At 48.5% G+C, this 71,850-nt stretch overlaps 1 long non-coding RNA gene across 1 annotated transcript; it reads right to left on the bottom strand.

Annotated features, from left to right (window-relative positions):
- Nucleotides 1–19,292: 19,292 nt before the first annotated feature.
- LOC310886109 lies at nucleotides 19,293–40,128 on the bottom strand. Its single transcript, XR_014575178.1, has 4 exons — nucleotides 39,839–40,128; nucleotides 29,166–37,176; nucleotides 28,350–29,117; nucleotides 19,293–26,702 (listed from the first exon to the last, which is right to left on the bottom strand). It is a non-coding gene; the product is annotated as an uncharacterized lncRNA (long non-coding RNA).
- Nucleotides 40,129–71,850: the final 31,722 nt, after the last annotated feature.

Here is a 71,850-nt window from a genome sequence, read left to right as displayed (position 1 = left end):
CAAAGGTTTGAAATGAAGATTTGAAACCAGAATCACGCTTTCTCAGAAGCTCTGTGCCGAGCTGGAAAGTGCTTCCTGCATTCTGCCTCTGGAGGGCAGAAATGTCTGCAAAGAGCAGAGGACGGGAGGTGCCTTCTTAGACCAAGTGGAATGGCTGTGGGAGAAAATGAGCTGTTGGACTGCGCCCGGGGAGCTGAAAGAGGCAGGACACGTTGCTGGCACAAACTTTTTCCATGTTCAGTGGTTGCTGCCTACCCTCCCTCTAGGTCTGCATCATTTCTGTTGTGGCTATGCTTTAAGCTTAACTTGCCCAGCTTCCCCCGGAGGGAATGTGCACGAATGTGACCCTGTCCTCACTGCAGCGCATCTCTCTGCCCCTGAGTCCCAGATGTCACCAACCTTTCAAGCTGTGGCACACAACCAGGTCCCAACTGGGTACTGTGCTACACTCGTGGGTGGCCAGATAATAACAAGGAAGAATACTCTAGAACTAGGAAAGTTGCAAAGAAGTGCAATAAAAATGATCAAAGGTCTGGGGTGTCTTCCACCTGAGGAGCCCAGAGCAGACCCAAACCCATCTTCCTCGAAAAGAGGTACTGAGAAGGATAGAGAAATCTACAAACTCATGAGCCACCTGTGAGAAGGCACGTAGGGCATAACTGTCCAATGTTCCATGCAAAAAACAAAGTAAGGGAGATCCCATTGAATTGTGGCAGGTTCAGAGGCAATGGAAGTGGCATTTCCTTGCTATTCTGTACTTAAACTGAAGAAACTTCTCGTCAGACTGATCTGTTCCAGCTCTTTTGCAATCCTGTCTCCCAAGAAAATCAGACTGACAGTCTCATAAAAGCAGAGCAAAAGTAACAAAAAGTATCTGACTTTGTTTCCAAGCCCAACCACTTAACATTGCAATTATGGACATCATAACTTTTAACGTGCCAAATAATAAACAATCAGATGACAAGGATGTGTCATCACAACCACCTGCTCCAGCCGAATACATTCGTAGGAGGGTCAACTTCAGGCAGACGCAGGGATCTAGGCTGCAGGCCACCATGCAGACCTGGATGCAGGGGTGCAGCTGGCCCAGAAGCCAGGACGCCTGGGGCCTGGCCTGTTTTGCCTGATGACTGTCATTTCCCTTCTCTGTCTTTCACAGTGGCAAAGCCTGTCTGTTGTTGTTGTTGTTTGATTGGTTTGTTTTAGCAACACCCTTTAAAAGACCTTGAGATCCATTGATGAAAAGCCGTGCCAGGTGAATTACTATTAATTCAGGCTGTTACTGACAGGGATATTACACACAGACCCAACCTGAGCCTACCAGGGAAGGGCAGAGCCCCTCCAGGAGGAACAGAGAAGGCCGAGGGAATGTATCAGCAGAAATAACCCTGGGAGCTGGCTTCAGGAGGTCTCTGTTTCATCCCCCTGCTCAGAGCATGTTCAGCTACAGGATGAGCAAAAAGTCCACAGGTGCCTATGGATGGCAGAGGGTGGATGGCCAAGGAGCCCAGTGATCCCAGCCACGTGCCCAGCCAGCAGCAAGCAACTCTGGATTTATTGTGCCTGTTGGATGCACAGGAGCTCTCTGACCACAGTCCCCAGCTGAGCAGACTCTTTGTTATAGCTATGGAGTTGTGCTGGATCACACCTTGCTAAGATCCTGTCTCACATAGTGAAGAACAGAAGACACCCAGGCAGGTGTATGAACACACACAACTCCAGAATGCTGCAGCCTTCTACAGTTCATAGTTCAGGAAGGACCTAAGACTGACAAAAGTATTAATTTTCTGTGGTAGCTCTGACTTTATCCCTATTCCAGTTGAAAAGTTTAAGTGGAATGTTTGCCAGATTGCCATCAGATTGCCCCTTACCCTTGCTGCTGGACTAATGCAGCCCAGCTATCGCTCTCTCCCTGTAGGTCCTGTGCCCCAAGCCCCTGACCATCCTGGTCCCCCTTTACTGCCCCTCTCCAGTCTCCCCACATCCCTCTTGATGTGGGAGCTCAGTGCCAGATGCAGAATTTCAGGTGTGGCCTCAGCAGAGCTGAGGAAAGGGATAGTAACTGTCCTCCATCTGATCTGCTGTCCACGTTGCCACCACGGTAGCACAGTGGCTCAAATAATTGCAGTGAGGGCGCACTGCTATGGGTTGCTTTGAGCCTTGTGTCCACTCCAACACCCAGACAGGCTGCTGCTCAGCCAGCTGGGTCCCAGACTGGACTAATGTGCGGGATTATTCTGCCCCATCTGCTGGACTTTGCATTTCTCCATAGTCAACTCACGAGGCTTCTGTTTGACCGGACCCCCAGTTTCTGAGGTCCCTGTGAAAAGACATTGTCTCATTTATGCATCAGCCGCACACCCTGATTTTGTATCATGTGTGCTTTTGGTGAGGGTGTTCTCTGTGTCATTTTCCAGATGTTGACTGATGTAAACCCCAGTGTTACCCTGGGGACACTCACTCCTCACTGCCCACCAGACAGGTATCAGTCCATCGCTGATCACCATTAAGCCTGGTGGGCCGGCCAGTTTTCACCCACCTCAGTGTAGGTTTGCGCAGCCTGCACTGCGTCGCCTTCCAGACGAGACTTCAGCAGGACACAGCACCAAAAGCTTTAATGAAGTTAAGACATATTGCATCTACTATGTTCACCTTGTCTATAGTCAGTTATTTAGTCATAGAAGGCAATGAAGTTGCCTGACCACTATTTGCCCTTGGTAAACCTGTTCTGACTGCTTCTGGCTGCTTCCTCATCCCTCACTGGTCTGGATAAGGACCCCTTAGAGGACACGCTTTATGACCTTTCCAGGCACCGAGGTGAGGCTGGTGGGCCGTAGTTCCCGGTTCTTGTCCCAGCTGATGCAAATTCAAAATGAATACAAAACCCGGCCTAACTTGCCTAACTCTCTGTCCCTAGTTATTTCTTCTTGCTTCAAATGACAAAGTAATGCCACCCTGGTGAATACAGGTATTATGCAGCATGAAGTTTGCAAAGCTCTTTTGGGTCGGAGGTGCTTTCCAAGCTAACAGTCCTGTTGTTGTCTCTCTGTTCAGCCAGGCAGCTGCTTCAGCTGTGCTCGTTCCAAATTGCAGCATGATGTTAATTTTCTAAGATCTGCCTATCAAGGAGGATTTTATTTCAGTTGGCAAAAGACAAAGCACTGAAACAGCTACAGCTGAGACAAAGATGGAAATTACCATTTGTAAAGGGAGAAAGGGACAAAAGAAATGTTGGTGACAAGGAAGAAAGTGAAACAAAATTGAAATCATTGTTATTATCTGACTACAAAGGAGAAGGATGCTGTTCCAGAGAAGAAGACTCCTGCCACTGCCAGCCTGCTGCCTGGGACCCACTCCAGGGGGAAGCAGTTTTTCCACATCCATCTAGGAATGGGGCACAGCTGTGAGCGTAAGGGACTGATTTGCTCGCTGTCGGCCCTGGAGAAGTGGCTGCTTAAAAGGTCCATTCCCATGGTATTCAGCAACAGAGCTGTGCATACCCTTTTGTTAGGCAGGATGTTTCAAAGTGCTCCCCCAAGAAGAAGGAGAATCCCCCAGATGACTGTCCGAGTTGGGTTGCAAACTACTGACTGACCCTTAATCTTCACTTGTTGCTGGGAGGTGGTGAATTAGGCAGGAGCAGTCCTAACGCAGCGACTAGGAGAAAATTACTCGTGCCCTGTGACAATGTTCACTGGAAACATACATTCCTCCTTCTTTTCTTTCCAGGAGCTTTTAGAGTTACCCGTGCTGTCTGCTGCTGACTATACAGCAACGAGCCATGATGGCACACACGCACACAAGGCACTCTGTTGACATCCCAGCACGACGGATGCTCTCTTGCAGGTTGGCAGTCATGGCCCTCGTGTTGGTGCAGATGAGCGCCTCTGTCAAGAATCAGAAATCAGCTCATTTGAGGGAGTTTTGGCAAGACCACAGGCACCAAGCCTGGGAGGACATGGAGCCATAAGCTTGAGTGGCTCCTGGCTGTGGGTTCGTGGGTGGACTAACTCCCCGTGACAACGTTGCCCTGATCGTGAAGGCTGAGGACATGCAACACTTGCTGAATGCCAGCTGTGAAACAGCAAGCGCTCTTCTAGGAGGATGTGACTGTTTCTGCAATGCTGGTAAGTCTCAATTCTCACCCTCTCAGGGCAGGCACTCTCCTGCCTGCACGTTCCCTGTGCCTGGCTGGCTTGGCTGCTGCTCTGCCAGTGCTGGGCGTGCCCCATGCTCACAGTTTCAGTGCAAGGTCCAATTGCTCAGGAGGAGCTTCCTTAAGGTGATTTGCTTTGTGCATATGCCTCAAAATTCACCTCCATGCAGACTGAGATGAGCTCAGGGAAGCTGATCCAAGGAGTCCGGCTTTGCACTGATTTGTGGCTATGGTCTCCAAGAGGTCTTAAAAATTACAGTACAGAGTGTGTGCCCCTTACCCTAACTGAATCATGTTCTTCAGAAAATTAAACCGAGGCCTTCTGAGGGGAACAGGACATCAGCCACTGCGACAGTTGGAGGGGTTCGTCCTGCTTGCAGGACATGAGTCCTAATGAGGCTTTTGCCACTCAGAATGTGGTGGAAGGAGCTTCCTGGACACAGTCGTGGAGCTTCATCTGTTCTGGGAGGAACACAAATTTAAGGGTTACATTGCAAACTGCAAAATTGGTTTTTCCAATCTGAAATGGACGTGCTCTGTCTGTTTCAGGCAATCACAAATCATTGCCCTTGTTCAGAGGTGATGCTTAAGTACCCAGCTGAAATGACTGCTCCCGGGGATACTATCAGGATGTCCCTGGGCACTGGTAGTGTTTGTTTGGTGAAGGGGAACTATGTTTTGTTTGTTTGGTCAAGGTAGTTTGATCAAGGGGAACTATTTTGGGCTTGGATCTACACTGGACATGAGTGGGCTGGTGTGGAGATCGTGGGGCAATGTGCCTGCACTCTCTGTCTGTAGGTCTTATTCCAGTGGTCCTTGTGTAATCCTGTGCCTGGAGGTGACTTGGGGCCCTGCCCTGGAGATGTTGCACATCAGGAAACTCACTTCATAGACCCAGAGTCAATAGAAACTTTTGGACCTCAAAAAAAAAAAACAAAAAAAAAGAAAAAAGAAGTTGTTTTTACATGAAGATGAAGCAGTTCTTCAAATTGCAGCTACTACCTGCACCTCAGCAGCAGATTCCCCTGGCAGCAGGCACATGCTTTAACAGCGAAAGCTCTGCCGAAGGACAGATGTGAGGATTTCTGTGTTGCTGGGAATGAGCTTTGCTGGGGGAACCACAGGGACTCATTTACAAGTAATGAATCATGAAGCAGCAGGAAGCTAGCTAGCCAAGAAAAAGTGTGAGCTCTGCAATTAGCTATGGAGTGCTTAGGTGAATAACAAAGGGATGTGATACTAAGGCACAAAGCAGGTCTCAGAGCAGTTAGAGCTGGGAGTGCTGCAAGACTAATTTCTGTAAGCCACAGTTTTCCCAAATAACTTTTAGTCAAGGAAATTGCTGGTTTCTCTTGAACCGAAACAGAACCATGTGCATGTAGTGATCAGGCAAAACAGCTGACAACTTTTAACTCATGTTTAAATTTATGAGTGACCCAGATCAGTGAAAGCTACGAAATTATCTAAGCCAAGGTAAGGCAGCAAGCATGAGATACGGCCAATGGAGTGCGTGAAGGATGGATTTCCACTACGTAGGAGACAATTGTTGTGGGTGATCAGCTTACAATGCAGATGAGAGTGGGACAGATCAGAAAACATGGTTTTAACCCCTGGATATGGGTAGGGGCTGGAGGTTTGGGTGACCAGGAGCCAGAGCTGTGTGCGGGAGCTGGCACTATTCCTGTTGTGGGTGCACGGGGTTACATGCTGCCCCGGGGAATGAGACCTCCGTTTGTAAGGAGCTAGAAGATACAAATGAAACTGCTGTTTCGGGAGCACCCTCTGTTATTAACGTCACTCAAGTCCCAGTAAATCCACACCCACCTTTGTCCAAGGCACTGTGCCAGGAGCAGCTTTGTCACAGCAACTGGCTCCCAGTGCAGTCAGGGAGAACTGAGGAGGAGACTTCTTCAGAAAACGTTAATTCCTGCTGAAAACACCCGTATTTGTGATCCATGTCTCCCATTCCACATAACTCCACAGCTACAAGTATAAACCAACCCAACACCTCTCCTGGGCAGGGGACTCTGCATCAAAACTCTGTTACCAGAACTGTGCCTGGGAGGAGGCACCAGAAACCACGGCCCTCTGGACAAGGGGATGCGGAGCAGCTGGTGCCCCACAGCCTCAGTAGATACAGTGGAGATCCAGTGGATCCTAAAGTGGATCCTGCACCCCTGCCATCAGTCCAGACGCAGCACTTTACCTGCTGCCCCTCTCCTGCTCTGTATCCACGAAGTTTGGGTCACCGCAGCCTTTCACATGCCCCGGTCACCCTTTTGCTGAGGAACATCAAAAGCGATTCTCTCCTTTTACCTGTGCCGCTCAAGAGGAGCAACTGGAGCGGGAACAGGGACAGCAGAGATTGTTTCTCTTGTGTCCCTGATGCAACATCACCTCTGAGAGAGATGTCAATTGGCATGTGCAGCTTGGGTATTTGCTGAGGCACCGAGGATAACCTGGAGAGTGATGAACGCCCATTTGCTAGAATGATTTCTTCCAAGCATGCAAAGGAGGCAAGGTACAGCCAGAGGCACAGCTCGTGCTAAAACTGAGCAGTCAAGAGAACTGAGCAGAAACCCGAGGCAGACACAGCTCTTGTGGCCTTGCTGGCCTGGGGAAAGCAGAATTGTCACACAAAGTTCATCGTGGAGGCTGCTGGTGCTTGGCTGCTCTTTTTCTCTCTGCTCCCAGTGGTCACACTGTGCTCACTCCTGCTCCAGGGACTCTTGCTGCTACAGGACAAGTGCTGGGGCCGGAGATGCCTCTGCCCTGTTGTTTCTGGTCACGCCAAAAGCAGCATTCACTGCAAGAGGTGCCTTCCGCGTCTGGTGAAGAGAGAACCTCTCCTTTCTTTGCATTTGTTTTCTCACTTTGCTTCTTCTCTGACCTCTTTGTTTTCTTTGCACTCTTTGCTGGTTTCCCAGGCCCACAAGTTGAGCAGATCAAACAGACGGATGCTCCAGGCTTGTCTCCTGAGGCTCAGGAAAGCTGAGTTAGCCAGAGCGGGGACGTTAGTGCCTGTGAGTGGAAGTCACTAAACCTTTGTGTAGATGCTGTCACTGAGAAGTAAAGCAGCCCTCGCTCCCCGTGGCTTAATCCTCTGACCTCAGACCTGTATCACTCCAGTCGGAGCAGTAATTCTTGGTGTTTACATGGGTCAGCAGCTAGACAAGGACTTGACTTAGATTTTCCCAGCGGGTCACACAGCTATTCACTAATCAGTGATAGCATAAACACTGCTAGAAGCCTCACGGGTCACTTGCTGGGGACAGGCTAAACAAATCATCACCAGATGAAAAGTAGCACGGTTGAGTGGATGAGATTTGAAACAGCGGTACTGCAGTCCTGAGTCTCTACCTGGAAGGGTTTGGGGAGTCACGAAAGGGCGAGGAGGTGCCCAGGGGACCTGGATCTCAGCCTTGGTCCTCGCTCAGATAGGACACTGCACATGGGATGGCTCCTGGTGTGCATCCATGAGCCAGAACGTGCTGGGGATGTGGGGAGAGCCTCCCCTTCCCTCTGGCTGTCTTGCAGTGCTCCGGGGAGCTTTGTGATAACTTTATTACCTCTGGTCTGTGTTTCCTCAGTTGTGTATATCTGTTCACCTACAAACCCCACCTCTGCAGCCTTGGCCACGGGCAGCATTTTCAGAGGTGCGAACCACCAGCAGCACAGAGGGGTCAGGCCCGGCTGGAAGCTGTGGGACGTGATGGCTGCAGTTCTCGGTGTAATCGCTTCCTTCCAGCAACGTCCTCAGCGATGGCACGGCTAAGTACTAGAGTTAATCTGCTGCAAATCCACCAAGCTATGCAGAAAGCGTGGTAGATGTTGAGACAGGGTGAGCCTCCTGGCTCATCTTGCTGTCCTGGTAATGAGCACATGAAAAACAAGACAGAGGACACCGCCTGGAGCCAGGACTGTCTAGGATTTCTTGCCAAAGGCTCTGGAAAGGTGAGGCACCAGCACAGCCTGTGCTGCCCATTCCACTATCATGTGAGATTTGTGTGGAACTGAATTGTTACTTGCACTTCCTCAGCAGTAGACTAGGGAGCTTTGTCTCCGTTAGCAATGTCACCTCGCTCTGTTGGCTCGTCCAGCAGCTGCTCCCCTCGGAGGCAGGCACACATGCCTGAGTTTTGGGGCCGTTCCCCTGGGATACCTGGGGAGAAGTACTTAAGGAGCAAAGCAGGGTGGCCTAGCCCCAGCCTGACCACACCAAGAGCTGTGTAATGGCATAGGATGATTTGTTTTCTCCACGCAGATGGCATGCAAGTTTCCAAGGAGATTTAAGAATATCAAAGTCTCAAAGGCACAATATAAATCATTTTTGCATACAGACTAGAGCTATAGTCTGTATGTATGTCTGTATGTATAGACTAGCTCTATATTTTAGTCTAGGATTTATTTTTAATAATCCAGTCTCCAAAAGCCGCAGTGTGATCTTTCCTCAAATTTTGCAGGCACTTGCCGTCAAATACAGTCTGGCTTTTTTTGGAACAAAGATGCTTACTGAGCAGTGGTGATTACAACTTGTAGCCCTTTCACAGAAATCACTAGCAGCTGCAACCACAGCTCTCCCCAGCGCTGGATCTCTACTGCCCTGCTCCCGGGGTTGATCAGCATTGCCACTGGTGTGGCACCTGCTGGTTCTCTGCCAGCACAACCAGGTGGGGCTGTCGGGGCGCTTGCTGATAACATCAAGGCAAATCTGGACATAGGCGAGGTATATGAGTGCTGGAGTGATCAGCACCCATCTCATTAGGTTCCTTTAGGGTTTCTGGCTTGTGCCTGCTGCCTTTCCTGCCGCTCACTCACTGACAGGGCACAAGTACAGAGGAAGGAAGGGTGAAAAGAGGATTTCTAGCCATGGGCATGTAGAAGGGAAAGGGGGAGATCCCTGCAGGTGACTCGCTGGGTACTGCTGCAGGACAGACCTGCAGGTCCTGCCTGGAGCAAAGAGGGGAGAGAGCAACCATGCAGGCCCCTGGGGGGGCCAGCCTTGTCCCTGGGGATCTGCTCTTGCCACGAGGGAACCAGACTTGCTCCTCCAACGATGGGGGCAAGGCAGAGCAGCAGAGCCCTGGCACGCACATCTCACCTCAGAGCTGCTGGATCAGATTCATAGCACTGCGAGCCCTGGCAATACGCTGGACACGAGGTGGGTGCAGGGAGGATCCAGCGGCACATGCGGGTCCTGGGGGCTGAGCCAGGCTGTGGGCGAGGAGGAATCTGCCCTCGCATCGTCACCTCCCACTGCCAGCCTGGAGAGGAAGATATTCAGGATTCAAAAGTCCGGAGAGAAAGGGAGAAAAAAGAAGAGCCAAGTGAAGAAAAGGCCCTGCCGTGAAGGGCACGTCCTGCCTTCCTTCTCCCACCTCTCCCTTCTCATGGAAGGAGCAGTGGCTGTTGCTATTAGCCCTGGGGCAACGTGCAGCACAGCAGAAAGCGAGGAGCGGAACTGAGCATGGAGTTGGCCTGGAGGAGCAGGATGGCGGAGAATGTATTACATTATGGTACCACCTGCCGTCACCTCAGGGTGACGGAGATGACGAGAGGACATGCACTGCTGCTCAGAGAGCCGTCAACCTGTGCGCAGGCTGAGCTGACTCGGCTGGCAGGGATCCAAAGGGCTCCTGCGTTGGCTCCACAAGCTTTGACAGCACCTGTGCTCTACTTCTCACCAGCTGCCAACAAAACCAAGCTGCCTGGGAGGAAAGCCACCTCCTCGTTTCTAAAGCAACCGCCTTTGATCTGGAAAAGTCAAAGGGACACTGCCAGCTTCCCAGGTCATTTGCATGGAGATGCTCTGACAGCACTCAGCAAGCCTGGCAAAGGCATGAGCCTGTTACAGGAATCAACCTCCATTAGTCCCCTGAGGCTGACCTGATAAAGAAGGAGATGATGACAGCACAACCCCAACATCCGAGACGGCTGAACGGCCGCTGAGCTGCTCCGGGAATAGCTGTCATACAGGAGGAGCTTTCTGGTGCCACAAGGTGACCCCCTTACCAGCTTCTGCTGAGCAGGAAGAGGAAGTGCACGCCTGCACACGTGTGCCCCTGTGTGTGCCAGAGGCACGGCGAGGAGATGGACGACCAGGATTCAGTTGCAGTGGTGATTTAGCCCGGTGGTACCAGCATTCAGTTCCTTCTGCCCGAGAAGCAGGGTTGTTCTACACCTGCCCAAAGGGTTGTCACCTTCTGCATCTTACGGCCTCCCAAATGGGGCTGCTTGGAGCTGCCGGTCTGTCAGGCACGTGCTTGTCCCTCACCAGAACAGGTCTGGGAGTCACTGCCATCCCAGTCTTTTAATAATATGGTTGGGGATATAGGAACTGACAGATTGTATCAAATCTTTGTCTGGTAGCTGACCAGTTCTGCTCTCTGCTGTGGTCCTGAGCAGCCAGGATTTCACAGGGTTGAGTGGTGTAATAATCCCTGTAAGAAGGAATTTCCTCTCTTCTTCCCTCTGCAAGCTGCTTCATACCTTGGTACCCAAGGACATGGGGCTTCTGCTTTTATAATGCTGTCAAATAAAATTATGAATCATGTTCAGGATAAGTTATATCTTGATTTCAACCTTTTCTTTATGAGGAACTCCTGGGAGTGGTGGTGATGAGTGGTGATAGATCTTTTCCATCTCTTTTCCATGCTGACCCCTTTCTGGCTTGCCGTGGTTATGCTGCATTTCTTGGCACGCTGCTTTACATGGTAGCTCAGTGTTTCAGAACTGAGAGCAAACACGGAGGTGAAATGCCACAAAAGAGCGGATTTCTGGAGGTGACCCCTAAAAACTTTCCTAGAATATCCATGCTGTGAGAGAAATATGGATCAATGAAAAACTCATTGGTGAAAGATACTGTAGCTGGAAACAGCCTTGTGAACTCTGGACACTCCTGGCAGTGAGGTGGCAAAAGCAGGTTCTGTTCCGTGCAGTATTATTTGCACTGGCTTGTAAATAGCTGCAATAATAGCCGCGATTTTATTTTTATTTTTTTTAAAGTCCTGTCTATTTTGCTTTCCAGTAAATTTGCCAGCATGAGGCTGAGGATGAGGTGGCATCCTTCTGCCACGAGGCTGGGGCTGAAAAGAAATCAGGCAAGCATCAAAGGGCAAAAGCACCGAGCACCCTGTGCGAAGCCACAGCCAGCTCCCCCAGCCCTGCGGTCCCACCCGCACCCCCGTCGGCCAGGATCCTGCAAACTGGAGCACAGGCCGGCCTCAGGTTTCGAGGCTGAACCTAGAAGGGCAACATTGACCTAATTAGTCTCTGAAACAAACAGGGGAGAAAGACTTGCAGCCGTATGTTACAGCAAGAAATCCTCTCCCTCTCCTTTCGCTCTCCTGGCCCCGGGGATTCATCCCGGGCAGGTGCTGCTTTGATTGCAGCAGGTTTTGAATCCTCTTCCCTCTCCTCGCGGGGATGCCACATGCTGTCTTCTGACCTCGTTAGCTTCTCCTCCTGTTCCATTTCCCCACTCCGCACTCCCAGCCCCACCCCTGTGCTAATTACTACAAAGCAATCTGCAGGAAGCGCTGCTCTGAGCGGGCTGAGGGAGCGGGAGGGAGAGAGGGATGCTGTCAGAGCACTGTGGGGGACGGAGAGAATGGGGTCAGATCGGTTCAAGCAACGCTGATGTTTAGGCAGGCTCCAGGTCCTTCCCCTGTGTGCGCTGGTGCCAAGCGCAGCCGGGGAGGTGAGGGGGATGCGTGGGTTCAGAGCTGTGCTGCCTGCCCCTGGGCTTAGCTAAAGCAGGGTCCCATCACCGTGGAGGCTCCCATGGTCCTAGGTGTGCCTGAGGTGTGCCTCAGCCGCCTCCAGGGCCCCGGCTGTGCTGTGCAGGAATGATGTGAATCTCCAAGTCCGATCTTCACTGATTCATCATCATCACCCAGCTCTGGGTTCTTCTGGGACTCGTTCACGCAGGCAAACGAGGCAGGTTTACATGGTCCTCGTACACGATCCCTTTGCCCATTCTCAAAGCGGGGTGGACACGAGCCAGCTCCGTGTGGGAGCCTCGGAGCACGGTCAGTGCCCTGCTGCCCCCAAGGCCGTGCAGCGATGGGAAGGCAGGGTGCTCGCCCCGAGACTTCACCCCTTGCAAATGCAGCTCAAGGACAGACAGCCTGCAGCTGGTCTGTGCTTTGTCTGCTCCAACAGGCAGAGCTGCCAAGTGCTCGGCATACGGGCAGAGGCCCCCACTTAGGTCCCCTCTGCCAGCACTGGCTGAAACTGAGGAGCCTGGAGCGGGGTTAGAGCTTGTGTTCATTTTGTCTGGCAGGAATGACAAGACTTTCTTCTTCCTCTTTGATCAGTGAGATACGGCTTTGGGGTTGGAGAAAGGTCGGAGAGAGGAAAGACAATAATTAAGGAAAAAAAAAAACAACAGACAATAGTCAAGGAAAGAGCCAGATCCTACTGTTCTTCACATTGCTGTAAAACTAAAGCCATCCTAGTAGGGTTTATTTACCATATTTATATTGAATTGATGCGAGTGAAATTGTTAGCCCCACTAAACTAAAAGCAGGAGAAGGGAGAGAAAAGCCAGTGTATCTAAGTATGGCTGATGGGTGAACTCAGGGAGAGGGATGTTATGGCGACTGTCAGCAAAGGCATCCTTACTCTGAAGTCTCTTTGGCAGCAAGGGAAGCAGTAAGGTGCCACCGTACCCAAGTGCAAGGCCATGCTGACATTGAGATGGTGCCCCTGGGGTCTGACTACATCCCTGCGCTGATTTGTACAATCACAGCTGATGCTCTTCTGTTCTTCCTAACTTCAGGTATCATCAGGATCCAGATTACGAGCAAGGCATCAAGTGCCAGAAGACAAACCGTGGGATTCGGATGGGGGCTCATGTCTTCCTGGCACTCCCTGAGTTTAATACTTGCATTATGTTTTGACTGCAGAAGCTCTTAGGCTAATCCAGCCTCCCCTGCAGTTCCTCTCTGAAGTCATCTGATGCTGCGTTTTGATGCAGAGACTCACCAAGCCTGGGGGCCTGTGTTTGCCCTTCAGGAGTGAAACATCTTGTGGTAGCATTTGAAGAAAGTGCCCTTTCTCTCTGCTGTTGTTCAGTAAGAGGATCTTTGTCTTTAAAAAGTTTCCTTTGTTCTCTTTCTCCCCTCTTTATTTCTACCGAATATTTGGTTAATGCTCCCCTTCTGCCTGCTACCAACCTCTACCCCTCTTAAACATTTTTGCACGTCACCTGTTATTTGAAAAGCAAACATTGCTCTATCTGCTTGCAGGTAATCACATTCACTTCTCACCTCTTTTGGATCTTGTTTTCTTTCTGTTCATTTTGTATTCTCTTCTGTAACTTCAGGATTGTGGGCCACATCCAAAGGTGACAGAAACCAAGTGTGATTCACTGGTTTACAGTCGCTGGAAACCTGGCACTGTGTGCTTATTCTCAGGCTTTACTTTTCTTGCATCATTTATATTCTGCAAAATAGTCTATCATTTTTGTCGGCCTGCTTGCATGGGATCTAAGCCTAAGACAACTGGCAACAATTCACAGTAGAGGCTTAAAAGGGCTGACGTGGTTGTTACACCCTTGACTCTTCTTGCTCCCCCGACAGCCAAGCAGCTTCCCCTTCTCCTAGAGATCCCTGCTCGGAGGTCTCTGAGGACAGCTGACTCTCCTCAGCACGGTATTGTGCATCTGATTTCAGTAATGGCAGTACACAGAAACAACAAGAAAATGCTAAGTAAAGGGTGTGGTGTGGAATTTAAGAGCCAAGGTAATTTTCTCTGTCAGCACTCGGAATGGCTAAATGTCATATGGGAGCTTCTGTTCATAATCCGTCATCCATGTGACAAAGTTCCCCTAACCTCCATGGGCTGCACTACCTGAGTAGAGTAGGTGACCAAATTATGTACCTGGTGGCAGGTCATCAAAAATAAAAGTCTATTTGGGTAGCTAAAAACATCCCCATGCACTTCCAGGATGGGGGACATTATTGCTGTGATTTTGGATCCGTCAGCAAGCCCATTTGCTCAGATGAGGAGTGTTTTTCAGGGTGTTTCCATGACATTTCTGCACAGTGGAGGCTTCTCCTGGACAAGAATTTCCCAGTCTTCAAAGAGCCTGGAAGAAGCGGTGACCACAGAGCAGAGCTATTGGGAAGGTGTGCTGGGAGCACCTCTGCAGAAAGCAGTGGAAATGTACGGGATTCTGCTCATGAGCAAAAACATCTCCGCATCCTTGCTGAGCAGCATCTGCATCTCTGAGCTGTGTTCTCCTCATCTCGAGGCCTTTTCTGCCTCCTCCCAGTCACTGGGAGTCCCCTGCCAGTGCAGCAGGAGATGGGGCTGCTGCTAACCTGAGGTGGCTCATCTGAGCAGTCCGTGCTTCTGGCCGCATTTGGTCCTTCCTCTAGGGACAGAGCTGCTGAGAAGGGAGACAAGGCAGGGCTGTTAGTCTGAACCAGCCCTGGTGTTCAGCTTGCCGCTGTCTCACAGGCGAGCCAAGGCCCCTGCTTGGCAGATCAGACACTAGAGATGATGGCCAGCTGGAACGCGGTCTCAGCAGCACTGGCTCCAGGCTCATTTTAGCCCAGTGGCTTCCCTGATACCTGAAGAGCCCCTTCAGATATGGGACCAGGCTGAGAGGGCCTGAGACCCTGCAGGTCTGCTTTCTGTGGCCACACATGCTGGCCTGAGACCCTGCAGGGCTGTGGCTGCCCACCTCTGCCAGCTAAAGCCACTGGTAAGGTGCAGGGAGAGCCCTGGCCCCAGGGCCGGAGAAGAGCAGAGCCGTCCCGCTGAGCAGCAGCCCCGTCGGCGAGATGTCCCTGCAGCTAGACTCCTGCCGCAGCACAGGTAAGAAGCAGCTTCTGGAGGGGACACTGGGTGCAAAACTCACTTACGTGGAAGGTGTAAAAGCGTCTCAGTTTCTTGTCATATTTGAGTAGGAGGTGCTGCTGTGACAGTGGTATTTCTGGCACGGTATATGCTTTGTCTTGTGTTCTCCCAGCTCGTAATGACTCAGTTTTGAAGTCCATGCTGTGCAGCTCCTTCTCGGGGGACATGGCTTACAAGTGGCCTGGCAGAGAAAGGGGAGTGTGAGTGGTACCCGGGGCGTTTGCTGCGCAAACAGAGCAGCAGAGCTCTGTGGGTGTCGTGGCCTCCACGCTCAGACAGCTGCCACGCATCAGGCATCACTGACAGCGGCGCTGGCAGGCACGGGCCGATGGCACCAATAGCTCCCCATGTCCCCGCTGTGGGCTAACCTGTGGGCCCCTGCCAGCACGCAGCCAGCCTGGCGGCGTGGCTGCTTCACCCTTGGGCTGACCCTTGCAGAAGGGTTTGCACTAAGCACAGAAACGTTCATTGTCCTCTCTTCCACGCTGGCCAGGACAGCAATCCTAGGACGTGCATGGATTTTCTGTTCCTTGGGCAGGCCCTGGGCATGCTGACATGCTATGTAGTGACTGTGTGCTGGCAACGCCCTCTATTTCTTTATGTGTACTCAGCTGCTTTTAAATACATTTTATTAAAATTATTTTTCTTGCTTTCTGCTTTGCTTTTTAAATATCCACTTAATCTTCCAGCACTCCTGTTTCAGGGCATGAATGAGTACCTCCAAGGCTTCTCTGTGTGATGGTGATGGAAACAGGCGCTGCTACTCCGAAGTGGAGCCTGTCCCAGCCTTTTGGCACTGCCACCTGTGTGCAAGATGGAAAATAAGTGACAACTGCTGTTGCTGGAAATCTAGAAGATCACAATACTTTTTTTTTTTTTCCCCTTTCTCCTGCAAAATTTCCTTGGACTTCTCTGCCAAAGACCTCAGCTTCCAAAAACTCCTGAGTGAGAAATTCACAGTGGATCTCTTGGTAAAAGGACAATGGTTTTCATTTGAAAGTAAGAGGCTGAACCATGTTACTGAAGGGAAAACAATGGGAGCTAAAGTGTGCAGAATTCATGCTAAGATTTTGAAAAGCACCTAAAAGATGTAAGAGCCATAACTGAAATATGTCACTGCACAGACTCTCAGATTCAGATATTCCAGCACAACGAGGTGAGTAATTCCCAGCTGGCATCACAGGACTCAGCGGGACTGGAGTCACAGGACAGCTGTCATCTCAAACACTCGTGTTCTCTGCCACCAGATCCATGCTAGCATTTTTCCACCAGTGGAAGAGCTGTCCTCGAAAGTAGGCCTTGAGAATCTGGGGGAAAGCATCTCTAGAGTCAGAGCTGGAGCCTTGGTGGTAGCAAGGGGCACCTGGGGGAAGGATTTGGCAGTAAGCAATTGATTAGCTGGAAATCTCTTGCCACTTCTCCATTTGCATGGAGGCTCAGTGCCAGATGGTAGAACTAAGTGTCTGCTCTCCCCTTGGACTGTCTTTCTTGCAGTTTGGCTTCCAGACAAGTTAAACTGTTCTCCTTTTCGCGACACATTAGCTACTTCGAGATTGAAAACTTTAATGGCTTTCACTTCATGAACACTGATGTAGAAGCCAATTCAACCACCAACATGTCTTTGGAGAATCTGTGGCTCTGTAACGTCTCCAAGTTAATCACAGGAAGCGTCAGTGCCTTCGTGAGATGGAGCAGGACATGGGCTCTGGTGCTGTGCAGACATTTGTGTGCAAGGCTGTGTTCTCCTGAATTGCAAGAGCCCAGCAGGGCCCAGGGTCCCACTGCAAAAATGAGGTGCTTGGAGCTGTGAGGCAGATGTGGCCACAGGGCATGGAAGAGCTGGGTGTCAGCACCTTCAGCATCCTCCCTTCCTGGTGCTTTGGCTTCCTGGGCAAGTTTGGAGAAAGCACTGAAGGTGACCTCGAAGAAAGCCATAGGGAAGAAAGCCAGAGGCATCAGCAACAGCTGTGCCCTGTCCCTCAGGATCTGCTTTCAAGGCAGGGCTCTCACACATGTCCCCAGCCTGAGCCACAACACAGCTGTGTCACAGCCATACCCGCACCTGGCTGCGGACCCCAACGAGCCAAACCCCAACCTGAAGACAGACTTCGTGACTTGACCTCAGGCCTGCCTCACCACCCTGGGCTTGCCTGACAGCCTGGGCTCGGGGCTGACCCCAGCCACCAGCCGCCCGCTTGCCGTGCCCGGGCTGACGCTGACGGGTGGTCGCATTGTCCCACCGAGCGTGCCACTGCCCCTCGGTACCTGGACGGGGCTGATTTCCTGGCTGCACAGTGCTCGGAGCCAGAGCTGAGCTCCTCACCTGCGTGTTGCCCCACCTACTGCTGGGAAGTCCCTTTAAAAAAAAAAAAAGTTGCTTTCACTTTCTGTTCCAGCTTTCTGTTTAGTCCTCTACATCCCACATCCATGGACGTGGAAATCTATCGCTTCAAGAAATGGACAAATTACATATTTTGGTACCAGAATCGCTGTTTTGAAATCAAGGGCCTGTGGCTTCACTATTACTGGTAAGTCACTGTCTGGAAGTCAAGAGATTAGCACGGGGTTTTGTGGTTTGAGGCAGCCAGACACCCCAGATGAGAACAGGTTTTTAAAAAGGATCCTTTTCATCACATATGCTCTGCCACTGCGGAGGGGAAGGAGATGGGAGTGCACGGCTCCCATTAAGGCCTCCCCAGCCCAGCAGCGGGCGGGGACAGCCTCGGGCAGAGAGCCGGGCCAGGCCAGAGGGCAGAGCTGGGGCCTTCCGCACTGCAAGGAAGGCAGAGAGCCCCCGGACATCAGGGCTGCAAAGCAGCACAAAATACAATAACAGTATTGTGTCCAGTTCTGGGCTCCCCAGTACGAGGACTGGGCCCGTTTACCCTGGAAAAGAGAAGACGGAGGGGAGAGCTCATCAATGTGTCTGAATATCTGAGGGGAGGGTGTCGAGAGCACGGAGCTGGTCTCCTTTCAGTCGTGCCCAGCGACAGGACGAGAGGCACAGACTGAAGCCCAGGAGGTTCCGGCTCAATATGAGGGGGCATTTCTTTACTGGGAGGGTGACAGAGCACTGGGACAGGTTGCCCAGAGAGGTTGCGGAGTCTTCTCTGGAGTTATTCAAAACCCGCCTGGATGCCATCCTGCGCAAGGTGCTCCAGGTGATCCTGCTCCGCAGGGGGGTTGGACCAGGTGATCTCCAGAGGTCGCTTTCAACCTCAGCTGTTCTGTGATTCTGTGACAATCCAGCCCAGGCATCCCCCAGCACTGTCTGCCAAGGCGGTACCAGCTTTGCTTTCCAGGGTTTTCTCACTCTCCTTTTCTTCGTGCTGCAGGGACACGGATGACATTGGCAACATCATACGTGGCAGCATGAATCTCAAGAATGCCACAGCACGGAGGATCAATGAGAAATATCTGCATTTGTCTAGTCATAATGTAATATACTACCTCAAGTCAGACAGTAAGAACGACATGGATATCTTTGTCAGGAGGCTTAAGGAATTAAACGTCATCATCACTGACAGCTAGTGGAGAAGCATCTTGTGCTTAACAATGTGTTAATTTTTTTTTCATTGTGAAAAAATATTTTCATGAGAAAGGCTATATGTATATCCATTGCCAGTGACTCCTCCAACTGTGGAAATATCAAAGTATTTTAAATTGTCTGTTGTTGCACAGTTAAAAGAAAATATTACCCATCTTGTGCTGCTTGTTTGCAAGATAGCAATGAAACGTCACAACATGTGTTGGAATATTTAGGATCTGAACTACAAGAAAATGTCTTCAGCTTTGAAAATGTAGTATTTGCAGCTGATGATGCCAACATTACCTTTGGAGAAACTCTTTGTAGGTATTATTGGAAAGCAGGACTGAACTCACACACTGCGTAGGCAATGCAAAATACAAAAAGGTTACTATTTGAGTTTGAATGTTTTCGATTTTTTTTTTTTTTTCTTTTGTGAGAGAGAGATAGGGGTGGTGGTCCTGTATGGAGTCAGGAGTTAGACTTAATAATCTGTGTGGGTCCCTTCCAACTCAGGATATTGTAGGATACTAGGGTCTTTTTTTTTCATCTTCTTTCTTCATTTAGCAAATTTTTCAGACTCCCAGGATTTACTTTCAAAGATGTACATTTTTAATTTTTAATTGCCTCACAGCAGCGCTTACACTAAGCCAAGGACTTTTCTGCTTCTCATGCTCCCTGCCAGCGAGGAGCCTGGGGGTGCACCAGGAGCACGGGGGGGGGGGGGGGGGGGACGGGGACTGGGGGGACACAGACGAGACGGGGACCCAAACTGCCCAAAGGGAACCCATGCCATGTGGCGTCATGCTCAGTAATAAAAGCTGGTGTAAAGCAGGAGGAGGGTGGGGGGGCGTTGGAGTGATGGCGTTTGTCTTCCCAAGAAAGCACCACAGTGTGACGAGCCCTGCTTTCCTGGGGGTGGCTGAACACCTGCCTGCCAGTGGGCAGTAGAGAATGGATTCCATGCTTGGCTTTGCTTGTGTACACAGCTTGTCCTTTGTTTAGTAAGCTGTCTTTATCTCAGGCCGTGAGTCCTCGCACTTTCACCTTGCTGATTCTCGCCCCCATCCCACCTGGAGAGAGCGCGTGAGCGGCTGGGTGGCACTTAGTTGCCTGCCAGGGCCAAACCACAACAGCACCTTATCTCCCAGGCAGATGAGGCTCAACACAAATTCACAGCCTTTCCTCCCTCCAAAGCCCACTGGGCATCGCTGTGTGCCTTTGCAGCTCTCCTGCCCTCTGTGTGCTGCACCACATCCAGCTCCGTCATCGCTGGGTCAGTGCGTCCGTCCTGCCTGAGAGCCAGCACCAAGTTCCAATCCTGCAGCTGGGAGGTTAATCAGCAACTGCAGAGGGAGTACTAAGGAAAAAACACATGTCCCTTCCAATTAATTTTGCTCAAATCCACTGAAATGAGCAGAGGGCCGTAACACTCAATTATTCCCAGCAATCAAATTAAATTTATGCTTGTCATTAAAGAGTCACTTTTTGCCCTCAGCTGCCTCATCGGGAGCTCTGATCACCACTGTGTTATCACTGGTGTGTGTGTGTGTGTGTGTGAATGAATTCTTATGCATGCTTTATCCTCAGTCAATCTTTGGGGACTTCATTTGCCTGCTTTTTAATGCCATTCTCGTCGTAGGATTTGGAAAATACCCCCCAGTCTGATGTATTGTAAAAATGACTTGGTGCATAATGTGATCTGTAGTCCAGTGGAGAAAAAATCAAAGCACTCCAGCTCACTTCCTCATTTTAAATCCAACCCCAGCAGCTGAACTAGGCAGGAAGGTCTGGGCAGACCACGATCTGGGGATGGCACGGCAGCAACCACCAGGAGCACAGAGGCAATTCGTTGTGTGATGCTGCACGTGCAGTCAGCACTGCGATTTCAACACCTCATGGCTCTTGAGCTGCGCAGAATGTTTGGCTGAAACTTTTACAAAGGAACTATAGAACAGCAACACAAACTGTTTTGTGGGTTTGTCTTCATTTTTCCAAGTTCTCGGTCCTATTTAAAATATGATAACCCAGACGAGGTTATGAAGCCGAGGAGATGACTTCATGCGGTAGTGTCGTACCTTTGCCTCTTGTCTTTCTTCCTTTACTGATGTTGGCAGCTTTTGACTAGCATCAGCCACATTAGATTGAGAAATTAAGGTCCAGAATCTATTAAACTCCTGCCCACTTCATGAAAATTGGTATCTGGAAGAGAAGAGTACACACCAGCTTTCCTCCAGTAAAGGTAACAGATCAAACAGACATTCATTAACACCTTGAATTACAGTGACAGCTGTAGTTAATTGTCCATTTCCTTCTGTTTTCCAGCAGCCCTGTGAAATTCATCCACCAATTATAACAAATACTTTAAAAATTACAAAATGCCTATTATTCATGGGAAACACTGATTAAACCCCCAGCCAACAGACAGTAGGACAAAAGAGTTACAGATGGGAACTCAGTATCTGGCAGGAGCTTCTGGAAAACACCTTCCCTTGCTGAAAGAGACAAGTGCTGTTTACCATCATCGCTGCCAGGATGGCAACAAGCTGCGGGAGCGAGTGATGTCCTGGCGGGCTGCTTGGGAGGACAGGGGCAAGCTGGAGGGATTGGCCAAAAGGAGGCAGTGGGGTCAATCCTGTGAAGTTCAGCAAGAAGCGTTAAGTCCTGGAGCAGCGACCCCTTGCATCGGTACAGGGCTGGGGACCGAGTGACCGGGGGCAGCTCTACAGAGAAGGATCTGGGGATCCTGGTGAAACGAGCTGAACAGGAGCCAGCAGTGTGCCCAGGCTATGGGGAAGGCCAGCCATGGAGCGGGTTCTTTGAGCAAGCGTGTAGCCAGCCAGGCAGGGCAGGATTGTTCTCTCTAGCACTTAGGAGACCACATCTGGAGTACTGTGCCGGGGCACTCCACTATTAGAAAGACACCGAAGAACTGAAGTGCGCAGCCAAGATGAATGAGCAGGAGGCAGCAGACACAAATTACAACAGGGAAATCCCATCAGGACGTAAGGAGGAATTCTTTTCCATGGCAGTGGATGAACCCAGAGGTGATGGAGTCTCTATCCTTGGAGGTTTTCAGGACTTGAATATGCAAGGCCTTGAGCAACCTGCTCCAACTTTGAAGCCAGCCCTGCTTGAAGCAGCAGGTTGGACTAGGTGACCTCCTGGGTCCCTGCCAGCCTCCTTAGGTCCCTGCCTGCCTAACTCTTTCTACAATTGCTTGTTACAAGGCCTGTCCAGAATATGAGAGTGGCAAACTGCCATGGCTGAGCTTGGCTCTGTTCTCTTTTATTTAGTTTGATGGAACACTGAGGATCTCTTGTGTCTGTGTGCCAATCCCCAAAGTCAACCACAAGAGAATACGGATATGGTTAACTCCTGTATTGCCTCAGTGGCATGGGAAGTGGCTTTAATCATTACCTTGCAGGAGTTCATAAGATTTCTGCAGCCAACCCTGTGGGGATGTGTTTTCAGCAGAGACACAGCCCATACTGGCAGCACAACTACCTGGTTTTGGGGGCAGCATGTCTGGGTAATAAATGGAGTTGAATAGGCGGATTTATGCATCTATGTTGCTGCTACTATTTGGCTGGAAAAGATTATCTTCTCTGTGTCTGGTCTAGTCTAATGCTGGCTTGATCCTGTTAACCAGCTACCACAGATGTTTAGACAAACATTTCCATAATCTCAAAATGAAAAGTGAAAGAAACTCAAGTGGGTTTTCAAATGAGACTTGAGCATAGGAAAACAGGACAATATTGTCTGTCTGTATTTCTTTTTAATATATTTTGGTTTTCTGTTCATACAAAATGATTGTGTTCACGCGGACAGGTTAGCCACCACTTTTCAGCACATACTAGGTCACCTTGTATCCAGAGGAAACAACCCTCAGCACATAAAAATTGTGAATTTTAACACAGCTGAAATTCTGCCTCACCTGGGAGACTGGACCAAAATCCGATCCAAAGTCCTGTCCCCCCGTACCTGGCAGAACGGTGGGACCGGGCCCAGGCCCTGCGATGGAGCCCGGCCTGACAGCACAGGGCCTACTGGACCTGGGCACACGGCTTCCCCCCACCCCTGCCTTCTGCACTCACATTCAGACAAGGCCTAAGCTGCTCCAAGTTTTCCAGAAGTCTGCTAACCTCTGATTTTTTCCCACCTGCCTTCTTCCCTCTCCCTGGAAGAGCACAGCCGTGCTGTCACTGACGTGAGCGCACGCTTTGGGCACAAAAGCCAATAACCTGCTCATTCTGAGAGGAGCTGCTGTGCAGTGGTCACTCAGAGGAGAAGAACGAAGTGCTGGGAGAAAGTCAAAAACTGACATAAGATTCTTACGAGGCTAGGAAACACAATACATCTTATTGATCCTTCAACCAAAGCAGAAACAGAATAGGAAAGGGTGTTTTTTTATAGAAATCCACAACATCTGGGGAGGCTACATGTGAAGCGGGTCAGAAAACTGACGGAGTCCAGTCAGGGTGAAATCTCATTCCTGGGACAGACAGGGCCGTTTGGCTGGACTCAGCACGGCACGGTGCACTTCAGCAAAGTCAAAAGGCCTGTGCAAACACCCAGAATTGCTGTCCTCAAAGCAGGTTTCTAGCTTCATAGACTGGACAAGAATCTGGTATGCACTGAAAGGGACTGTGAAGATTTCCTGACATGTCTCCATCAGCCAGTTGCTGCTGTGCAATCATTTAAATAAAAACACACACAAACATAATTTACTCTGGGGTTTATTAAATGTGTGCATTCATAAATTCTGATGGAAAAATCACAGTCATATTTAAGAAGTGAATTTTAGGGAAGTTGGAATAACAGTTTCATATAAACAAGACAATAGAAACTGTATGAACTCCAGGAAAAAGGTGACTGAAAAACAGCAGTATGGAGCCCCATCGTGCCCAGCGTTGCACAGTTACGTGGCTCCCATTTGAACATTTTCAGTAAGACAGATAAAAAATGGCCAATCGTCAGACATAAAAATGGGCCTGAGGGAGGTTCAAGGGGCCTGCCCATGAGCACAAAGACCAAGCAGCATCCGGACCTACTTGTGCCATTGATATTCAAAATGAAAATATGTCATAGCTGCCGGTTGTTAAAACAATGGAAAACAAACTTGTGCTCAGTGCCCCTTAGTGGCTGCAGTGTGAATCAACTGGTGTTACTGGGTAAGCAGGTCTTCCGGCCTCGAGTTTCATTGTTTGTCCCTTACTTCCACGTAATGTCCCTTGGGATCAGTCTGACCTTGCAGAGACCACATGGCTGTTGTCTGGACGATGAAGATCTGTCTCTGACCCTGTGGACCTTCTTTGTGGATTTGGAGGGAGAACTGTTCTCCATCAAACTCTTTGCCCACCCTTAACAGTGCAGGCAGAGGGTCAGGATTTCTGTGCAGCCCCTATACATCACCTCTCAGGGCTTTGTCCCCTCCACATTGCGATGGGGTTTTGTGGAAGCTGTGGGGGAAAGCCATGCAGAAACTGAGCTGCCCAAGTCTTAGATTCAAATTTGGGCAGCACTGATGGCAAAGACGTGTAGAAGTCTCCAATCTAACCTGCCGTTCAGAGCAGGACAACCCCAACTCTAAATCAGCATTAAGACTTTGCTGAGCCGAATCTTAGAAAACTCCAAGGATAACTCCTCTCCCATGATCTGAACAAGGCTGCACCATCCTCCTGGGGATGAAGTTTTTCCTGATGCGCATCCTTAGCTTCCTGAGCCTGAGCCTGTGGTTACTGCCCCAGTTACCTCACCTACCGTTGAGAAAAGCCTGGCTCCAGTGTCTTTGTAATTCACTTTCAAATAATTGTAGGCTGCTACTGTATCACCTCCTCACCATGTGAGCCCAGGTCAGCTCCCTCAGCCTCTCCTTGTAGGACAGCCCCTGACCATCCTGGTCCCCCTTTACTGCCCCTCTCTGTCAATGTCTTGCTATTTTGCATAATATCCACCTCACCTGATTTTATATCATGTACGTTTCTGTTGAGCATGCTCACTGTATCATCACCCAGACATGGAATAATGTGAACCTGAATATCACCCTGGGGCCCTCACTCATTATCAATTTTGAAGCAGACAATTCCTTCCATTGCTTGCTGCCTATTCGAGCCTATTTTGAACCACCAAAGTTTTTTTGTTTTGTTTCATTTTGTTTTTTCTTTTTCCCAGCCCATTCTGCTTCAGCTCTTCCAAATGAAAATGTGAGAGAGCAGCTTGTGTCATCTTCTCCATCACAAACACAGTTACACTTACAAATGTGCTCTGTCATTGCAATCCCTCCATAGGTTCCCTGTGAGCATAATTTTAGATCCTTAAAATAGATTCTCGATGCTTTTAACTTTAAATAACTAGTATCATCCTCCCACTTTCCCAAGAAAAATAACCCACTGATTTTACTCCACATGCACACAATCACATTTCTTTCCATGAAATCCTATACTTTTTTTTTTTGGGGGGGGGGGAATTTAATATTTTTAGAAAGCAGCTTCTGTAATTTGATTGAATGTTGTCAACCTGATCTTGGTGAACCAAGCTTTAGTCAAAGGATATATACAGTTCAGTTTCTGCTCCCTTACCAAGCCAACAAAGAACACTCAGAATGTTTTTTTCACACCTTATGTGTTTTCTCATGAAAATGCATATTCATGGTTGTTTGATATAGGAGCTCACGTGGGTAAATGTATTTGCATAAACATTCAGATGAGAATATTTGCCGAAGTAATTACGAGTTGTTTGTTTTTCACAAGTGTTTATTTGCAAGGAAATGTTTTTCTACCAAATATTCATGAATAAAGGAGGTCACGAATACAAACAAAATGATTCATAGGGATTAGCTTGAAAGAAGATTTCCCTATATGTCTGCAATATTTTCACTCACCTCTAGTTGCTCTGTAGTCAGTCATCTGCAAAACCTGATGAGATCTGACAATGCATTTCCAAGTACGCAGGATCATCTGGAGCACTGATGGAGGAAGTGCTATAGTGTCCCTAAAGCACTGAGCTTCAGCCAGTAATTAACAATAATAAGAAGTAAGAATATTAATTATAATAAAATAATCCTTGCCTGGCATGAGACCCTGAGTCTGGTCTAACACCTGTTCTTTATCCTCAAGATGCTATTCCCAGTTAATTCTTCCTGAGCACATTAAATCCAAAGAACAGGGTGCTATTCTGTTTCTTATAAACCAAGGAGATTTATTGTGAAGATGCTGCTTAAGTCATTTCTTCCACTTCAGAGCATGCCTTTGATTCCAGAGCTTCCTGATGTGCTGCTTCCACTTCATGTCAGGAGCATGGCTCAAGCTGCGCAGCACGGCACCACGCTGGCGGTGGTGGATCCTCAAAGTGCTGGGACTGGTTCCAGCATGGTCCTGCCACCTCACACGCTCACCCACACTGCTGCAGTCTCGTCTGCAGCGTCAGTGTGTCAGCTGAGTGCTGCTGTGCTGCTTCCACTCTCTTCCAGATGACAAAGGTCATTTCTATGTGCGTTTTCTTCTTCATTCAAAGTAATGAGGAGAAGCATGAAAGGATCTTTGTTCAGGATATAACAGTCGTCTCATTAGCCTCCTACCATAGTGGGCTTCTGAATTGCATAGGTTGAGATTGTCAAAGCAGATGAAAGAAAAATGTTTGCCCCAGGGCCTCTGGGATCTTTCAAAAACCTCAAATGAACTAGAATTACCAAATATTGGTGCTGCAGGTTTGACTCAAGACAGCATGAGTCCATCATCAACTTCCTGGTGCACTTCTCCCCCAAGAAACCCACTCTGTATCCAATTACTGCCCATCAGGCTGGTGTAGGAGCTCTTGAGCACGCAGAAAGGGGACTCCAACGTTCCAATGAATCTCCTGAGTATTGGCACAACAGCAGCAGGTTACTCTGATAATCAGCAAGAGCTCTTAGTGATGATGCGAGGATCTTGAACATGCAAAGAGGATTCAGCGCGGGTCCTGCAGCTAGAAGATGTGAAGAAGGAATGGGAGGGCCTAACTTGACGGGGTACCAAGAACTAATCTGCTCCACAAATATTCCAGCTCTGTCCACCAAGCAAACAAAGCAGTTTGGGTGAGGATGGGGTAAGAGGCTTTTACATTGGTGCTTGAAGGAGAGATTGGAGCTGGGGTCTGTGGTATAACAATTTCCTGGAAGCAGGGGTGGAAGAACATAAATTAGAGAGAGCATCTCAGTTTTGGTTTTCTACAAAGGGGAATATCAGCTATTTTTGACGCTAATGGTAGTCATGGGAGCCTTACCAGGCACTGTCTCCAAATGGAAAGTTGTATATAGGGTTTTCTAGAGTGACCCAAGGCCCAGCAAAGCTCTTTACGGATACGCTACAACTGCTCAACCAAATTATCTTAAGAAAGAAATGAGAAAGATACAGTCCATAAGAAATGCAAGTGAATACAAGACAAGCTGATTTCTGCTAGATCGTTAATCTAGTAGTGAAATACATAACTGGATCCACCAAATGGGAGCTGCAGCAAGGCAAATTCAACCTGGAAATAATTGTTGAAGCAAGGAACTCCTGGTTAATTTATGGTGTCTGAGTTCTGGCTCACAACATCTCTCAAATCAGTTTTGATGTCCCTTTCCCAGATTTCCAGTTTGATTCAAAGGGAACAGAGGTTTTCCCCAGGAACATCTATTTGAAATCACTGCTGCTGTTACGCAAGTGCTCAGATGGGCCTGGAAAACCTTCGCTGGTGCAGGCAAAAGGATCCCCAAGGCAATATAATTCTGAGTTCAGTCTTTATAATGCACGGTGATTTCTAGGGCAAAATGGAGGGGAGGGGGGAGAGAAAAAAAAACAAATTAATGCTAACATAAATGTTTCTATGCCCAGATTTTGCAGGTGCAGAAATATTGCTTAAGTGTCACAGCCTCGGCGTACCAGAAGAGCTCCTGGTGTGGCTGTGGCCTGGCTGTTCCCTCACGGCACATTGGGCTCGATGGCTGGGGGAAGGTGGAGGCAGCTGGGGTGACCCGGCCGCTGCCCCTGCCCAGGGATCTCCACTGGTGCACAAAAAGAGCCTCCTAGGAGGCAAAGTCCTCATGCTGCTCCTGCAACCCAAGGTCATGGATTAACGGGAGTTACGGATGCTTGCTTGACTCAGTGCCTATCTCCAACATAAACCTCACTTGCACAGCTGGAAATCGTAGCTTTTGGGACATCACCGTTTTTAGGAATTGCCAATATCCTCTGCTAACACCATTAGCAACTCACATCTCATTGGAAAGCAGCTCCAGAATGATCTGAGCTCAGACAGGGTGAACTGGAGCTCTGTGCCCTACTTAGCTGGTGTATATATTTGTCAGTAAGTGGGACACTCAATAACCTGAGATCTGACAGCCTTCAGATCCTGTATGGAGAGATGTCAATCATGCTGGCTTACATTACACACCTTCCCAAGCATCTGGGCTGTATTATAATATTCCAACAGTGCCAAATTACAAACATGAACCACACATGCTAATCTCCTGATCCTGTCTTATTTCCCTTTTGGACAGTCCCTGAGGGAAAGAAAAAAATCTCTTTTGTGAGCATAAGAAAATTATAAGCCATGCAGGGGGGAGAGGGGGGGTGCGAACAGGCACCACCCTGTGTATCTTCTGAGCCAAATGTGGATTTTTGCAATTGATTTGAGAGCGTGTTTATGGCCATTTTCACTCTCTACACTGGTAATAATCATAATGGAGACATCCAGTAACTGGTAAAAGGAATTAGAACAGAGGAAATCCTCTGATATTGTGTGTGCTTCTCAGTTTGAACTGTGACATGGTCTCACCTCTGCAGATGAGGAGCTGGGCAGGATCATCTCACCAGGAGGGGCAGGGTGCAGAGATCGCAGGCAGGGCATTGACCATTGGCTTGTCCTGCCCTGGGGCAGCCTGTGAGAGCTCCTCGGGAAGCATGTGGAAACCACTGGGTTGCTCAGACCAACTCAGAGGTGAATTTTACGTCTTAAAGTAGTTTCTGGATTATTTTGAATATACAGCTGACACAACGTATCCAGGAAATTCCTACAGCACGTTGAAGATAACTTCTTGGTACAGGTACTAAGGGAGCCAATGCGGAAAGTTGGCCTCCTAGATCTGCTGCTTGCAAACAGAAAGGATCTTGTGGGTGACGCAGCAATTGTTGGCCGCCTCAGCAGCAATGACCACAAAGTAGCCAAGTGCAAAATCTTTAGTGGCAGAAGGAAAACTGCCAGCAGATGATTCTGTGATTTTCTTCTGAGAGAGTGAATTTAGTGAGGGTAAAGGACATTTTTCTGACGGTACTGGGGATGGGATTCTTGGTGTGCAAACATGCTGATGTAACTCAGGCACACCATGCCCTTTTTCCCCATACAGCTCTCCCCCATGTCCAGGAGCACAGATCAGTATGAACGTACCCACAGTCCATCTGTTTTCAGACAAGGGCACAGTCGGCTAAGCAAAAAATACAACTACCACAACAAGAAGCTTCTTGCATATCTGAAGGATACTGAGATGGAAGATCTTGGCAGCACTTTCTGAGAGATGTTCAGCATCCCCAGGGACTCAGACAAAGCCTCGCTCTTTGGGAAACTTCTCCAAAAGCTGCTTCTGCCTCATGGAGCATCAGAAGTTGCACAGTGAGGACCACAAAGTCTTCTCAGTTCAGACAGGATCAAATGTGAGGAACTGGAAAGGCCTTTCCCAAGACAAAATTTAGAAAAGCAGCAGCATGCGTTTGAGTCCTGGTACATCTCCTGTGCCACGATGACCTTCAGGTGACCTTGCTGCCCAGTGTGAGAGTAGCAGTAGAAATGGTTTCAGTCCACTGCAACTGGAATGGACTGGGCAGTTTGCCAAGTGAATATCTGCTGGGTTAATCACTGTGCAAATCTAATCAGGAACTGGAATGTGCCAGGCTCATTACTTAAATTAAATTCACCTCCAATTAAAGAGAGAGCTACAAGCTTCCATCGTGCAGAGGTGCCCCCAGGCTGTCCCTCCCCAAAACCAACTCCAGTCCTGCTGAACTGCAGGTTTGCTGAACACCGGAGGGACTTGCAGGTGCAAGGAAGTGAATTGCTTCTTGTGCTTTTCCCCGAGGCTGTGTAGGTAGGGAGTTTGCTGATGTCCTTAGTAAGTCACCCTCTGAGTCAGAAGCAACTTCAATGGTAGGATTTCCAAAGAGCACTTGCCAAGAGAAAGCTGAAGACACAGTCAGTAACTGGAATATCTCCCATGGCAGGATTGTTCCTGGCATCTGTGGGCACCTTTACAAATTCTCACCTTCACACGCTGAATCTTTCCTTGGGACCTACATGTCTTGTGGCCGTATTTCAGAGCAGAATCACTCTGTCCAAATACACAAATGAACTTTGTGAAGAGGGCGGCAAGGTTGTAAAGTTGAGCAGGTAAAAATGCAGAGATACTGACTCAGTTATTCGAGTTCGTTTGCCCTCTGGACTTCAGTGATCAGACTTGTGTGGCCTAGTCTCATCATCACCACATCGTCTCTTCATCAGTTCTTCACCTGGGCATTATGTGATTTCATGGAAGAGATTTTAATGTCTTAAGTCAAAATATGTGTCCATAACTGAAATCCACCTCTGGGGACTTGCCAGGACTGCACATGTAATTCCCGGCCTTCTTCTCTCCCCCAATACTCAAAGAAGGGCCGACCTACAAAGATGTGGGCTAAGCTTTCATTTGGAGATGGCCAACATGGATGGACGCCTTGAAGGCTTCACAAACACTTGTCCTTGCTTCTCTCATACATTTTACATCACACTGTTCCCAAAAATACAGCTTCGGCCTCATGGCCAGGAACCGGCACTAGATACCGCTGAGAAAAGTGTCAGTGTCAGCACAGACGGGTTGCTCCAGGCCGTGGCCCTGTCACAACTGACACGGGGACTGCAGCGGCGTTCCCGCACTGTGGGCACCCAGCTCTGTACCTCACGTGGCGGTGATTCCTCCTGAATGCCAGTGACAGACCCTGCCACCGGTTCAGTGCCTGTTCAGTGCCCAAGGAGCAAAAGATCCAAGACCCAGGGCAGCACAGGCCTGGCAAAAGGTTTGCCTTGTGCTATGGCATAGACCCGATGGTGAGAACAAGAATTCAAGAAGGAGAGCACTTACTCCTAAATAAAACAGCAGCAGATCCTTTTCTAACCTATTCATAGCAAAAGCAAAGGAAATCTGCACACTAAGACCTGGGTGCAACAGGCCAAGAGGTGGCTGCGCTTTCCTGCACAGGAACAGCAGAGCTGTGATGGTGAGGGATCCACCTGCACTGCAAATCCATCCTGTGCTTCAGACCCGGTGTGCTGCCTTTCTCCATCCTCTGTTTCTCCGTCACCTACAGGGCGTCCCAGTGTTTCTTCTGCTCCATGTCACTGAAAGGGTGCCTGACTCTCTAGAAGTCACTGAAACCATCTGCTCTGCCTCTGGAGCTGCCCTGGAGAGCATGAGCCATTCCAGCACCATAGGGCTCATGTCTCAGAGTGGCCTTAGTTTCCAGAATGGCATCTGTCCCAAGTTAGGGTGCAGCCAGCACTTCCCAGTCCTGAAAAGCACTCTTCAGTTCCATTATATTCTGGATCATATTCCACGTGTGGGTCCAACTCTGGCCTTCTTCTGTCTGTGTGAAAACAAGAGACTGCATCTTTCTGTGTGTTGCCAGCAGCTTTGTGATGTGAGGAAGTTCCCCTACAAAAATATTCACCAAACACAGCTGCGGGGCTCACAGCTGGGATGCCACATTGTCCTTCCTGGGGTCTTCACCATGCCTGGCTCTGCCTCTGATCGCAACATGTACACAAAGGCCTTTTGCCCAAGTTCGTGCAGGGAATTCAGAGGCCAGTACAGTTCACGAGCAGGTGTAATTATCCCTTTTGAAGAACCTCACATCAGCACCAGATTTAGTCTGCTGAAATGTTTTTTGTTTTTTTTTTTTGGCAGCATAGTTTGGTCCTTGTGGGGTCTCCTCCAAGACTTTGGATCGGTCTCTGCAGAACTGAGCCCTGCTCTCCTTATTCCTGGTGAATTATACTGCACTTCACAAGCACTTTATCAGGAGCTGTAGAAGTTGCAGTGTAAGTGCTTCAAAGCCAGAGGTGGGAGTTCAGCTCTGGTCTTTAAATAGTTTTTCTAACAGTGGTATAAAGGTTTAATGCCTGTTTCCATTTGCCATTCTAGGGTCTATTTTGACAACCAAACTACCTTCCCTCCTTCCCTCCTTCCTTCCAATTCTCCCCCCTTCCTCCCTTTTCTCCCCTCTACTGAAACCCAGCGTTACACTGATGGGTTTAGGCCCTTTCCTACATGAACGGTGTTCAGATGTGTGGGTCTCACACTGAGGATCTCACTCTGCTTCTTCCAGCCTACACTTGCTGTCTGGCTGATGGATTTAGCTGAGGATCTCTTGCATAAGGTTGCAGGCAGGTACCATTTACAGCCTGCAGAACCTACCCACAGCTCCCAACACAACTGCCTAAAGAATCCCCCGAGAGCTCAATGTTGGTTTTGTTTTGGCTCTGGTTTACTTAGCACTAAATTACTGTTTCCTCTTCTCTCGTGTGCTCGTGGGCAGCTTTTCCACTCATTCCCTTTGGCCTCTGGAAATTTGGAGACCCCCGTGGTGACTGGTTATTGCATCTGGTGACCGTTTGATCCTCTCTGTGTTTCAGTCCCAAACTTAAGCCCTGCACAGCTATTGCTCATGTCAGACCACATGGGTGCTGGTGGTCACCCGCTTCAATAGTTGCTCTCTCAGGTGCCCTGTGGAGCTCTGAAGGGAGGTTTGTGTGGCCATGGGTCAGACTATTCCTGCACCCTGCCCACCGAAGAGACAGCCCTGCCTGCAATACATTATATTCTGCTCCCATTGCCTCTTGCACTGAAAATTTGACATGAAATTTCTGCAAACACTGCAATTATTCAGGAGCTGCTAGTACAAAGAGGAGCTATGAGGGGTCAGGTGAATGCCTTCCACATGTTAGCAAATACCATTCAAAGAGAAAAGCTGCACTGCTTGCCAGCTCTGCTCGAGGGCTGCGAGGGGAATCTGGAGTGCAGGTATGAGGTAAAGCCCAAAGAGCCTTCCAGTGGGCTGCGAGGGATGGAAAGCTCTTGTTATGGAGCAGAGAGCTCAGCACTGCCCCCAAGGGTTAATTAGCAGCATCCTTTGCCTCTGGAGGTGTTCATCTAAGCACTTCCTTGGTGAGGGACAGCCCGTCTTTGTTGCCTAGATACAGCCTTGCTGGGGGGTTTGAGGAAGGTACCGGGAGCTTCATTAGAAGAGGATGTTAGTGGGATTTTCAGATTTAGCTGCACTATGTAAATTATTACCCGGGGCAGCCCTGAGGCAAAGCGGCTGCCTGTTACTATCAGCCACATATCGCATCCAAGCACTGACAAGACAAATAAGGGTAATCGTCCCTCTCCCCTTAATAAGGGGGATGTGATTAGCTGACGGAGGCCTTGGCCAGGTTCTCACAAGCACTACCCAGCTTGGCAAAGTGAGGGAAGGCAGCATCCCTGCAGACACAGGCTGGGATCGAGGACCAACCCATCAGCTTTTGGAAGGGGGCAGCAAGCAAGCAGCAGACTTTCATGTCTCAGTGGAAGGCTGTGGGGTATAAGCATTAGAAAATAAAGAAGGCCTGAGAAAATGGTGGTTTGTAGCTGTTTTCTTCCATGTTACACATGCCTGTGCTAGAAGGCTGTACACCCAGCTCATGGAGCAGGCACATCTGGCACTGAGCTGGGGGCAGTGGAAGTCAAATTGTTGAGGTGTTGAGCCAAACGCTAATCAGATGCTTTCTGGGACCATCTCTTCCACTCTGATGCCTAACAAATAACTGAAGGAATTATTTCAGTAAAAATCCAACCTTGGGCAGTGACGGTATAAGCAGTGTTCCCAGTTCACATTCCCTGTGGCTCCCAGCAAGACCAGCACAGCCTAAGGAGCATCCCAGAATCTCAGCACAAAGACAAGGAGAAAGGGAAGACAAACTTCGATGACATTGAACTCATGGCTTTACAAAAACAAGCGTCGCTGCTCTTTAAAGCACTAAGTAGGAGGCTGGGTCTGCACATAGAGCAGTAACCTCCGATCAGGAGAGCTGCAAGTGTCCACACCTGCCTCCACAGGGCCCACACCTGGAGCACCTTTCTCAAGCCAACTGTTGGTGAACCAAGGCAACAGCAGCTGCTTTGGCAATGCCTGTATCAGGGGCTGGATCATTCCCAAGGAATGGGATCAAGGTAAAAGGGAGCATCTCTGAGAACTTGTTGGGAGGGAGGATGCTTGGAGTTGGAGGGGTCCCTTGCTTGGTGAGTACCTCAGCCACGAGGCTGTGAAGGTTCTCTGCCTTTCCTAGAGGAAGCTGTATCTGATGTTGCTGATGCAAAGTGAAGGGTCACAAAGAGATCACTTGCAGGGACTGAGGATGACTCCCACCCGGCTTGGGAGCTCCGAAACAGATCTGGGGAAATACAGAATTTCTGAGGGAAACACAGATTTTCTGAAGTGGCAGATGTGTGTTCTTGGTGGCTCTGTCCCACATTGTCTCTCCGTCTCACTCTCAGCACCCACAGTGAGCAAGAAGCACTGGGAAGATATTTTCCCTAGGCACTGAGCAGGAGGATATCCCTCTCCTTCTCTTCCTCCTCTTCTTCCTCCTCCTTTTCCTTCTCCTCCTCTTCAGAGGGTAAAGCACCAGTGAAGAAGCCCTGGATTCCCCTGCACCCCCCTGTCAGCAGCATGGCCTGGCACTCTCCAGTCACCACTTGTGCTCACCACATGACACAAACTCAGACACAGTGACATTAAGCAGAGCCACCAGCAATGTAAACAACAAACCACCCTTTTCCTTGCTCTCTGCTCTGCCTCGTTTCAGGCAGGAAATTGCACTCTGCAGCCTGACTTCTGTTGGAGGTTTCTGAGAAGGGGTGGGCAGGAAGTAATGGCAGATAAAGCAACAGCCTTTTAATTAGAAGGCAGCACAGATAATTGTGATGGTGATATTTGTTTTCATTAGAAAAGAGGATGTGTGCAGCAGCTGCACCAGAGTATTTGAAGCTCATCCTGGCCTGGCAGTGGGAAATGATCTACTCTGACTTCACTGAGGGGCTAGGTGTGGGGTAGCCTGCAAAGTCAGCTCTGACAGCCTAAAATCACAGCCCGGGTCAGGAGCTGGTGGAAGGTTTGTAATGCCCAGTGATGGCTGCATGCTTGTGACACGAATGTGACTTTGGAGCTCAGCCCTTGCTCACTTGTGGGTGCAAGCAAGCAAACCTGCACATCCCCTCCAGCACTGGACATACACATCAGGGTGAGGTGAAGCTCTACGTGCTTGAACCTCACTCCTTCTGAAGATGGAAATGATTCATGAGTGTAAAGAAAATGTGCAAATCCTTCTGGGCACCAGTGAGTCACTGACACACCTTTCCGCACTGGTGCCCTTCCAGCCACCCCATGCTTGCACAGCCACAAGCGTTTGTGCTGTCTGCTGGTGATGATGACAACTTATTTCAAGTTGGGATGACTTTCAGTGTGAAAGTGTGGGGTATTCCCCTGGAGATTATGGGACTTCCGAGCAAGTATTTAAAAAGAAATACATAAAGAATTTGGAAATGGTTGATTTAGAAATGGAGCATCTTGGTGCAAGATTTAACATTTTAAAATGTATTTCCTTTCTCTTGCTGTGATGTAGCTCATTAATCGGAGCGCAGGCTTTCCAAACTCCTGTGTACTTATGCTTATTTACATCTTGGTCACTGCCTTCATGAGAATATTTTGGATCAGTTAGAGGTCTTAATCACAGTTCTCGCCCTTTCCCTTGGAAAGAACTTAACAGTGGCTGTTCCCTAGCAGCCCAAGGCTGGGCAGCCCAGGGCGGTTTCAGCCGACACTGACACTGCAAGCTGCCTTCACAGATGTGTACAGGCCAGTTTGCAGCTTCCAGACATTGCTTTCCTCCACCTGTTGCCCTGACAGAGTTTTGACCTCTTGGTCTAAAGGTTGTGCAAGAGTTTTGCCAGTTGTTTTATAAACTAGACTGGAAAACCACAGCTGTGTCTCTGACTTGCTATGAGCACCGTCTCCATTTCATCAGAGTGATGATGTGTTTTGTGAGGTGACCTGTCCTGTGACCTTCCTTGCTGTTGTTTAAAGACACCATTTCATAGTAGGGTCTTGAACTCCTGAATCAGAGATGCCATACCCATGATGAGCAAGAAGGGCCAGCTTACAGCAGGATTGATGATGAAGTTCCTGCTCCCAGAGCATCCTCTCACCTGCTGCATATGAATCAGTTTATTTCATTTTGCCTTAATACGCAAGACTGTACAACACAAATAACGTATGACAGAATGACTCACCACCATCCAGCCACCCATGTGCTGGGAGCTGGGAGTTCAGCCGGTGCAATGACCTTGTCCATCTCCCCATATGCTCCAGGCCACCTCTCATCCGGAGCCTGGAAACCAGTCTGCTCACCAGTGGACTTGGGCACAACACGTTTAGTGAATTCTTATAAATTCTTCTCAAAATCCTGCCATGCTGTCAGTGAGCCAGCCTGCGTGACTTTGATTCCAGGAAAGATCTCAGAATGAGCAGAGACAAAACATGAAAACAAGTAAAGGAGAAAGACCACAGGAAAACAATGTCAGGGACCCCACCTGGCTGGCTGTATGAGTAAGAAGGATGATCCGGTATCCAAAACCAGACTGCTGGGACGTGGGGCTGGTAGCTCTGACTGTCCCAGACCCAAACTGTGCCGCTGAATTTCACTTCTGTTTTGCAGCAGAAGGTGGCTGCAGGACTGGGCACAGCTCTCTGTAGCCCCCTTGCCCAGCTGCCCTGACACGCTCGCTGCATGCAGGGTATGTTCAAGCACCAAATCAGAGACTGGAGTAGATGAGGCTGGTTATTTAGGTACACGGGTGCTGTCCTCAGGGCAGAAAAAGGACTTCAGGTAGGAGTTCTTTACCTTTTAGCACCTGGCACAGCAGTATGAAAGGCCTTTCAGCTACTGCTGGATGTGGCTGGGATGAACACCAGTCAGTGGGAGGCCTCCAGTTCTGGTCTTTAACTGAGCAAAACCAAGTCCCAGCCTGGCAGCAGCTGAGCTGGGAGACGCAGGATGCAGAAGAGCCCTTGGCCCTGTGCTGCTGCCAGCCTGGCCCCGGCCACTCGTCCTCCTGCTTTTCCCTTCGGCCAGCAGTCTGTTGAGCTGACGAGCAAGTGGTACCCCAGAGCCTCCTTCACTGGGCGATTCGCACCGGCCCCTGGTGCTGCTGAGCTGTGGCGCGGTCCCAGCAGAGCACCAGGGCACGGCTGTCATCTCAGCGCTGAAAAAATGTCACTGCAGGGCAAGGAGGGGTTCTGCATGGAGCTGCTCAGAGCAGCACTTCGGGAAATCGCCTCCCTCTTGTGGTGGCTGTGCCCCTTCGGAAGGCCACGCGTGCTTCAAGCAGCGACAGGGTGTTCTGCCTGACCGTCCACGTAGCGCGGCGTCAGAGGAGAGCGGCGGCCCTGGACATCCCGGGAGCTGCTTCTGCCGAGCCGCTGAAGGCCTGCGGTGATCCCTGCTCTCTGCCAGGGCACCGCAGATCTCTGCGAGGCAATGCCTGCAGGGAAGGGACCACAGTCAGAGCTGGAACGGGCAGGTAGGCGAGAGGAGCTGAGCAAAAAAGATGGCAGGAAGGAAAGTAGACCAGGGAAGAAATGTGTGACTTCAGGGTGCTGATGTCCTCCAGAAGTCGAGGGAGCTGTTGGGGGAGATTGAGTCTGAGCATCCCCCGCAGCTGCATGGAAACATGGGAGCTGCTGAATAACAAAACAAAGCCAGATACACCACGAAGGAAATGTTGACCCATCTGCCAGGGACTGCACTGAAAGAAGTGAAAGTTCAGAGGGCACTTTGGAGATAAACGGAAAACTGGACTGTATTAACTGTGGAGCTGAGTGTCCTTGAAATAAGTGTCCTGCAAACAGTGAATTTTGCAACAACTGCCATAGAAAGGAGCATTATGCAAATATATGCAAAGTGAGCGAGGGATACCTGATCACAGAAAGTGACAATGCAAATAGAAGGTGAATTGTTCGCTGGGAGATGTCCTAAACAAAAGAGAAAATAGCTGAGGAATTAGAGACCCTCACACTGCTAAACTTGGTCAAGGCACTCAGGTGATGTGTAGGCAGTACAAGGCATCCTAAGAAAGTAAGTCTGCAAATCAGAAAGGAAAACAAAACCCTGAAAAAGGCTAACTTCAGGGATTGCAAAGATTGAAGGCCAACTAACTGCAAGACATTTGCTTAATCAATGAGACATCTGGCTGCACTCCACCCTTTTGCACTGAAGAGATCAGGTTTTGCAGGAACTAAAATGAAGAGAGGATTGAAGTGTTTCAGAAAATGGCTGCTTTGTGGTGACAGGATACATGAAGTGATGAAATCAGCAAAGGGTTGTGTCCCTCAGGAGCCGCTTCATATAGGTGTGAAAATATACCAACCCTGGAAGTACTAAGTCTGGAAATAGCTGAAGAAAAGTACAGAAATGCAGCTCAGTCATTCAGATATCCCAAAATTATCGATTTCTCATCAAAGTACCCATTAACCCATATTTAATGGATTTGACATCTTGAAATGGCCCCGAGTTTGTCCCATTCACTGCGCTTTAAAGACAAGCATCTGAGATGTCTTCAAGAAATAAGAGCATACAGAGAGAAAAAAAAAAAGAAAACGAAAACAACTTGCAAAGTAGTGAGGAGCAGTGCCACAGAGTAACCAGTCAGCAAAGAACCTTGGGGACTGCATTGTACATGAAGGATAATTATGAATTAGTGCATTGCTTTATGAAGATTAATTAATTGATAAATAGAATAAGGACTGGTAGCCCTAATCTGGGGCAGGGTGCCATCACATAAACCTTTCTATAAACAACAAAATCAAAGACGTTGCACAGAGGAGCTCAGCCAATGCAGGAGACAGCAGAAAGGAGACCTTGCAGATCAGACCATGGGTTAAGGAGGTTGGGTGGAAATGTCACTCCAAGAGCATGGCGCAGTGGTGCAGCAGTGTGTTTTTATGCCCTCTGTCTTCCTCTGATGACTAGAGCCCAGAGTGGACTGTGCGTTACATTTGCTTCCAGAGTTGTTATTCAGATGGTGAAGTTGAAAGAACATGCAAAACTAGGGAAGGAATTGCTTGTTGTAATACCACAGAAGCGTCAAAAGGCAAAATCTGTGCGCTGGAATAGCCAGGGACAGAGTACAATGGGAAATGATGCGGTGTGGGTGCTAAATTCCTGTAGGTGCTGGGAAAAGGTCGTGTTTTGAAGCCTCTAAGTCAGGGCTGGAGATGTAGATATCCCCAGCCATCTCTGCTGTCTCTTGGGGATTGGGTCATTCTGCCTGGCTATCTATGGCTTGTCTGGATCTGCTGTAAGTGCCCCATGTGCTGAGCATCTACCGTATCATTTAAGAGATGGTATCTTCACATTGCAGTAGACCAGGTTGCCAAGACTGCTGCTTTGATTTAAGTTATTTACACTAAAATTTCCTTTTCTATATTCTGTCCTCTCTCCTCTATTTTCATGTTCAGACGTGAATATCTTGCAAACCAATTGCCCTGAGTTGTGTTTGTGGGGCAGAATGGACAGAACAGAAGCAGCAGAGACAAATGAGCTCCACGGCTTCGTTGGCAGAAACAAAGCTTTCTTGTTGGTTCGGGGCCATCAGGTATGGCTTCACATACAGAGTTCTTAGATGTGTTGTAAGCAAGGATCAAGAAACATTCATTAAGAATAATATTATAGCTTCCTTTTAAAGCAGCATTTATGGATGCATGAGTCAAAATACTGTTTATGAGACAAAATACAGTTTATGAGTCAAAATACAGTTTCTCCAGGGATCCCCACAAATTCATTTGAATCATACACTAGTCTGGGACCAGGGCAATCATTCTCACAACTTGGTCAGCAAAGAGAGGCTAGGTAGGGAGAAGTTATGCTACAAAAACTTCATCTGGAGGTGGAATGACATGATCTCACATTCTTAGCATCAGCCAGCTCAGTGCGTCAGCATTGGCAATCAGTTATCCCAGCTTGTAAACAAGCTTGTAATCACAGCACTCCATGGCAGCATTCATTGGAACACACCTGGAAAGGTATGCTTGTTTTTAAAGAGAAATCCAAGAAGCAGCTTTTAGCCTGGCAGATTTTGATTGCACTTCCACAGATGTAATTATTGAATGCATCGATTTCATTAACCATAATGAGCACTTCCTTACCCATTTGTCCATAGCTTCCTTCAGTGGATGGCATAGTGCTTGCGTAGTAACAGGTCCCTCAGTCCCACCTGGCAGTGCGTGACTCGGGATGGCTCCAGCACCACGAAGAGATCCAAACATGTAGCCCTCCATTATCTCTTTTCACCCAGATGAATGAACCCTGAATCAGATGTCAATAACTATTTGACATTCTTGGAGATCTCTGCATGCTGGTGAGTTTATCTCCATACAATTTCCCTGTTGAGAAAGCAACAAAGGGCTTCAGCAACTGCTGCTCTGTGCAATAGGAAGCTGTGGTAGAGATTGAGCAATCCAAGGAATGCTTGAAACGCCTACATGAGTTTTGGCTCTGGAGCCCTGTGTTTTGCCTTTTCTATGCATTCTGTTGGTTAGATGTTTCAGTTCTTCATTTTCTGTCACTTGGCCTCACTTTTTTGGCAGGATCCTTCCCTCCTTGCCAGAAGCCCAGTGCTGTGTTTGTGGAGCAGAGTGCACAGGATAGAAGCAGATGAACAGGAATGCACATGAATACATCACCAACTCTTACTGACCATTACATGAAGTTGTCTGGACCAGCAGAACTACATCCTGTGCGTGACACAGCATCTTGGGTCAGCATTTGCATCATTCAAACCTTTATCTTCATAGGTCACTTTTCCTTTCTGCTGAGCCCGAGGAACCGTGGGCATGGTTGTCCCGTCATCATACTTCACTCACGAGCAGCTCACCCAGAGCTCTGGCTCTGCAAACACTGACAGTAACCAGGTAGTAATAAGTCTCACTGTTTGGGACCACAAACGTCATCTCTGTGGAAATCACCATTTCAGATAGGTAAGCAGCTCCCTCTTTTAGCCTGTTGTGGGGAGCTAACTCTCCAGCAGGGCAGTGTGCATGGTGCTGGGTACTGCAGGTCTCTCTGCCCAGGAGCTCCTAAATTCAGAGAGTTTACCTGCAGGTGGAATTCAGGGGGAAGGGGGGAAGGGCAGTGGTTTGCAGTGATTCATGTCATTGCTACCATGCCCGTTGTGCCAGCCCTGTGGTAGTTACATCGACACACCTTTCAACGGGAAATGAACAAATGATGATACAGTCTTGTGATGTCTCCCAGCAGCTACGTTTTGAAATCCACATGTCAGAGCCTAACCTGAAACTTCAACAGTCTTCGTGTGTATTCCTGCTTTTCCAAACCATGGTCTCAGTGTCTGGCAATTCTTCATTCAAACCATCTCTTTCCAGCACAGTGTACAGGCACAATGAGGCTTGCTCTGTTTGGTACCGGGTCTGTCATCAGCCTGTCTTTGGTGCTGTGAAAAGGGGACTTGTGTCTGCTGGAGATGCAGGAGGGGGAAGTGTCTGGTGCTATTCCACCACCTGGGAGTTTTGTGGACTCACAGTGTGCTGGGACCTGAGCTGTTACTGTAAGTCCTGTACATCCTTTCTCATGTGCTGCTTTTCCAGGTGAACACATTTGACTGCCCAAAACCAAACCATGACCACAGCTGACAGCAATGGTGACTGAAACACCATCCACAGAGGGAGCCCAGCCCATTTCCCCACTCCACAAGATGAGAATGTCTCCTAGCTCCTGGTCTGGATGAGACAGAGCAGCTTTCTGCCCCTATGAACTGACAGAGCCAGGGCTGTGGCTGCATTCTTGATTTGACCAGCCCTGATGAGACCCAACCCTGCATCTCCCCACGTGCAGAGGGGCTGCCCTTGTGAGAGAGCACATTTGGGAGCTGGGAGAGAGGGGGAGAGTTGCACTGACATGCACTGCAGGCAGAAAACCCTTCTGAAGAATATGTGTTTCAGTGCTACCGACTCTTTTTTGCTTCTCTCCCAGAGTCCTGCAGGGGCTTGAGCATGCTGGGTGTCTGCAGCCTCTCCGTGTTTCCTGTTTTCATTCCAGTATCTGAAATGCTAACATACTGCATGCCTCGAATTCCAGCCCTGACGCACCAGGAAAAGGGGCCAAGGGCAGATGCATGGGAGTCTTGGAGCCTTTCGTGCCCTTTCCTCAGCCAGGCTGGGGATATTGATAACTCCCTGACTCTGTTCTTCATTCACTTTCCTCCCTTCTCTCATCTATTTCCAAGACTTTCTGTATTATCCCTCACTATCCCTCACTATTTAATGCTAGCATGTTCTTCTGGCAGAGAAGGGCTCTGATTTGCCCTTCTTTACTAAGGGCAGCAGCTGGAAAGAGCTCCCTTTCTGAATCACTGCTTTTAGTCTGGTGAGGAAGTGTGTACAAAAGATTGCTCTGAGGTTCAAGAGCTTTTGCTAAATATGTAGTGTAGTGGACATAATACCATTTCCCCTTTGTAGTGATAACTTGCTAATTCTTCCCTCTTAATGGTATAAATCAGGAGTAAAACCCTTTAGGCAGTGGAAGGATTCTCTTAGCAAATATTTAATAACACTGCTTTCTGCGCAGTGTCAACCAGACGCATCCCTTATGTGCTGTCCCCCAAGTCCACATCCAGCACACACACCGTGCCCAAGACACACAAAACATGCAAACTTGGCAATTCGTGATTTAAGGGACAAATCCTGGCAAAATTACAGTGGTTAGTTGAGGCCAGATGTTGAGATCAGAAACGTGGACTCTAAGCTGTGGCCAAGGCAAAACCCAAGCAACGTGCAATGGCACAGGAGAAGCTTTCCAGCCCCATCTGCAGCACCTGCTGTTGGCAGGACCCACTTTCATTTCATCCCCTGCTGATGTCTGCAGGAGCTCATGTCACTGCTCAGCTTTGGCCAAGCCATCAGGGCAGCTGGTGGCTGTGCCCACAGATAGGCAAGACATGTACTGCAATTTCCAGTACTGATGGCATCACTCAAAGGATTTCTTCCAAAAACTGTGCTGGCCCAGAGGCCTTTCCCCATGAGGAAGGTGACAGTAGCGTGAGAGTGAGTGATGGAGAAGCAGCAGATTTCCACCCAAGGTGGCGCTTTCTCCACACATAGCCATCCCACTCTGCCCATGAGTTTGAGCTTGCAGCTTTTCTGTCCCAAAAGAAAGCAGATCCACTTTTTTATGTACCTACTGCCTGCTCCTCTGTGACTCCCTGCCTGCCCGTCTCACAGCAACTGCTCAGCTTCAGTGCCCTGAATATCCCAGACCTGCTGTCAGTGTGGAGAGGAGTGGGGCAGGGAGGGAAGGATCATCTCCGGGTGGCATAAGAGATAAGGGCAGAGGAGCAGCAGTGAAAGACCACTCCAGCAGGACAGCAGGTCTCAGCCCAACCCACAGAGTTCAGGTTTCCAGCCTAGGATCAGCTGTCTTTGAGGGCTACTACTCAGGTGTCTCTGCAAGATCAGATAACCCTTCAGATAACAGCAGGCTTTAGTCCCAAGGCACAGCCCGCACTCCTGGAAGTGCCTTAAGGATGCGCAAGCTGAAACCCCCTGTGCTGGATGAGAGCAGCTCCTGCTCAGGCAGACGTGAGGCGAGGCGATGCCCTGGGCTCCCCGCAGGCCACGCGGAGCCGTCGGGGCTGCGGGATCCTGCGTCCCCCAGCTGCAGCTGCCCATCCCCAGGGGGGTCCTGAACACAGCGCCCAGAAGCTTCGTGGGGTGACCCCAACTCCTCTGAGCCCACTTCAGCTCCACATCAGTAGTCGGTTCCTTTGTTTTGGGCTTCTGATGAAAATTCCTCTTTTTCCTTATTTGAAATCATATCCTCTTCCCACAGAAACAGCATCTTGAACTGAGAGGTATAAAAGACAAATGCTTTCTCTCACAACGTTTTAATTATTTAGTCAAAGGAGGGGCTGTATTTTGTCTTATTTTACTCACTTAGAGACACAGGCAGTTTAAAGTGGACATGTGATTAATTAAAATTGAAAGCTCTACTTTTTCAGGAAGCATTATTTTTTTAAAATGTTGCTTTCACTAGTGTTTTCTTTTTACTACCTCCACCATCCCCTCCCTTATTTTTTACCTTCACTGCATCCGAGACACATGTTTTTCTTGTGAGAAAAGCAAAACAATTTTTGAAAAACAGAAAACTATGTGAGAGATGAGAAAAGGTGATCAAATTGCCTCTTTCTTCTAGGCTGAAAGCACAGAATCGGTGTGCAAAGTTCTCCAGCATTCTTGCACAGCTCTAGGAAAGAGGCTTGTTCTGAAAAGGCTGTTCCGATGAAATCACATTTTCCATTACCAAAAAAAATATAAAGTCTTTATCAAAGACATCTTGACAGCTTGACCTTGGCTTTGCTAGCTGGCTGGAGCAGGGATTCTCTCAGTTATTTACATAAGTGTTTACAGGGGCTGAAGTGCCTAAAGCGGAGGCTGCTCCTGTGCCCGTATGTGTTGTGCCCCTGCTTCCCAGCTGGACCCTTCCAGGCTGTAACGTCAGGCGGGGCTCAGTGGTCACCATCGACATCCCAGCCAGAGAGGAGCTGAAGCCTCAGCAGCCACAGAGGGAGGCCTAAGAATCTAGGGAATCTAGGCCTAGGGACTCCTAAGAGAAAGGCTCAGGGACTGCTTGACTCAATTTCCTAGACACGCCGGTGTTCGCTGACAGAGAACATGGCTTTGATAGCGCAGTGTGGCCAGAGGTGACCTGAGTGGTTCGTCCATCTGTACTGGAGCCCTCAGAGTTGTTCCCTGCAGGATCTAATCCCTGGGGGTTGCTCCTTGCCCTTCTACATGCTTACCCTACAGCTATTGCTTCCCAGCTCAGGGAGCCCATGAGCTTATGCTCAAACACAGGGGTGGGTCCCCAGGAGGGCATGGGACATGTTCAGCTCCCTCTTCACTGCCATTTAAGCTCCAGACATCCGTGTGCCAAGTGACATACCAAAATCCTTCACTTTCAGAAAAGCTTTTTCCACAATAGCTCAGCACACAGTGTGGCTTACTACCATTTTAAACAGAACAGACACCGGTGTGAGCCACTGCTCCCCTTGGTCCGATAAACTTCCTCCATCCCAGGCTTGGTCTCGCATGGTCCTGCCCTCCACTGCTGCCTCTCCTGCAGGCCAAAATCAGCATTCTGGGGAGGAAGGTGGGTAGTGCTGAGGTTTGTAAGCAAAATAAATCAAGAGCCTGGAGCTCCCATCTGTCTCTCCCTGAACGCTATGCAAGGCAGAAGCCCAGGCATCCCATTAGCCCCTCTGCTGCTGGCAGGACTCCCAGCTCCCTCCATTTGTGACCAGCCAACATGCCCTTCATTTTTTCCTCTCAACCTTTATTTAATGCATTTGGGAGTCCAATGTCAGCACTGCTTCCAGATAAAAGCATCTGCTTAAGATAAAAGCATCAGCTGGAGACATCAATGTGATTTCTAAGTACATGAAGAACAGAAGGCGCCCTCACAGTGGGTCCGACCTTCACAGGAAGGAGCCAACAGGACCATCAGTGGGTATGACGTAGGACAAGGCTAGAGGAGGGCTTGGTGGACCATGCTGGGGAGCAGGGAGGAGCGGGGGTGTTCCCTTTTGTCAGAACAGGTCTTCCGTGCTTTAAGAGAGCTTGCTGAGGAGCTGGTCACCATAGCAGCCCAGGGGTGAGAGGAGGTGAGGGGTATCAGGCAGGGAAGGGGCAGAGGGGTCTGTGATATGGCAGCTTTGGGGGTCAGTGATGAGCAGGGGATGGGGGAGGATGAGGGGAGAAAGCTGAGCAGGGAGCCTGACGGATGGCAGTGGTACCATGAGAACAGAGCTCGTCTGAGGAGGGCAGAGTGGAAGGGTGATCTCCTGGCTTTCCCTACAGGCTCATCTGGATGAGGGACAGTGTCCAGTCTGGGCTATAGCAGGACAAAGCTGGAACAAAAGAGTTAGGAGGGGCCAGCCAATTTCTTCTCAGAAAGAGTGATTAGACACGGGAACGGGTTACCCATGGAGGTGGTGGATTCACTGTCCCTGGGAGTGTTTAAGGAGGGGCTGGACATGGTGCTTAGGGACACGGTTTATTGGGTGACAGTGGTAGTACGGGGATGGTTGGATCAGATGATCTTTGAGGTCTTTTCCAACCTCAGTGATTCTATGATTCTATGACTCCCAGACTAATTTCAAGGCTAAAAGAAGAAGATGAGCCTCAAAGTCAAGTCCTAGCTATAAACATCCCATGGAAAGGCTCCTTGCTTGCCAGAGATGTGACTTCTCATTGTCATCGTGGTCCAGCTCTGGTGACTCCAAAGGGAGAAGAGCCCTGGGGCAACCCTCTTGTATGTCCTTGAGAAAGAAGTACTGCTTGGCTGTGCCTCAGTTTCCCTACCAATAAAACAGGATGTGCCACACTGCAGGCTCTTGGGGGCAAGAGCAGCATCAGGCATGATCCCTGTACCCTATGGCCAGCTAGAGCTTCTCCTCAGCAGCCCACCTCCAGGGTCAGCTGCCTGCTTGGCCCTTCACAGAACCATTTTGGAAGCAGTAAAGGAGACACTGATGCTGCATGATGGAAGACCCCCACTTTTAAGAGGCAGGTGGGGGCTAGTGAGGCCTGGGTTTTTCACTTTCAGACCAATCCCACCCCTCTGCTGATGGTGACAGCTGCCCCTGAGAAGTGATGGGTCTCCCAAAGTGACAGTCACATCACCACATCAGGCACCATGGCTCTCCAGAGCGGGCTGGACACAGGCTCAGAGCAGGAACACGAGCTGGCTGGGGTGGGATCTCGCACCTCCAGCCACAGGCTCACCCCGTGGAGCAGAGAGCAGCAGGTACCAGAGTGAGGAAATGCCACTGGAAGTGACTGACCATGAATCATTCCTACACTCACATTTTCTCCTGCATTATTATCCTTTTTAAAAATTGAAGATAGTAATAGGTTACTGTGGTTGAAAGTTAGATAATGGGAGATTTTAGGGAGATAAAATTCAAATGGTATCCAGGGAGAGAGAGGGATAGGGAGAGAAAATTGAAAGGGATTCATTATGAACTTAGCCTAGCTTATAAATATTCCCCCTGCTTAGGACCTTATGGTGTTAATAATTAACCAGAATCTTATGAAGGCTAAAATAACTGCAATACACACGAAGATCATCGCTTCAGCATTCAGCATGTGCACAAACCTTGCCTACCACTCGTCTCAGTTACTGTGGCAACAGTACATCTGCTTTCCACAATATCCTTCATTAATCATTTACACTCAGGAAAAATAATGTCCTGGAGGAACGATGCCACATGTGCTGTTTCTGCTCGCCTTCTGCCAAAGCATCGGACCAGCTTTTAATGCAGCCTCTTGACCACTATTTACAGACAAAACCCTGCACCATGCAAGGTGTGGGCTGGGTGCTCCTCAGCTTCATCCATTCACAGCCTTGATGGGTTTGGGTTATTCACTCATTTTGGTGAGCATTTCCCAGCACAGCACGACAAGCCTATTCCCACTGCAGCCAGGGTGATGGTGACCACCTTCGCCATCCCATCCTGGATGCTCATCTCAAGGCTGTACCTCACTGCTTCACACAGCTTCTTTTCAATCTGGAGCAGGTTATTTGAAGATTACAAATAATCTGAGTGTAAAATATCTCCTTTATAATCTTTCCTGAGCTATCCAAAATAAAAGAAAATGCATATTCAGCAAGTAATCAATGCCAGACCCTCATATTATACTTCCTATATCAGAGTACAGTGGTGTTTTATAGTACTGCTCAGTAAACCTCCTGGGCCTGGGAAAATGTTATCTCCAATTTACTGATGGAAAAAGTGAGGAATAGGCAGGCCGAGTAATGCTCCCTGATACAGGTCATACATGCCAAGGACAAACAGATCTCTGTTTTCTCCTGCTTAGTGCCCATGCACCGTGCAGTTGGGTCATTCCTAGTCTTTCTTGAAAAACTAAACAAATTCAACTCTTTCAGACATTTTCCCCAGCTATCGGATAGTTTATATGTCTTTTCTACATTCTCCCCAGCTAGGCAACATCTAGGTGGAAACATGTCTCACAGGTCTGTATGTTCACCCCAGATGGGCTCACTGCCGTACAGGTGTGACTTCTCCCCTCGATGCTTCCCACAGCTCTGTGCCACTGCCCTGCTCTCTGGCTCCTCGTGTTTGCCCATGGTGCTCCCACACCTTGTCTTGCCCCTGCATTCCAGGACAAAAGCCTGGACAGAGCTCAGAGCAGAGTGGTGGGGGCAAGCAGAAGTAACACGGGGTGCAGCTCTTTCACCAAGGCTCTCCGGCCCACATATTGTCCCTCCCTCCAAAGCAGCATCCTCAACTCCTGGCAGAGGAACCAAGTCAAGCCAGCACCAGCGTAGTGGTGTGCATCTGTTGGCACCATTGCCCTGAATGTGCCAAGGAGTATGTTCTGGTGGGACCCAACCCTGTAATCCTGGGTGTAGGAGCTGTCTCTGTGTCTCCTCCTCCCTGGGATTCCCTTATTTTGGGATTTTCAGGCTAGTTTAGTACAGTTAGCTGGTAGTCATTGCCTCTGAGATTTTGAATCTCACTGAAGCCCAACAGGTATTAAAGATGTGAAGCAAGCCAGATGCTGGGAAAAGCCCAGGACATATGTTAGAAGCAACCTGTTTCTGTGGGCGCAACTTCAGACACCAGCCATTTGTCAGAGCATTTTGATTTTACTGACTCTGAAATGCCAGTGTGAAACTTTACAACCTGTTAACCACAAATGAACCTGCCCTTGGACCTTGCTTCTCACTCTGGGTCATTCGACAGGGTCTCACAGGCCACAGTCCTAGGCAGTGGATATACATTTAAAGGTATGGGCATCACTTCTACCATTTAAAGGTAATGGACATCACTTCTACCAACTGGAATAATCCATTTGGGTCCTGAAATAGTTTCCATTCCTTGTGCCAGGTAGCCCGCAGATTGTTCTGGTTCTAAAGTGTTAATCTCTGAATTACTAGAAAATGTCTCTGTGTGCTTTGGGACTGCAAATGCAGCTGGTCTTTCTCATCTGCATTTCTTTCCTGCTACTCCATGGTTCTCATCATAACAGTATTAATGAAAAAGGACCGCTGGAGATCTCCAGTCAGCTCCCACTCAGGACTGTTACAAGCCACTCTGTGTTTCTGTCCCTTGGAGATACATGCCTAGCAGCCTTTTGCAAAAAGTCCTAGGAGTTAGCGGGAGGACGGCCTGGCAGGATAAGAAAATTCCTTTGGCAGTTGCAGTGCAATGGCCCTAGGGGATGTCCCTGCTATTAAAGCAGTGGAGCACTTGCCGTTAACCAGAAGGTGAAGTGTCATGTGCACCGGGAGGCAATGGGCCGTCCTTCACAAAAGCCTACTGCTGAGCTCTGCAGAGCAGCCTTTCATTACAGCAGTGTCTATTGCTGGAGAAAAGGCAGATGACATAAAACAAAGTGACAACAGATGCCTCCCAAAAGGGTTAATCTTTAACCACTGATAAACATCGCGGCGTAGATGAAACTGCAGGAGGTGAAGGAGGTTAGGTGGGATTGTGCACTGTGAGGATGTGGGTATCCGTGCCCCACAGAAAGAGTCCCCCTAGAGCTCACCACTACCTCCTGAGAGCACAGCAAGTCCAGCTCCTGGGACCAGTGCAACATCACCAGCAGCTCCCACATCAGCCTCAAACAGAAAAGACACAACCACTCTTCCCCGTGTACTGCTGTACTATAAGCCCTGGACAATATAGAGGTTGATGAAGGTAATTCATCAAAAGATTCTTAATAAATGGGACATGACTGAGTTTCCTAGCCTTGGGAAGAGGGAACCCGTCTCTGCAGCAAAGCACAGAAAACATTGGTACTGAGTCACTTCTTTGCTCATAAAATCTGTGCCGTAAGGGAGTGAGATGAGATGAGGAGAGTTTGCTGCAGAGGACCCAGCAACTGAGGGTTACCTTGCAAGAGACCTCCAGCTTTTCCATTCTCAGCTGCAAGACTATGCCTGGGCCAGGGAGATTGTCAAGAACTGGGTGTTTAACTCCAGGAAATCAAAGGTAGAGAGTTCAAGTCTACTTGTTCAGCAGAGACACAAAGGTGCTGAGACCTAATGCAGAGGTATCAGGGAACAGGCAGAAGCATGCTTCCATTTCAGGAAGGCCTTGACTTCCCGGGAGCATCCCAGGACATCCTGCACTATTCAACTGCATGTGCCCAAACCCCAGGAAGGATTTTAGATGCGAGGTGTCAGCAGGGACCCATGGTGGAATGGTTCAAGCACGGGTAGAGCCAGGCATGCCTCCTTTGTGTTCCTGTCCTTTGGGTTCAGCTGTGCAGTGATAGCAGAGTCGGGGGACAGGCCTGGGACCACTGGGGCTGTGAGCAGGGAGGGCAGCAGAGGAAGGAGCAGCCCCAGGGTGAGAGCTGTGAGGTTTGCTGTGGCTGGCTTCAGAAGGTTGGGAAGGGTCAGTAGGGTTTGCAGGGCTGGGAGGTGGCAGGTAGTAAGGGTTAGACACATTTGGGAAGGCTAGCAGGAGTCAGAGAGGTTTGGGATTATTCTGTGAGCGTGGTTGGGGAATAGGTTAACAGGAAAGGTGTCCAGAGCTACCTGCCCTGCATCCCAGCAGAGCTCCATGCCAGTTGCTACAGGCAAGCGTTAACCCTGAAGTTTGGAACAGATGCAACTGCCAGCACAGAGGAAGCCCCTCTCTGCAGTTGCCACAGGCACTGGGATCAGTGGTCCTGGGTCTGGAAGCCTTACCTTGGGCAGATAAAGCCTGGGTCGGTGGGAGAGGGCAGGCACAGAGAGCAGCCGCAGCCAAAGGAGCGCAGCATGGGCTCTGTACAGTATTTCCCAGCCCCTGGTAATGAGGACAGCAAATTACACTTCTTTAAATAACAAGGGTCTCTTCAGGAAAGAGAGTAAGATCCTCAGACATCCTGATCTCCACCTAATCCCTGCAAACAGACACCTCCGATTAGGAGGATTGGTCTCTTCTGGCGGGGGGGGGCAGACTGAGACTTTGCCTGGCAGGAGCAAAGAGCTGACATCTGCTGCTGTGTTTACTAAATCCAGAGCCCCTGATTTCTGTCCCCAGTTTACTTCTCAGCCTTCTCACTTCTCATCATCATCCCAGTACCCTTCACTAGCACCCAGCCTGGAGCACAAGCCCCAGTACCTCTCCTTCCAGCGCATGTGGTGAGGGAGACGGCACACGAGTGTGCCCTGGAAGGGGCAGGGTCACCCCCAAGGACGCAGTGACAGTTTCATCTGCAAGGGCTCGGTGGCACCCCATGCACCACTGACACAAAACAGAGAAGCCCCGTCAGTGCCACGGAGGTCTTGGTTAATGAGCAGGGACACTAATGAATCTGTGTGTTATCTCAATTTATCCTCTGCTTCTAGGACAGCCCTGGGGCACTTCAAGCAAACAGAGGAAGGAAACGTGTCTATTGGGACTTGCCATGCACCTGGGCCAGGCCCCCACAGGAACAATTTATATGGGCTCACAACAAATATCTTTGCTGATCACTTTCTGCCAGATATGCCAGGGTTTTTATCAAAAGCAAAAAGGAGGTGTGTTTTTTTCCAGCCTCATTTTCCTAATGAGATTCTGAAATTTTGACCCTCCCCCAAGGTATGTTTTCTGTGTTGATGAAAATCAGTTTTGGCTGAAAGTAATTTTGATGGAAAAAATTCATCTGTCTCTCCAGCAGGGTAAAGCCCTAACAGAGCCCTGACATCCAAACGTGCTGGCATGAGCGAGTGCCTTTGCTTTAAAAGGGAGCAAAGAGAACAGCCGCCAGGCAAGGAGAGCAGAGCCCCTTTAATCCTGGCTGCGTTCTTGGAGCAGTCTCCAACATGTAGGAGACCCGCTGAAGTATCTCTAACCACCAACAGGTTGTGATGAGGAGCATGCCATTTTCTGGCTATTTTCTTTCCATCCCAACCTGAGTGGCCCTGAAGTGGCCTTCCAAACTGGCAGCAGAGGAGAGAAGTGGGGCACACATTGACGAGACATGGGGCTGTGCTGGGTACTGAGATGTTCGGTACTTGCACAGGCTTGGGTGGACATCTAGGCACTCAGAAGTGTCCGAGGAGAAGGTGGGGACACCTGGGTCTATATATTGCTAACACAAGTATAGGATGGCAGTTTTGTAATGGTTCATCCCCAAGGGTCTTTACAGAGAGCAGTAGCCACAAAATAGGGTGCCACCAGGGAATTGCACCACGTAAGTGGGGTACTGGACCCATATGGGATGGTGTCTGCTGGAGCTGCCAAAGGTGCCTATGCGACAAGACCTCCTAAAGGCACTGGGGAGGTCTCACCACCTCGCAGCCCAGCACTCTTTTCAACCAGAGGGGCCCCAGAGCTGAAAATTATGGCTGTGGGGAGCGTGAAGGCCATTGGCGGAGCAGCACAACTACAGGAACCAACGGTGGAAGAACAGTAGAGTAAGAACAGGATGGCTTTTTGGGAAACCCTGGTCTGAAACAACTGGGGGCATGGGGTGGTATCTGCCAGTGGGCAGGACATCACAACGGCTGACGTCACCTTGGGCCTATATCTGAACCATTAGGTTCAGGTGTAAAAAGATCTGGAAATACTCCTGGGCACTGGGACCAACCAGCATGGGCAGCCCACGCTATCTCATGGACTTTCTGAGTCTCTGCAGAAGGACAGATGCATCCAGAACAGTCCCAGGAGTGCTCTAGCTGCTGACTGAGGGCAGGAATCTCTTTGGAGAGAGCTGTCTGGCACAGGCCAAAATTTGAGGCCCTTTCTGTCAGTTTAGCAGTGCAGACTATTGCACTTCGAGCCCTGGCAGCGTTGTCAAACTCTGTTTAATGGGTCTGCCATGGTCTGCTGCTCTGTAGTAGAAATGAGGACTGAGGGTTTGGCGCCTGGCATTGGTTCATCCCAGACAGGAAGCAACAACTCATTTTCTGCCATTAAATTCTGCAAGAATGCTTAAAAAATTAGAGTTATGTGCTAAAATATCCTTTCTGAATGGAGTGGGTAGATAGATTCATTAATCAACCTGCTGAATGCTTAGATGGACAGAAAAACAGACCATTGTCACCCAAGGCTGAATGGAGATCAGTGAGATGCACAGTTGTGGCAATTTCACATTTGCCACCATGCCATGGGGCTCTCATTTGCCATTTTTATGATCATCTTTGCCACATTTGTCAATTTGTTAGCATCACGTTCAATAGCATTATCAACCAGTTGAAGTAATTTTGAACAGTTTCAATTTTAAAACTTTGTCCCTGTCACAGGGTCACAGAGCTGCCCCGGGAACACTGGCTCCTGTAGCATGGCATGGATGGATGAGGTCCTTCGAGCTCTCCTCTGGGGAAGGACAGGGACAGCAGGAGTGCCTGCAATGGGAGAATGGAGACAAATGCTGGTGCAACACTGGCGGGACCAAAAGACTAGTGAAGCCATTTTTCTCCCCTGGGAAGTATCCTGAACCCCTTCCCGTGGAGCATTGCCCCTGTTGTAAGAGAAGGTGGAGATGGCTTTGTACTCTGTACCAGAAACAACTGCTTTTCATGCAGGAAATCCCCAGGCTAGACACAGCCTTCCCATCTCATCAGCCTGTCCCTAGGGACACAGGGTGCAACCACCCCTAGCCCCTCCACCGCTCACCAATTATCCCAAGCAGACTAGGAAAGGATTTATGGGACGTGATGCTATTTCAGGCAGTGGACACAACGACCCAGCAGCTTTTCCCAGGTCTGGGTTCCTAATTAAGCCCTTGTCGATTCTAACACCTTCCAAATGGAAAAAGACATCTGCTATGTCACCTAGTACACAGCACTACAGATAATAAGGTGGATGGAATTTAACGATCAGGAATCCCCAAGTGGGGGTTATTTTATTGTACATTTCCCAGAGATTTTACTTCAGGACTGTTCAATGCCATGGCACAAGGAGTATGAAGTGAGCAAGCTAATTCAGGCCAAGCGACTTGCCGAACAAAGGAGCACAGCCATTTACATTCTTGCTTAGGCATGCCAAAGAAGACCCACTGTAAAGGCAAATATAATTTGCCCAAGGCTTAGCCTCTCTGCATTGAGCCGCCCCCAGGGCCAATATCTGTCAGTGAGTGGAGAAGAGGGTGGTGCTATCCGCATGTGCTGAAACACGCAGGTTGTGGAAGATGTAGGAAGAGAAATTTTTCCAGCCCCGCTGCTCCCCAGCGAGGGAAGGGGCTGGTACCCTGCGCCTTGGGTCCAAAAGGGGGTCGAACTTCCCTGGGGGGGTCAGAGCAGGTGGGGGCTAGTGGCAGGTGGCCACGGGCACCCGTCCACCAGTGGGACTTTGACTGACAACTGCACGGGGCGAGATCCAGAGCAGCGACTCTGCCTCCGTCCCCACGCAGCCCCGAGCGGGAGGGAGGGTGAGCTGTCGGTATGTGTATGTTACGTGGAGACCTTCTGGGGTGGAAAATAGCTCTAAGCACCAAAGAGGAGAATTAAAGTGCATTCTAATGATATGTGTTTTATGTCTGTATGAGTCTCTCGGATTACAGTGTTATTTGAGTCCATGTGATGAAATTCAGACAGTAAGAAATCTGCCATTATCTCTTTCTACATTAATAAACGTATTTACATTTTAGAGCTTAAATTTAACTGTTACATTCTTCAACAAGTAATTAAACTAAGCTTCAAATGAGGAAATAACTTCACCTACTCTCTGCCCCCCCCCCGCAACCACATATGAATATTAAACAAACCGGTTGGAAACATCTATTTGTGGGAAAAATAAATAAATAAATAAATAAAAATTAATTAAATGCAGTTTTCTTTCCCTGCAGCTTCATTCAACCTTTGTATCAAAAACGACATGAAATGCATCTGTGTTCATTTGTTAAAAAAAAAATCCTTTGAACACATTTCCATCTCCATTTAAATTAAAAAATGACTTAGCACAAAGAATAACAAAAAGCCTTCTGTTCAGGAATACAATGAGTAATGAACTTCAAATCATATCTGCATGAAAGATTGTCAGGATGGATACTGTTTTTCCATATGACCTGTTTTTTTCTAATTATTATATTTTTCCTGGCTCTGATCTTATAAACAGTGGCACCTCTCCCCTTTGCTTGCTTAAGAAGAGGATTGTTTAATCTTTGACATTTCGTATTTCACAGTCTTCTTTGCAAGTGTCACACAATAGAGCCTTGTTGGTCTCAGTTTAATTAAACACAATTACTTTGCTTTAAGTAGCAGAGGCAGTGACACTTTAAAAACTTCAAGCTCAGTCCCTTTTCTTCTTGAAGAATAATACAGTGTCAGTGAATAATTAAAATATACACATCATCAGAATTAATTAGCATCTTAACACTTCTAAGTACTTAAAAGTCTTTTGTTCTGGACTTTTTAGTTGAAATGATTTTGGAGACCACTAGAATTTGCAAGCAGCTTTCTGCGACGTTCTCCAGGTCACAGACACCTTCACCTTTCTCAGCGGCTGGGCTACAAGTTAAATCCCCTTGGCACGCCACGGAGTCACCTGCGATGTGAAGCCCTCTGCCCCTGCTTCCCCTGAAGGTGCCAAGTGGGCTCTGGCACCAGAAGAAACCCCCTGCACCTGGGGGCTCAGCGGCATCTGGAGTCCTGAAGGAACCAACGCAATTGAAATCAGGGCAATTTCAGATCCATGCTGCTATTCTGGTTTCTCCTTGCAAAATACCCATTTCCAAGCCGTGCTGCATCAGTCATAGCTGGGAAGAGGCAGAGAGGCTTTCTCAGCACCTCACCTGCCCTGCACGGAGCGGAGACCACAGCTCACTGAGCTGTGCCAGGGCCAGCTCCAGCACTTGCAGCGGGATCCCAGCCACTTATTTCTATGCAGTTCACATACACTTGTATAGTAATCTGTCAATATCCCGTGTGGTCATTCCCATACACCAGCCCATCAATATTTATTGCAGTAATTTCCACTCATCTGAATAATAGAAATTGCAGATGAAAAAGCTGGTCAGCGGTAGCGACGGGAAGGAAATTGGGTATCGCAGTCTCAGTCGAGTGCCTGGAAGAGGCTGCTCTCTACTTGAAATGTAGCTTTGTGCCTTTCATCCCATTATACATACTTGCTCCAAACCAGTTCTTCTTCCTCTTTCATGAGTACACTTTTCAAATGATAATGGGCTGGTGTCATGACCTTGCTGAAGCAGAGACTGCCATGCTAAAAATATTAACGCTTTTCATTTTTGCTTCCAAGTCCCAAATGGTTTTGCTGTTTTTCTCTGAACATTTCAAACATATTGATGTCATTATAGAAATGAACTTGCCCCAGTCTGACTGTAATATGATAATCCACAGCATATGCATGCGAATGTTGATTTCATAACAATTTTGGCTGTGTGGCACCCGAGCAGCCCCTCTGTGCCCTCAGACTGGTGCATCACATCACAGACATTATTCAGGGCCTCGTGGCAGAGCCAGGAACAGAGCCCTGGATGTTCACAACCCAGTGTGATCTTCAACACACTCACACTTCCACTGAACATATGGATGTAAGAACTGGATCTCGTAACCACCTCCTGTCCAAGACGGATCTTACCCTATTGCACTGGTTGGTCAGAAGTCCTGAATACCCAACCCACAACACCACACCTGGAAATCTGGCAGGGCCAAGACCATGATGCAGAGCCACCCCCAGGCACTCACAGTTTTGATTCCCAGTAACGTTACCCCAGATTTGTGCTCCTTGGCTCACTGTTACTGGTTGATAGATTTATTGAGCCTCTGGCTCCAAGGCTACTTGCCCTCTGACAGAATTTCCTGGGTTATTCCAAAGTCTGCCTTTCTGCAGCAAAGCTGCATCTTCATGCAGTAGATCTGGCTTGTCACTATATCATAGTTTGTCACCACTCCACTCTAAGTGCAGTCTACCCTCCAGTGCTGGCCTCATCCTTCACATGCCAGTCTCATTTGCAAGATGGACTTTCTGCCATTTGCGAGTCCTCTAAGCACCTAGAGCAGGGATTTGGCCCATTAGGAGCTCAACACCACCTTGTAAAGCAAATTAAGGAACAGACCGCAAAAGATCCAATTGAAAGGTTGGTGATTTCAAGGGCTGGGGCTGTGAAGCTTATGGCTTCCATGGAAGCTACGGCAAGCACACATCTGATCTGGCTGAAAGGCTCTCCAGGGATTCATGGGGTGCAGCTCATTTCCAGTTTCAGTGTAAGGAGGACACTCCCGAGCACCAGGAAGGCTGGTGGTAAAAGGCCACCTGCTGAGAGTCTTCCTCTGCTTCCTGCTATGGCAGATGCACTGTGACCTTGCCTAGATCCCCATGGGCTCTGCTTTTGCATCCTTCACCTGCAGAGGAGGCCTGGCTGGTGGCACCTCTGTGGGAGCTGATAAAACAGCAGGGATTTGGAGGTACTTAGCACTGACTAGCCAGACATGAGCTGATGGGGCTATTACTGGGACAGGCTGCTGCCACCTGGGCATGGATCCTGTGCTGGCTTCTGCGACTGCTGCCCTCCAAAGCCAACACACCTCCGCAGGTTGGGACAACCTGGTCCCTTGTGGTGCCAACAGATGTGTCACAGCTGAACTGGGGGCAGCGACCAGGCAGAGCCCGGTGACGAGTTTTGCTGTGTGTGTGAGCTCGAGCTGCGTCTCGGTGCTGTGTGCTAAAGCTCTGCATGAACAGGAACACAGGTCAAGCTCCAGGACCTGCTGGTGCACCCATCATCCTCGGGTCCTGAAGCAATTAATGCCTTTTTTGTGGGGGACTGGACAGGCTCCTCAGAGCCAACAGAGCATGTGTGTCAGGGAATATCTCAGCCTACAAAAGCTCTGCAAACCTGCCTCTGAGACATTTTCCTCTCTGAGCACGGGAAGGGACAGATTTGCTAGGATGATTTCATCCCCCGGGATGATGGCAGCACATGTGGTCCCCCATCAGAGGTAATCACAGCTGTGCAAGGGTCCTTTTTTGTGCTATTTTGGGAAAATCTCAGCTTTTCAGATGGAAAAGGTGGATGTTAGTGGCACAGTCAGTCAGGGTAAAGCTGGTGATACGGAACCAACAATGAAGTTCTTGTCTACCACGGACTCCGGCAAAAAGCTTTGAAAAGGACGCAATGTTTTCCTTAGATAACTGATAATACTCTGGGTGTAATGTGCAGCCAATTTACTACTTAGCAGCTTTATGACTATAGCAGGTGTTTGTTTAAGAGAGATATCACAGCACAGAGAGGTAAATAGCAGATTTCTTCCTTTAATGGGCCACGAGCTCATCAAATAACATTTCACTTTCTTGTGCATAACATTTTTGTTCATTAAAGGGATTCATTCTATTTCCAAGTCTGTTTTCTTCTTCTTTATTGACAGTTTACCTAATGTGTTGAAAGTCACACACTGAGCAAGGCACAGGCAGTCACTGCACCTCCTCTCCCAGCCCAGATGTACTTTCTGCACCCAGGAGTGGCTCCTCTCACGCTGAAAACATACAACTTGACAAATGTCTTGTTTTCTGGATCTATTCTTCTCTGAAAGACAACTTTTGTCTTAAAAAGCCTGTGTTCATCCTGAAAGTAGGTGTGTCATTACAACTGGCAGACCCAAAAAGACATGTCTCAAATGCTTTAGACAGAAATCAGTTTATGAAATTCACAAATCTGTGCAAAATCTTTGAATTCTGCTTCATTTTTTTCTTGCCACATTGATTATTTTCCTTCTCTTGCCTCCGATATCTGTGCATGACCCTCCTTATTTGGGACAGGACTTTGTAATGGGGCCAGCCCCACTAGGCAGAGCCACCAAATAAGGGAACCATGAAAGACTGGAGAAATTGGAGAAGGTGGTAAATACTCTCAGACATGTCACCTGAGTTGTTTCCCTCCCGTAAACCAATGGTTTCTTCACTTGTGAGTGCTCTTTCCCGCACTCGGTCAACAGGAACCTTTTTGTCGGAGCCAGCTCAGACCCTCAGGCTTCCCCCCGTGTTTGCACATGCGTGACTGGACCATCGAGGTCACCGGTGCTGAAACCTTGCCGCTGGCCTGTGGGACACTCCAGAGAGTCCCAGCTTCTCTCCTCACAGGCCTGAGGCCGGAGGCATGCAGGCTCCCATTCATAGCCCTACTCAGAACATGGCCAGCGGCCTCCCACAGCACCCGAGAGCAGCTTTCGTGCCGACAGCCTGGACCTGGAGCCAGCCTCGGTGTGTGAGGAGGGCATCCCCCCCCCAGCCCCATCGCTCAGCAGGGAGCCTGCATGGCTGTAGGGTGGGTCACACAGCCCTTGACTCCCCCCCGCTGAAAGCATTCATTTGCAGCCACACACTGAGCACCAGACAGGGTTTGAACCAGCTGCCCTGGCAGGATTTGGCTGTCAGAAAACCCAGATGTTGTCCCGGCATGCTGGAGGCCCTCTCCTCTCTTCCCCTCTCTTCCTTCGCCCTCCTTCGAACAGTTTCTGTTCCTTGAGGCTCATTTAGAGAGGGGCCAGGAAGACTCCTTGTTCCTGATCCCCTAATTCCCTCACGTTCACGAGGAATTGGTGGAACTTGCTGAACTGACAGGCAGCTGGAAGGTAGGAATTAAAAATAGCAAAAGGTAGATTTTTGCACTGGTTCACGCTGCCTGGGACTGCACTCAGGCCGAACGATGGGCAGCTTCTGGCCTGAGATGTGAGGAGGGGATGTACCAGCACACAGACCTGCACTTGTGTCTTCTGGGGGCTCTTCCAGCCTCCATCCAGGAGCCTGCCAGCTCTTGCCAGCTCCAGAGACGTGAGCTGCAGCAAACAGAGGCTGTTAGAAAATTGTGCATGTTTTGCTGCTCTCAGAATGAATGTTACTGTTCAAGCCCAAAGGATTTATTCCCCTGAGAGCTGTATCACATTTGTTGTTGTTGTTTACTGGCTTGAGACTTAGCAATAACTCCAGATATAGAACTCAAATCCAGTGTGGGAATTATCCAAGAGCTGAGGACAATTTGCACCTATCTGGGTTCAAATGTACAGCTCCTGAACCATTGAATATGGAAGCACTGATGTTCTGCTTGGAAGATGCTTTTGCTGAAGTCTCTAGATTCACATCATAATGTAGAAAAAATTGGATGTAGCAGTTCACCCATATCTTCTGCAACTCACTCCAGTGGGATAAGGGTGCTTCCTCTGAGAAAAAAACAGTGAACTATTAAGAGCTTTGGTCTCTTTAACGGCTATATAATTAATGGCTATATAATTTGGCAATGGGATTTGAAAGTTCCTGATCAAAGAGACATTAATGGTCCAGATAATATATATATATATTAAAAGAAACAGATGTTTCATCTTTGCACACTTGGCAGAGCTATGAAACAAGGCAGGAAGAGCCCTGTATCAGCTTCAGTACATGGCCTTGAAAGAGGACTGTGTCTACCACAAGCTTCACCACCAGCAAATCAACTGAATAATTTAATAAAAAGTTCAAGCAGCATTTGTTTAATGTCCTTTATAAAAGAATTTCTGATTAGTTTGCTGTTTTAAATTAGTCACAACTTCAGGCCTGTGGGAAGTAAATACATATTAGTGAAGACAAATTGTGATTGCATCATCACTTTTGGTAGGATGCTCCGTTCTTTCCCACTAAATGCCAGGATCTCCCAGGCTCAGATTTCCTGAACTGAAGAGCTTTGCATTTCCTTTATGACAGGAAAAAATAATAGAAATTTACCCCATCCTTTCTTCCTGAAGAAGAAATGGCATGGAAGAAAGCCTGGTAAGAATGAAATCAAAACAGGAAAAGATTAAAAGGATGGCTGACTTAGCTCTTCCATAAGCACTTGCTTATTTCAACACATTCTAACTTTTCTTTTTCAAAGCTGAACAGAAACAACAACAACAAAGCTAAATGATTTGGGCAGGGATTGGGGGGGGTTGAAATAAACAATTTGTTTCCATTCACCCCTGAGACTTTCAGTTATGTGTCAAGCAGTTGACAGGGCTTCCAAACTGAAAAATGTTTATCTGAGAATAAAATGCTTAAACTTTTTTAAAACACAGATAACCCCTGCAACAACACAACCTCTGGGATAACCTCTCTTTCGCTCTCTTCTGTGACTTCGTGCTGGAATGAGGCACTACTCATTCACTGCTAAGGGATAAGAATTCAGTCTCTACCTCACAGCCTGATGGAGCCCCAGTGGTTGGGCACAGCCTGTGTCTTGATGTAGCAACAAAACTCAAGGTCTCCAAGGCTTGTAAACTCTGAGCCAGGCTTTCAGTTGCAGGAAATGATGGAGTGCACTAAGCACATACCTGCATCAAGGTTTAACTTAGGCAAAAGGCACAGTCCACCAAGTAAAGGTGAGTTGGAAGGGAGGCTAAGGGAGTTTTGACACCCCTCTGTGACCTCTTGCTTCTTGGCTGCCCCAGAACTGCTCATAATCATGGTGCAATTCCTACAGTGGCCCCAGTGTCATCACCCAGCCTGGCTCCTTGGTTAGAGTTTCTTTTTAAAATTAATTGTTTTGCTTTTTTTTTTCCCTTTATTTTTGGATTTTTGTTTCATTTTCACTCAAAACAGATCTGTTTTCCTAAGTTTTGTAGCTCAGTCAAGAAAATGGAATTGTAAAGCTGTGATTATTTGCATCTCACAAAAAATCTTCAAGACAGAGCAGTAACCCTGAGCTACCGGATGCATGGAGAGTTAGTGAACTCTTGAAACAGTTCCCGTGGAAGCTCCCTTGTCCACAGCGATCGACATAGGAGAGAGATCCATGCAACAAAGAACATTCTCATCATTATACAACCCAAATGCTGGGAAACGTAATTCTCTTTCTGGAGGAAGACCTGCGAGACAGGAGCCCTCTGCTTTGGAGGTGTGAAGCCAGCCTTGATACCGAACTCCCCCAGTCAGGGGACATGGCTGAGGTGGGCTGTGGGGTCTGCAAGGCCAGAAATGCTTATGGCAGCTTCGGAGGTTCAATATCAGAAATCTGTTAGTAAAATCATAAAATAGATTGCAATTTCCCTCTGTATTTTCCCATGCTGGCCCCTACTAACTTCTGTAAAGAAAGCACCATGAGGCCTTGGCTATGTTGAGGAAATGCCCACACTGACAGCGTGGGGACACATCCACAATGGTAGTGTCACACTTGGAAAGGTATTGCTTCACCTGGAAGTGCCTCCGCCTTGGAAGGACAGTACTCCATCGTTCCTTCATAATCACCAACATTAGACTCTTATTCTGATTTTTAAAGATTAAATACTCAAATAATCGGGAATCAGAACTTTAAATAGACACAGAATGTCTGAAGTGATGAAATCACAATGAGAAACCCCAAATCACCCACTTTACCAGCGCTCCTGCACCTTGAGTCCGAGTCAGGTAACTCAAGGGACTGAAATGACTTCATATGTCTTCACCAGTCTATCTGAGACTGTCTTCACCAGTTAGCCTGACCTTCTGCTGGCACCAGTTCACAACATTGTCCTGGATTTATTTTCAGTAATTTAGAGAACTATTCTCACATAATTTACAGCTAAAGACCAGAGGTTCAGTGACCATCTATTCTGAATAACAACTTAGAGTCTGAATGGAGGTGAATCAGATGCAAACCCTACTGTGCTCTTTAGCAGCCGTACAAACTGTTAAAACAGAACATGCTATTTACAGCTCTGAGTTGTTTGAGCCTAAACATAGTATTTAGTGTTTTTAGGGGAAGTGCTTTTAGCTACAGCAGGGATTCTAAACTTGTTACCTTTTAATTTCAGAATGCCTGTATTAATATTTTGTGACCCAGCCTGTGCTCCTGCAAATGACTCCTGCCCACGTGCTGTGCATACCTGTCTCAACCAAATGGTCAGAAGCTGAGGGAGCATGGCCAACTGTACACTGCAGCTGCCACCTCAATTATCTGCATTTTATAGGCCATCTGACCAGTTGTCTGTGTGGTTTACTAGCTTGTCATGCCATGTATTTGCTTCATCTTGGGGGGGGGGGAAGAAAAATAATTAAAGTGCAAACACTGCCTTAATGTCTATGTGACATCATCTCATGGAAGCAAAGCAATATTTGCAGCCTGACATAGAGCAATAAACCCGGGCTTTTCCCTGTGCCACATACACAGAGTGCCCAAATGCAGGAGTGCTATCCTGTGCATGAGGGATTTCACCCAGCAACAGCACCGGTGCCACAGCCCCCACCTGGCACTGCTCAGCAGGGAAGGTCAGCAAGTCACTAATCCCTGGGCAAATGGGCAAAATGAGTCCAGGGCTGGTAAATGCATCTTATCTCTGTTTGCGAAGAGGTGTCACCTTGCCAGTTGGGCTGTGTATCTACAGCAGATGCCGGATGTATCTATTTCCCTTCTTTCTCTTTCTTGTTCATAAATGCATTTTTTAATGCAGAGGGCAAATGTCTCCAAATGCCACAGGCTGAGCAAGAGCTACTGCTGGCTGGGCAAAGCTGACCAAGTTATGGATGCCAGAGACTTACAAAACCTTTCCCTATCATTCCCACTCTCCAGCAAGGGATATCAGTACACTGAGGTTTTTGGCAGAGTGATGCTGCAGTGCACATGGCTCAAAACCTCTGCACAGAATAGGGGTTGGATCAGGCATCTCAAACTGGCCCTAGTCCTGGACCCTTGCACCCCCCAGCCTAAAGTCATTCATTTTGGCACAAGGGAGGGCAGGATGCACTGCGCTGAGATGACTGCAGCAGCAGCTGGGGAGGTACAGGCTCAGCTGGACCTTCTCCGGTCTCCAGTAGTATTTCTCTACTTTGGGTGCATAATACTGACCAAAAGGTGACTATGTCCCGTGTTATCCTGAGCAGAGTTGCTCAGGACCAGCCTGACTGCAGGTCTTCTGTAAGCGTCCCCTGGCTCTGATGCAACCTACAGAGCAGGCTCTGGGTGACCATCACAGCTTGGAAAGACGTGCTGCTTGTGTAGCACTGAGGAGCCTGCCACTCAGCTGGGATCATGCACACCTACGGCCTGGGCAGGCTGCCTACACAAGATGCTATTTCTGTTAAGCTTCTCTGCTTAGCTGATTAACAGGGATCCGGTGTGGGTAGATATCTGATGGGCTGCGGGATGCCCGGGACTTACAGGGATGTCGTCCTTGCAGTGACTCAGCACAGCAATTGCCTAGAGACTTGCTGGATTGCAACAAGACTTGCTCTGTCCCTCGCACCCTATAAACTCCTTTCCTGTCACCAGCAGCTGTGTACATGCTCCCTGGCCTCCTGTGCTCTCCCTGACAAAGCACGCATAGCGGACACCCAGCACAAAACACCCATCTTGTGTTCATGGCCCCACAGACTTCTGCTTCTCCCTTTTGCCCTGAAAAGAGTCTGTGAGGTCTGAAGCATAGGTTTGTCCAGTGAGAAGACCTGGGACAAAGCTACAAGCTGGGGCGGTCAGTGACCAGATGAACGGCAAAGGTTTGGGATAATAGTGCTAAGAGGACCTTGGTGGTGTCAGGGCCAGCTGTGGCCCTAGGTCACCATGTGTGCTCACGAGGTATGGCCACCACGTGGCATTAGTTAGGGTCACTGTACAGTGACTTGTGGTTGGATTAGTTCATGTAAGTAGGAACGTTCAGCTTTCTACCAAAAGCAAATGTTGGGAAAGTTTTAAATGCTTGCTTAGTTTGTCAAGATTAAATATAGCTCAATTTCAACAATCAAAATTTGAATGACCAAAATTAATATCAAAATCCAGTTTTCAAGCCCTTTTCATGGCCAAGAAAGGCTTGCACAAACCCAGAATATCTGGCCACAAATTCACATGTGAAATGGAAGCCCTTGGATTCCATGATTATCAGAAGCAATCTCAGCTGACTGCCTTCTTTCAGCCTGAATATTGGCAACACCTTACAGGCGTGTGAAAACGTACTGTGGTCAGAAAAAAAAAATCCATGTTACGAATGCATTCAGTGGACTATAAAACAAATAAAAATCAAATAGCCACAAGGATAATGACTAGGAGGTGGAAATGTTAACGTATATTTGAAGCAAATATGTATTCTGAAAATTTCACAAGTCCTTTATTAGATGGAAATCACCAGGTTGATGCTAGCAGTGTACTGTGCTTTCCACAGCTCCAAGGAATTCTGTAAACTGTTTTGCTAGCATCTGCAAAGTGGGAGATACTTTCCTACTAAGCTGAGATAACACGGAAGTGTCTGCTCTGCCACTAAGAGAAGGAAGGTGTGAAGCTGTGATTGAGAAAAACAAAGTTTAACTGATTGCTTAAACACTTCAAAGTTAAACAGCTCCAACAACCTGCAACCAAGGGTTTGCAAGTGGATGCTGTCATAGGATGATGATATTTTTAATAAATCTAGAGATGTCATGAAAGATGTACAAGATGGGGAAAAAATAATAATAAAAAGAACAAGGTAATTAGAGAGCTGTTACCCTGCTATAAACTGAAGGAATGGCAGACACATACTGAAAGATGGCTGTGGAGGTCACACACCATCATTAACAGCACTCAGTAAATAGGCTTCTCAAATTAAGTTCTTGAAATTTGTCTCATGGTGAAAAAGGTGAGATGTTCAAAGTATTTGATGTATCTATGAACAGGCTAAAGAGTGAATTGAGGGGACTGCAAAGTGAGTTGCAGGTATTATGAGTGCATATAAGTAATCACAGGAGTACCTGATCTTGGCACATGATGCACTCTCCAACATGTAAGATTTTTACATAAAGACTGCAAGGCTTTAAAAGGCATGCCCAATTCATTGGGCTCAGGGATAGAATTGGGAGAATCCATGGGCTGATATTCAGCCAGTCGCAGAAGCAACAGGAGTCATCTCTTCTGATTGTGATATCTATGGAGATCTTCCAGAAATGTCCTGCACTGAAAGATTCAGCAGATCTCCAATAGATCTATTGCAGTATTTAAGAAGTGAATGTTTGTACTCCGTATCTTAATACAGCACTGTCTATAAAAAAGCATAATTTAGTCCTCCTCAAAGAACCACATTTATTATGACTTCTTATCTTTAATCCTTACAAAACCCAGAGGAAATAAACTGATCATAACAAGCTGATTACACAATATATTTATTAGAAAAATAAACAAACTGTCAAGAAACTGGAGAAGTTTCCTAAAGTAGGCATAAACCTCAAACTGTGAAAATAAAAACAATTCTTACAGAAATTGTAGTGCTTTCCAGCACAGAGTTAACCAGTTTGGTTGTGGTGCCAATGGTGGGACCAGCCTGCCAGGCGTGCTGGGGGATGCTGGTGACAGGTGCGGGCAGGGCAATGTCCCCTTGTCCCTTTGGCACAGTGTGCGCACCACGCCTGGGGCTAATACAAGACCTAAACTGTTTGTGGCAACCTCTTCGTGAGGCACCTCTGGCTTCTCACAGCTGCAGTGTTTGTGGTTTCTAGTTGCTCCCAACTTAGGACCTCTTAGCAATGAAACTGCTGTTTGTTCTGTGTTGGAAAATACCAACTCACAAAGCCCCACTTTTTTTCCTGGAAATATCTTAGGCTGGGAAAATCTGCCTGGGATTCAGCTCAGCTGCCAGGCTGCCCCACGCGTGGACGTGGGATTCCCAAGGCTGAGGGTCTGGTGGGCAGCACTTGGCTACCAGCCCCATGCTGTCTTCTCTGCAAAGCCCCAGCTCCCACCACCATTGAAACCAGCCAGCTGGGTCCATCTCTGACTGGGGACACTGGGAAGTGCTGGGAAAACAGGTCTAGGCAGAAGGTGCTCTAAGCAGTGACGCTGACTGTCAGCTGCTTGTCACACAGCCCTGGAAGCATCTGGAGAGTTCCCTGTTCAAAGGAAATGCAGAAAAGTTTCGTTTTCAGCCCAGTTCAGATGAAAATCAAATTTCAACTACCCCAAATATTCATTTTCTTGGAAATCACACTTTCTGATCAAGTTTCATTTTCTTTTCTCAGTTTGTCTCTTCAGTGGTCAGCAAATACAACTCTCCTCATGGCTGCCCCAAATAAAGAAGCTGCCCATAAATGGGGACCATCTGGATTTCTGAGCAGGTGAAATGTAAAGATAAGTTCAGGCTTCTATAAGCAAGGAACAAAATATTTGCATAAATCCTCTTCCTCTGCACCTGTGTTATTTCCGCCCTGAATGATGAAACATTGCCCTGTTGGTACCATAACAATCAGAATGCCCAGAGCTACTCAGGACTCTGAACCATTGTGACAGCACTGGCAGATCAGCAGGACAGGCTCTCAGAAAACAAGCAATGGAGTTTTTCAATATATATGTTTATTTCTTTGTATCTTTTGCAGCATTTCTCCACTATGAGGACAGAGCTGTTAATCTTACTAAATCTTAAAACCTCAAAAAGGGAATATAAATCCTACCAATTACCTACTCCTGTGCAAAAAAAAAAACATTGCAAAAGCACGGGGCATTTAGTAATGGCATGGTTTTCCTTCATATGTTATTAAAGCTCTGGGCCAAAATGATTTTCAAAATCACATAGCAAACAAGTATATAACAAGAGAAGGAGAACAACTCAGATTAAATCCACTTTCTCCAGGGCCACACAGCTGCTTGCAACTACAGAATAGCTGCTGTAATCCATGATTTGGGGAACTGTTATTTAATTATGTGTTACATTATTTTATTATTTATCAGGCCGCAGATCAGTGGAGGCACACTCAGTTGTGAACTTCAGGAGTGGGCTTAGTGTTGCCCTCAGTTTTTCTGCCTGCACTTGGTTTGCAGCAGCAGCTGCTCTGCCTGGTCTGCTGCTTCTTCCTTAACAGCTTTCAACTTTTGTCCTCGTGCCCTTTGCCTCCCTTCTCCAGAGCTATGTAAGGGATGAGAGTGCTAAATCAGCATTTTCAGATGCACAAAATAACATTAGTGATAGAACAGGGCACTGGGATCAAGAAAAAAAAAATAAAGAAAAGAAAAAACAAGAACAGTAAGCATGACACTGTTAGAGTGCAGAAACTCTGTGTTTCAGTTCAGCTGTCAGTGCACAACAAACTTCTACTTTCAAAGCAGATGGAAAATGTCCCTGTACAACTCATCTACAAAGATATTAACATGATGCTTCACCTCCTGAAGACCCTGTTTCTCTGGTCCTGAGTTGCCCCTGTCCCAGAAATATGAGAAACCAAGTACAAGAGGAACAATAGGAAAGAAAATACTCCGCTTTAGCTGCTGCACAGCATGTTCCTGGCCAGCCTTGTAGATTGCCAACAAAATATGAATTAAGTACATTTACTGCTATTCCTGCAGCTGAGCAGAGGAGCTGGCAAGCAGGTCCATCTGCTGCTATGCTCCCCTGCCCATACCAATGCCAACAGACTTCTCAGAAATGAGCACTGCATCCAGGCAGAGAAACTGTGGGTGAGAAGAGGAGGCATTGGTACATGGGTCATCAGTGCATCATAGAATCATTTAGGCTGGAAAAGACATCTATGATCATCAAGTCCAACTCAAGTCCAACGTCAAGTCCATCAAGTCCAACCTAGCACTGCCAAGTCTACCACTAGACCAGGCCTCAAAGCACCACATTTACACATCTTTTGAGTACCTCCAGGGATGGTGACTCAACTATTTCCCTGGGCAGTCTGTTCCAATGCTTCACAGCCCTTTCAGTGAAGATCTTTTTTCCTAATATTCAACCTAAAAATCCCCTGGAACAACGTGAGGACGTTTCCTCTTGTCCTATTGCTTGCTGCTTGGGAGAAGAGACTAACCCCCCACCCCACTACAACCTCCTTTAAGGTAATTGTAAAGTACAGTAAGGTCTCCCCTGAGCCTCCTGTTCTCTAGACTAAATAACCCCAGTTTCCTCAGCTGCTTCTCATAAGACTTATTCTCTAGATCCTTCACCAGCTTCGTTGCCCTTGTTTGGACATGCTCCAGCACCTCGATGTCCTTCTTGTAGTGAGGGGTCCAAAACTGAACACGGTATTTGAGGTATGGTCTCCCCAGAGCTGAGTACAGGGGACAATCATTTCACTAGTCCTGCTGACCACAATATTTATGATACAATCAGGATGCTCCTGGCCTTCTTGGTCACCTGAGCACACTGCTGGCTCATATTCAGCCAGCTATCCACCAATACACCCAGGTCCCTTTCCGCTGGTTTACCTTCCAGACACTCTTCCCCCCAGCTTGTAGCATTACATGGGGTTGTTGTGCCCCAAATGCAGGACCCGGCACTTGGCCTCATTGAACCTCATGCAGTTGGCCTCGGCCCATAAGTCCGGCCTATCCAGATTCCTCTGCAGAACCCTCCTACCCTCGAGCAGATCAACGCTCACTCCTAACTTGGTGTTTGCAAAACTACAGGGTGCACTTGATCCCATTGTCCAGATCACTGATAAAGATCTCAAAGAGAACTGGCCCCAGTACTGAGCCCTGGGGGACACCACTAATGAGCGGCCTCCAACTGGATTTAAATCCATTCACCATGACTGGGCCCAGCCACCCAGCCAGTTTTTAACCCAACAAAGCGTACGCCAAGTCCAAGCCATGAGCAGCCAGTTTCTTGAGGAGAATGCTGTGGGAAATGTTGTCAAAAGCCTTACTGAAGTCAAGGTAGACCACATCCACAGCCTTTCCGTCGTCCACTGAGCATGTCACCTTGCCGTAGAAGGTGATCAGGCTTGTCAAGCAGGACCTGCCTTTGATAAAGCCATGCTGACTGGGCCCAACCGCCTGGTTGCCCTGTAAATGCCACATGATGAGGATGTGCTCCATAACGTTCCCCAGCACCGAGGTCAGACTGACAGGCCTGTAGTTCCCTGTATCCTCCTTCCAGCACTTCTTGTAGATGGGCATCACATTTGCTAGCTGCCAGTCAACTGGGACCTGCCCTGACAGCCGGGGCTGCTGATAAATGATGGAAAGCAGCTTGGTGAGCTGCTCCTTCCACCAGCTCCTTCATTCCCCTCGGGTGGATCCCATCTGGCCCTGCAATGGAGAGGCTAGCACAGCCAGCGCAGCTTGGCCATGTCCATGGAGCTGCAGACCATGCTTTATGCTAGCGTGGCATGTGCCTGCGTGGCATACAACAGCGTGGTACACGCCAGCGTGGTGCACAGCTGTTGCACAGAGGTGACGTGCAGGCATTGGGAATGAGGAGGAAATGCGCCCTAGAACAGGGGACGTCCAGGTAGCCAGCAGGAAAAGGACAAGTAGTGCCCAAACATCAGAGATGAGGGATGTCTCAAGCTGACTTTGGATCTTGTTGATTTTTCTACTTTTCCAAAATGCGTTAGTCTTGCATATTAGGGCAATGTTCAGGCCTGATCATATGGGAAAGACAGGGATCAGAAAGACAACAAGAGCAGGAAGCAAAATCACACACGGCACTCCCAGAGACACAGAAGAGGCAGAAGGGCAGCCAGGAGCAGGGCGTTGGGGTGTTGCGGTGATAGCACCCAAAGCGGGCAGAGCCAGCCCGCACTGCGGCCACGCAGGGTGCAGCGCTCCCTGCAAGCGGGGCGTGCGCGCTGTGCTGCAGGGCGGCGGCACAAGGGGGCACAGCGACGGCTGCGCACGGGGTTAGCACCGGGGCTGCCGGCCCACACGTTTGGCGTCCGGTCTTGCTGTAGCAACCAGATGACATTTTTCCTTATAACTACCTTTCCATCTTCTCTCTCCAATGTCCCAGCTAAACACTCTTGCTTTAGCGGCTGTTAGCACAGTCAATCACAGTCCTTGTGAATGTCTTACAAGGCCTAATTATTAATGCCTGCACTTTACTTTAGGTCTCAGATTGTTTGATCCCCACCTTCTGTTGTTGAATTTTCCTAATCTATTATCTATTATTGGGTTATCAGTGTTATTGATTTATGGTACCTCCTGGGATTTCTGGCTCTCTCTTGTGTATTCAGCCCATTTTGAGCATGGTCAGCAGGATGAGACCTGCAGCACAGTGTGACCAGCTCCTCCACCATCAGGTTATGCCTTCCCTTCTGGCATCAAGACAGAATCAGCAGAGCTGCTTGGGAACACCCTTCTATACAGTGCATATTAATGAAAGCAGACAATTGTTCAAGGACATCTATAATACCCCTCAAATGTACACCAGGGCATTCCTCAATGCAGATAGAGGTGGAGCGTCCTTCACGGCACACTGCAGTCTTAGCCCCGGGGCCTGAGTTAGGCAGTGCTGGTTCTGTGGGGCCCTGGGCTGAAGTTTGGGTGACAGACCCTCATGGGCAGACTGCAGCAGGTCTGGCGTGTCTTCCTTTGCCAGGTACCACATCTTCCCAGCGTGGATCACAGCAAGCTATTGCAGCTCACGGTGGGTAAAAATGGCAAGATGTGCCAGGGTATACCAGAAAAACTTTTGAACACCAACTCTGATGACTCTGACATCTGTACTATTTGTATTCCACACACAGTCTCAGTACAGGGATATAAGCTAAGGAACCAGCACCCATCTCCCCTGATATTAGCTTCTAAGAGCAGGTGCCAGCTCCAAGATAGTCGTCATAGTTTTCTGCTATCCAAGTACCACCTGAATGTATCATGTCCATCCTAGGGGAGGAGCGAGCCACAAGGTCAGGTGTGACAAAAATCATCTTTTCTTCATATGCCGCCAATTCTGTTCACAGTTTTGCAGCCAAGGGCACACCTTTTGCTTTCACTGCGTCAGACATGAACATCACCTTAAACTCTTTAGTCATGTGAACATGGATTATGGGATAATTCACATTGCATGGGACCTCACAGGAGGCTTTCATATGAAAGGCAATGGTACTGTAGGCAAAACATCTGGGCACCTCTGTCTTTCCAAGGTTTGGGATTTGGGATGCTGGGTATGTCTAGGGCTGCCAGAACAAGACAAATGGGTGCAGGCAGGAGGTGAAGCTTTTAAATCCTTAAATATCACAGTTGAAACAAGTTAGCACTAAGCTAGTGAGTGGTATTAGCAGCATATCAAAGCCTGAAACACTGTCAGTGGAAAAACAGTTCATGTTCCTAGCATATCTAACTGCCAGCATAAAACTTGTTTCCCATGAACCCTTTTGTTTAAAGGAGGGGACAATCTGGTTCAGTGCCTTGTAAATTAACTGGAGTGAAAAAATAATTATAGCTCCAAAACAAACCCAGCTTCAGGTTGTAGCTCCAATCTCCATATCATATCTCTAGCGAGAAAACTTGCCACTGCTGTGCAACCTGGGAATGTCATGGCTGGATGGGACTGTGGGGTGCATAGCTTTCCTTAGGAGAAGGGCAGC

The sequence above is a fragment of the Anser anser genome (genome assembly GCF_964211835.1).
Source record: "Anser anser genome assembly, chromosome: 24".
NCBI lineage: Eukaryota > Metazoa > Chordata > Aves > Anseriformes > Anatidae > Anser > Anser anser.
This window is presented reverse-complemented; position numbering and strand designations above follow the sequence as displayed.